Here is a 72,089-nt window from a genome sequence, read left to right on the forward strand (position 1 = left end):
ACATCAGTGCAGCTGCCGGCCACCTCGATGTACCTGGCGAGGAAGGTGAGTACATCCACGGCAGGAACATGGGGGTTGTCGAGGTGAATTGTCACCACCCAGTCACGTTGTGATGACAGTGTGAAGAGTGGCTCCACTGTGAGGATGGACAGCGGCGCCAGGTTCCCTTTCTCCTTGAACACCTTCAGGAACTTGATGCATCCCGCCACATTTTGAACATCACGTCGAAATATCCACTGCTGGGGAAGTCCTGCAGGCAGAAGATGTCCGTAGCTTGGAATCCGCAACAATCAATGAGGATTCTCTTGATGAAGAAGGTATGATCAATAGGTGCATCTCCTTTCTTGTCCTTCTCCACCACCCGAACGGTGTTACGCACTCCCTGGCCTGAAGCTCGAAAATTTTTGTAGCCATTTTACTCAAAGCATACCCAGGACAGGATCAAAGGACACTGATCATGGTTTCTCCCCCGCCAGGGAAGTTACAGAGACATTTGTTGACAGAATGTTCCCTTTCTTTTGCCCCTGTTTGAATGACACTGGTGACAAAACTACCTCTCTCGGTAGTTTTCTTCAGGTGACTGTCTTTAAAGATCTGTTCAGTTCTGGCTGCTCCTGGTGAGGTTGGTGTCTGATTAAAAACACTTGACTGAGAATGTGTAACTGTGGGTGTGTGACTGGGAGGAATGGACTATTAGAATTGTCTTTCTAACCTAATTTGCATTGTCCAATCTCTACTGTGAGAGCCTAGTGGGACAGGGAATGTGTATTGACCAAAACCCTACTGTCCATCCAATACATATTCCCTGTCCCACTCGGCTTACACTCATGATGTTTCAGTGTACCTGTGTCAGAGGAATCCACATCTCTGCTCCAATGAAATAGAAGATTCACAAATTTCATCCTTGACAAATATACAAATTGCTTCTGGTCTCTTTTCTTTACTCTACCCCACCCCCTGCCCTGTCCCCTGGTGTCCCAGTCTTTATGGTGAACTATCACAGTCCAGTTACTCTATCCAGTCACAAGTAGGCCAGCTACTGAGAACAATGAATCAACAGGGAGTAACCAAGGAGAATGTCTCACTACCCAGTGAAACAGCATCCGCAATCCCACTCAATTGGCTCGAACTGCACTATATACAGTTTTACACATAACCTAATATTCATGCAGTAATGTTTGTTTGTATTTGATTTTTTTATAAAAGTAACTTATGGCCACGTGTCCTTCTGACACACAGACCTCTGCAGCCTTCATCCACCTCATTGTAACAGGGGCTTGGCCAGGTTAAGGCAGCCCTTGCATTGGAGGAAATGTGTATACAACACCCTTAACGCTGTTAAAATTACCCTCATAATGTCTGAGGTATTAAAAATGTACCCAGTGTCACCCTCATCCTGATGACCATCTTTGTGAGCAGCTCCAACAAGCTGTGTATAGATCCCTGGTGTACAGACATCAAGTGTCTCTGTGTGCTGAAGTTCAATCTGTCCCTGGTGTTGTGAAGGATGGGTCTGGACATGTTGCTGTTCAATGCTTCATTCAGTTGAACCGTGCCATCCCATCTGTCCCTTGTAGAAACGTTTGCACCAAAAATAAACTTTTACCAGAAGTCCATCAGGTTGCATTCTGCACGTCAAAACAACCTTAAGGCCCTGCGGGAAAAATGGTCGTTCCCCGAGCAGAGCATCAAAGTCATCTGACAGACTGTCTCATCGCGAGAACTTTCAAACAAGCACCAAGATGTAGCTTGGCTGGGGGTGAGAAGAGCCCTCCCTGTCAGATCTTCCTGCATGCTCGGTGTCTCACCATCTCTGCATGCTGCCCTCGAGGCGGCTGAGGTGGGGAAGAGACCATCACCCACCTCCTCCTGGAATGTGCCTTCACAAAGCAGGTCTGGAAAGAGATGTCGTGGCTTTTGTCGAGGTTCATCCCGAGCAGCTCCGTTAATGCAGGACTCAGTGCTCCAGAGGCTGATCACAGGGACGCTCACCGAAATATAAATCAACAACTGCTGCTGGAAGACCATCAACTCAGTGAAAGCCCTTCTTTGGTCTGACCGAAACCTGCTAGTCTTCCAGTGCAAAGAGCTGTTAATGAGCGAGTGTTGCAGACTGGCTCATTCCAAGGTCCAGGACTACGTGCTGAGGGACGCACTAAAGCTTGGGGCAGCCGCCACAAAGGCTCAATGGGGAAAGGCCACTGTGTAAAGTCCTCCCACCATAGTGAACTGAGGGGCTAGAACCCATGAAAAACCCCTTTGCCTAAATGCACCAGAGAATGTTTGACATGAAAGGTAAATGTACGTTGTAATTATAACCTGTAATGGCAAGTGCAATGCGCTTCGCGGCTATGACAGGTTCCAGCTCTTCATTATGAGATTGAAACCAGTCTGCATTTCTCTTCGCACTTTTGCCGTAGGTGGTCAAAGCTGACTCATAGATGGCGTCTCTGATGTGGGCCCACTTGGTCTCAGCATCCCCTGTGGGAGTGTTTTGAAGGGCTGTTACAAGTGAATTTAGAAATTTTTGGAACAGCTGTGGGTGAGAAATTCTGCTCGTGTTGATGTGCGGGTGGCCCTTCATAATGAAGAGCTGGAACCTGTCATAGCCGCTAAATGCATTGCACTGTTGAACTACAAAAAAGCCCCCAGCGATTTAACATCCGCAGCACTTAAAGCAGCCAGAAGCACTGCACAAAGAACAGCCAGGCGCTGCGCAAATGACTACTGGCAACACCTATGCAGTCATATTCAGCTGGCCTCAGACACCGGAAACATCAGAGGAATGTATGATGGCATTAAGAGAGCTCTTGGGCCAACCATCAAGAAGATCGCCCCCCTCAAATCTAAATCAGGGGACATAATCACTGACCAACGCAAACAAATGGACCACTGGGTTGAGCACTACCTAGAACTGTACTCCAGGGAGAATGTTGTCACTGAGACTGCCCTCAATGCAGCCCAGCCTCTACCAGTCATGGATGAGCTGGACATACAGCCAACAAAATTGGAACTCAGTGATGCCATTGATTCTCTCGCCAGCGGAAAAGCCGCTGGGAAGGACAGCATTACCCCTGAAATAATCAAGAGTGCCAAGCCTGCTATACTCTCAGCACTAAATGAACTGCTATGCCTGTGCTGGGACAAGGGAGCAGTACCCCAGGACATGCGCGATGCCAATATCATCACCCTCGATAAAAACAAAGGTGACTGCAGTGACTGCAACAACTACCGTGGAATCTCCCTGCTCAGCATAGTGGGGAAAGTCTTTGCTTGAGTCGCTCTAAACAGGCTCCAGAAGCTGGCCGAGCGCGCCTACCCTGAGGCACAGTGTGGCTTTCGTGCAGAGAGATCGACCGTTGACATGCTGTTCTCCCTTCGTCAGATGCAGGAGAAATGCCGTGAACAACAGATGCCCCTCCACATTGCTTTCATTGATCTCACCAAAGCGTTTGACCTCGTCAGCAGACGTGGTCTCTTCAGACTACTAGAAAAGATTGGATGCCCACCAAAGCTACTAAGTATCATCACCTCATTCCATGACAATATGAAAGGCACAATTCAACATGATGGCTCCTCGTCAGAGCCCTTTCCTATCCTGAGTGGCGTGAAACAGGGCTGTGTTCTCGCACCCACACTTTTTGGGATTTTCTTCTCCCTGCTGCTTTCACATACGTTCAAGTCCTCTGAAGAAGGAATTTTCCTCCACACAAGATCAGGGGGCAGGTTGTTCAACCTTGCCCGTCTAAGAGCGAAGTCCAAAGTACGGAAAGTCCTCATCAGGGAACTCCTCTTTGCTGACAATGCTGCTTTAACATCTCACACTGAAGAGTGCCTGCAGAGTCTCATCAACAGGTTTGCGGCTGCCTGCAATGAATTTGGCCTAACCATCAGCCTCAAGAAAACGAACATCATGGGGCTGGTCGTCAGAAATGCTCCATCCATCAATATTGGCGACAGCGCTCTGGAAGTGGTTCAAGAGTTCACCTACCTAGGCTCAACTATCACCAGTAACCAAAACCAGATTTTGCAGAAATCAACAAGCGCATGGGAAAGGCTTCCACTGCTATGTCCAGACTGGCCAAGAGAGTGTGGGAAAATGGCGCACTGACACGGAACACAAAAGTCCGAGTGTATCAGGCCTGTGTCCTCAGTACCTTGCTCTATGGCAGCGAGGCCTGGACAACGTATGTCAGCCAAGAGCGACGTCTCAATTCATTCCATCTTCGCTGCCTCCGGAGAATACTTGGCATCAGGTGGCAGGACCGTATCTTCAACATAGAAGTCCTCGAGGCGGCCAAATCCCCAGCTTATACACACTACTGAGTCAGCGGTGCTTGAGATGGCTTGGCCATGTGAGCCGCATGGTAGATGGCAGGATCCCCAAAGACACGTTGTACAGCGAGCTCGCCACTGGTATCAGACCCACCGGCCGTCCATCTCTCCGCTTTAAAGACGTCTGCAAACGCGACATGAAATCCTGTGACATTGATCACAAGTTGTGGGAGTCAGTTGCCAGCGTTTGCCAGAGCTGGCGGGCAGCCATGAAGACGGGGCTAAAGTGTGGCGAGTCGAAGAGACTAATGTAGTTGGCAGGAAAAAAGACAGAGGGGTGAAAGGGGAGATCCAACTGTGTAACAGCCCCAACAAACAAATTTCTCTGCAGCACCTGTGAAAGAGCCTGTCACTCTAGAATTGGCCTTTATAGCCACTCCAGGCGCTGCTTCACAAACCACTGACCACATCCAGGCGCTTATCCATTGTCTCTCGAGATAAGGAGGCCAAAGAAGAATGTAGTGAGGAATCTCATGTACTGTATTGAAAGAAACTGATCTGTATTGCTCTTTATGTAATGTCTGTAATTGAACCAGTGACCTAAGGATAACTTTAGTTTCCTTTCTGTTTTTCTCCTGCATACCTGCGATCACCATAGCCCACTCCCCATGTCCCTTGATTCCCTGAGAGATCAAAAATCTGTTGATCCCAGCCTTGAATGTATTCAACGATGGAACATCTACAACCCTCTGGTTAAAGAATTCCAAAGATTCACAACCCTTTGAGTGAAGTAATTTATCCTCCTCTGACCTAAATGATAAGTCCCTTATCCTGTTTTAGATTCCTGAACTAGTGGAAACACTCTCTTTGTCTACCCTATCCAGCCGCTTCAGAATCTTGTATGTTTCAAAGAGATTGTCTCTCATTCCTCTAAACTCCCGAGAAAATAGGTCCAATTTACTCTGCCTCTCATCAAAGGACAACCCCCTCTTCCCAGGGTCCAATTTAGTGAACCTTCACTGTACTGCCTCCAGTACTCCAGATGTGGTCTCACCAAAACCTTGTACAATTGTAGCAAGACTTTCTCTATTCTTGTTCTCCAAATCCCCTTGCAATAAAGGCCAACACTCAATTTGCCTTCCTAACTGCTTGTTGTACCTGCATGCTAACTTTCTGATTCATTACTCTCTGTCTCTGCATCTAAGTCATTAAACTAGATTGGAAATAGTTGAGGCCCTGAAGCACTGATCCTTACAGCACCTCACTATTAACTGCCTGCCAACTTGAAAATGCTTCGTTTATGCCCACTCTTTGCTTCCTCTCCGTTAACATATCCTCTATCCACGCTATTACTCTCAACACCATGATCCCTTATCTTGCCTATTAACATTTTGGATGGCACCTTATCGAATGCCTTTAGGTAATCCAGGTATACTGCATCTCCTGGTTCCCCTTGACATGCTCTTTCAAGCCAGAATTGAACCAGAGACCCAAGGATAACTCTGGTTTGCTTTCCATTGCAGTTCACCACTTTTCAAACTCAACCATTAAAGGGGAGCAGTGAAAACAATTCTCTTTCCTGATTGTTCGCCACACAACTTTCAGAGTGTTGTGTATTCAGTGTGTAAAACTATATGAAGTCTTTAATGGAGCAGCTATGTTGGAACACCTTCCAACAGAGAGGGCAGCAGAGACATAGTATTGTAATTGCAATACAATCAGCCAGTTTAATACTGTATACAGCACTCCCTCCCAACTTATTTTTTTTTCATTAAATATAAAATGGTGCTTGTATATAATTTCCCATATTACAATAACAATACTTGAAACTTAACAGGTTAAGTTGCACACCTGTTTTTACTGTAATCACAATGAAAACATGTAAAAAAAAGTTTTTCTTTAACACCTGTCTTTCACAAAAATATCATCATCGACAAGGAGTAATGAATAGAACAACTTATTTCTTCCTTCCTACATACTTTCAATTAACCTATCTGGATTCTTTCTCTTTCTGTCTGGATATCTTCTTCCATTTCCATTAGCTTGACTCTGCTCTCCCAATATCTCAGACTGTGTTGACCCTGAACTTTGACGACCAACTCCACTTAATGGTTGGGACTGAGAAATTGATTGATTCATCTTAATCAAAGACCCTGACTCAATTTGCTCTACTGGTGGATTCTGTGATACTGGCAAACATTCAGTTCCTTTGTGACTTGCACTTTAATTCTGACTTTCACTTGGGACTGTTGGAATTTGGACGATGGGAGGTTTCTCATGCTGTCCTTTTGTCAGATTTTCTCTTTCATGATGCTGACAGAGTCTCTCTCCAATCTACACTAGATATCTGAATGCACATAGTTTTTTCACAACAACTCCAAACACATACCTCTCCTTGCCACCGCAGTGGTTTTACATCATGACCTTTTGACCTGCAGTGAACTCTCTAATTTTCATGCCTCGTGTATCATGATTAATTTTCACTCTGTCTTGCTTTTCTCTTATTTGGTTATTGATGTCAGGCTGAAGCAAACTAAACCTTGTCCTCTGGCAACCCATAAATTGCAAACCAACTTCTCAAAACCTCAATAGTTTTGGTACTTGTGGTATTGGGCATAGACTCATCATTTATCCACTTGCTGTAGCTATCAACCAAAATAAAATACTTTCCCTTCCACTTCAAAGAAATTGACATGTATGTGTTCCCACAGTTTCCTTGTGTTTGACCATTGTTATGGCATGACTGCACAGGACAAAGCCCCCAATCAAAATATATGATTCTGACTGTGGTGGGAGCAATGCACAGTCAATTCAGTCCCACCTCCCCACAGGTCACATCGTATATATCTTAAAGCTTTCCAAATCAAAGAAAACAGCAGCCGCATTGAAACAATCTAATAATCCCCAAATGAGATGAAACAAACCAGGTATTTTTAGATATCAACTAATTAACTACTTATTTTAAAAAAAACTAAAATCTTAAACACTACTAAGATAAACCAAGATCTAAAGACCTTACAACTTATTTAAAAAAATCAAACTCCTGCAGTCGCATAAATGGAAAAGTCCTGGGGAAAATTGATGTACAGAGAGATTTGGGTGTTCAGGTCCATTGTTCCCTGAAGGTGGCAACGCAGGTCAATAGAGTGGTCAAGAAGGCATACGGCATGCTTTCCGTCATCGGACGGGGTATTGAGTACAAGAGTTGGCAGGTCATGTTACAGTTGTATGGGACTTTGGTTCGGCCACATTTGGAATACTGCGTGCAGTTCTGGTCGCCACATTACCAAAAGGATGTGGATGCTTTGGAGAGGGTGCAGAGGAGGTTCACCAGGATGTTGCCTGGTATGGAGGGCGCTAGCTATGAAGAGAGGTTGAGTATATTAGGATTATTTTCATTAGAAAGACGAAGGTTGAGGGGGGACCTGATTGAGGTGTACAAAATCATGAGAGGTGTAGACAGGGTGGATAGCAAGAAGCTTTTTCCCAGAGTGGGGGATTCAATTACTAGGGGACACGAGTTCAAAGTGAAAGGGGAAAAGTTTAGGGGGGATATGCGTGGAAAGTTCTTTACGCAGAGGGTGGTGGGTGCCTGGAACGCATTGCCAGAGGAGGTGGTAGACGCGGGCACGATAGCGTCTTTTAAGATGTATCTAGACAGATACATGAATGGGCAGGAAGTAAAGAGATACAGACCCTTAGAAAATCGGCGACAGGTTTAGATAGAGGATTTGAATCGGCGTAGGCTTGGAGGGCCGAAGGACCTGTTCCTGTGCTGTGATTTTCTTTGTTCTTTGTTCTTTGTTCTTTATATACATACCCAAACTAATGGTAGTTTGGTGTTGAATTAACTGCCGAAAAAATAGGAATGACAATAAAGTCTTTGCAGATTTACATTCCTGACGAAATGGAATCTTCAATGTCGAAACAGTCCTCGGATGCTTGAAGTCGTTGCAGTTTTACGATGGAAAGAAAAGACAGATTCTTCAATGAAAGGAAATTCAGCAGTCCAGTTCAGCAGTTGAAGTGTTACTCTTCTTTTTCCAGCAATGAACACAGATCAATAATTTGTATTTTTTTAAAATAACCAATCTGGTTTAACCTTGTAAAATTTTGAGAGATAATAATAAACTACCCTTTCCTTCAGTTTAATCTCGTCTTCCAGCTCTCCTTTCAGATGCTTGCACAAAGCTGTGTCTGTCTGTCTCTGAACAAAACAGTTTTTTGCCAGCCAGTTTCAAAATCAAATGGTGACATTGTTCGTCCTGTTTCCCCTCTCTGTATGGTTGTATCCAGGCAACGAAGATTCACTTTCACTTGTTAACTTCTGATGCTGGCTGCCTTAAAGTACTGATCTTTTGCTGCCTTAAAGACACTCCGCAATATTTCCTGAGGAGAGAGAAAAAACAGGATCATGACACCATGGAATGAAAGGAAACTTGGTTGGATCATTTCTCATTCTGAGACACACTTCACAACTTTTCACCAACTCTTCAATATCTCTATCTACCTTTGGAGATCAAAAATAGCTTCTTGCTACTGTTTTCCTACGGACTATCCCTGTGTTCCTCTAACAACCTCTCTCTAAATCTTGTGGAATAATGACTCTTAAACCCCATAGGAGACAGCCTTGATCTACACTCAGTTCATTTCTACATGTGAAATATTCCTGCAATTTCTCATCATCACACTCTTTAGACCAGACATTCATGACATCATTGAGCACTTTACTGAGCACCACATCCTTGTGAGGTTCTTCACTAATTTCTCTGGCAGTCACTGGCAGGGTGTTGCAAACTTTTTTTTTTCAAAAATATACTTCATTCATAAAAATCTGTAAAAAGACACATTATAAATCAGTGCAAACCTGACATTTTAGAAAGTGTAATAGAGATCAGATTCCTTCGATACAGAACGTGAGTTTCCTCACAACTCTTCCCATTCCATCTTACATGCAATGAACATATGCATTACACAGCAAAAACGTATTTTGGGACATACAGCCCGAGGGTTTTACACTGTCGGCTGTTCATTGTCCTTTATCTTGACCTCGGCCTTGTGATGTCTAATTTTATCATTTGGTCCTTCTTGCTCAAAGACCATTTTAATGTCAGACGCACTCTTACTGATTCTTACTGTAAAAACTCGGCGCAGTTTAACCGTATTTTCTGAAGCCAATTCCTTCCCATCAGGGAGACTTTGTTCCCTCCTTCTACCACCAATGGTAAGTAATAGGATGCATTACCGTATTCCACCCAAACACTAACTTCACTTCCCACTGGAATGCTGTTGGAATAACTAGTCAGTTTCATACCAGTTTTGCGTAAGGGAATGTGCCTTAGGGACTCCTTGTACTCTCCTTCCAAGCAGCAGTTGGCAACCAGATGCCAGTGCCTGTGATAAAAATGTTGTGGTCCTTTGGTAATTTTAAATGGCTTGCTCCAAGCCTTTAAACTTATGCTTTAAAATGAAATAAAAATGTCAAACACAAGTTTGAATCACAGAGGGAGGGTGTGGGGGGAAGAAGGAGGGGCAGAGGGAGAGGACGGAGAGGGAGGAAGGTAGCAGAGAGACACGGGGAGAGAGGGGTATACGGGAAAGAGGGGGAGAGAGAGGGGGACACAGAAGGGACAGTGGATCACAGAAGGAAGGGTTAGAGGGGACAAGGGAGGAGTTGGATTGGGGAGAGACACAGGGAGAGAGGGGACACAGAGGGGAAGAGGATGGGCACAGAGAGGAGAAAGGAATACGGGAGAGGAATGGGCACAAAGAGGAGAGAGGGAGAGAGATATACACAGACAGGGGAGAGAGATGGAGAGAGAGAAAGTGATGAAAATCCCTCCTGACAGATGGACATCTCTCCGAATTCTCCTCATCCCTACATGAAGTGTTCGGGCAGACATTGACTGCATGTACAAGTACAATCAATGCCAGGTATATCACTAAACAGGGAGAAATGTGTTTAAAATCAGACTCTGTTTTGATGGTATTAAGTTGTCTGTACACATTATATACAGATTAATCACCCCCATGTCCATGACTGAGTCAATAACTTTGTCAAATGTCCGTGGTGCAACATGTTGGTGCCTATCCCTGCTTCCGAGATAACAGACACTGCTGCAGCTGTATCAACGATGAAAGTAAGTTGTCAATCTCCAACTTTCATATTTACTGTGGGTGCTGGAATTATATCTTCAGCCCTTTTACTCTCATCTTCCATGTGCTGTTTTTCTTGCTCTCTGACCGAGTACAACTCTTGATCTTCCTGCTCGATAATATCAACTTCTGTTTCCATATCCATCATATGTGCATTCGAGGACTTCCAGGCTCCTGAACTAGTTTCAGATCAACCACCACCTCGACCTGGTGAATTGCTGCAACCTGAAGCTTTTCCGTGACCTGGAACATTACTGTTTCCTCTACTCCTGTATGTCATCTGGATATGACCGACTTTCCCACAGGGATAGCACTTTGACTGGAAATGGGGGCATTTAGATGCTTGATGGCGACCATGACAACGGTAGCACCTAAATATCTGACTCTGAGTCAGTGAACTTGGCTGCCGTGGCAGGAGTCCTCCCCCTTTACATTGGGGACCTGGGATGGAGAGTGCTGTACAGGGCATTCCAGTGCCATAGGCTTTTAAGTAGATTCACAGGCTCCCAGGCTGCCTGTAGTTTCTGTGGCCTGGATAATTCCATGTACCAGGTTTCTGGGGAGTGTGTGAGATTGTAGCCCCTGGTTGAATATTTAAGGGGGCTACTCCTCAAGTATGGTTGCACTTCAGCCCCACACTCCTGATCTTTGGGTACCTGGTGCGGAGGGGGGTGGGCCGGGAGGAGGATCTCCTCGTCAGTCTGATCCTGGGCCTCGCCAAGATGGCGATTCACAGGTCCAGGCAGCGGGCCATTGGGGTTCGTCTACCCAGATTGCCTGCCCCTCTTCTGAGGTTGCATTTGTGCCGTCATGTCCCTGGAAAAGGAGCATGCGGTGTCCGTCAGTTCACTTGAGACCTTCCGTGACCGGTGAGCACCACATGGGCTGGAAAGCATTATTTAGTTTAGTTCAGTTTAGTTTAGAAATACAGCACTGCAACAGGCCCTTCGGCCCACTGAGTCTGTGCCGACCATCAACCACCCATTTATACTAATCCTACACTAATTCCATATTCCTACCACATCCCTACCTGTCCCTATATTTCCCTACCACCTACCTATACTAGGGGCTATTGCTAATGGCCAATTTACCTATCAACCTGCAAGTCTTTGGCATGTGGGAGGAAACCGGAGCACCCGGAGGAAACCCACGCAGACACAGGCAGAACTTGCAAACTCCAAACAGGCAGTACCCAGAATTGAACCCGGGTCGCTGGAGCTGTGAGGCTGCGGTGCTAACCAATGCGCCACTGTGCTTTAATTTAATTTTTATTTTATTTCCCTGTTTGAATAAAGTTACTGATTTAAAAAGCATGTAAACAGGGCTTGGGGAATAAAGGCCCCATCGCCAAAAAAATAAAAAAAACGGGTTAGATAGAGAGACAAGCTCCTGGTACACTTTCTTGACAAAAGAGGAGGAATGGAGAGAGATGGAGGGGTGACGAGAGTGGTTGGGGGGGAGGCGGGGGTGGTGACAGAGGAAGGGAGACAAAGGTATGTGAGGGGGAGAGAGACAGTGAGTGGAACGGGGTTGGGACGGGGAGATAGTGCGGGAGAGTAGTGAGTGAGGATGAGAGATGGGTTGGGTAGAGTGAGAGGAGGCAGAGGATGAGAGAGGGAGAGGGGCTGGGTGAAGGTGGATGTAGGGGGTGAAGGCAAGGGGAGGGAGGAGAGAAAGGGGAGAGGAATGGGGAGACAGGGAGAGGGTGTGTGTGGGAGGGGGCGGAGGGTAAGAGAGAGTCTGGGGAGGGGGGGAGAGAGAGAGACAAATAGAGAGAAAGAGGGTGACTGAAGGAGCAAGTGAGAGTGTAGATGAGAGAGAGTGAGAGGGAAAGAGAGGAACAGAGAGTAGGTGGAGGAGAGAGGCAAATGAGTGACGCAGTAGGAAAAGAGAGATTGGCTCAAGAGAAAGAAGATTAACAAGACAGAAATAGAGGAGCACAGAGATCTCAGAGGTTTGTAAGGCTTGAGGAGATTACAGAGACAGGAATGGTGTGTCGGGGCTGGAAGACATTATAGAGATAGTAGGGAGGGGTGTCTGGCTGGAGGAGGTTGTAGAGATAGTGAGGGGTGAGGCAATGGAGGGATCTGAAAGCAAGGATGAGAATTTTAAAATCAATGCGTTGCTGGACCGGGAGTCAATGTCAGGCAGTGAGCACAGGGGGTGATGGGTCAACGGGGTTTGGTGTGAGTTAAGATATGGGCAGCAGAGTTTTTTGGGATGACCCCAAGTTTAAGGAGGGTAGAATGTGGGAGACCAGCCAGGAATGCATTAGAATCGTCGAGTCTAGAGGTAACAAAGGAATGGATGAGGGTATCAGCAGCAGATGAGCTGAGGCAGGGGTGGAGTCGGGAGATGTTACAGAGGTTGAAATAGGCGGTCTTAGTGATGGAGTGAATATGAGCTCGGAAGCTCATCTCAGGTTGTGAACAGTCTGGTTGAGCCTCAGACAGTTGCCAGGGAGATGGATGGAGTCGGTGGCTCGAGAACAGAGTTTGTAGCAGCACGAAGAGAATGGCTTCTGCCTTCCCGGTACATAAATGGATGAAATTTCATATAAACATAGAAAATAGGAGCAGGTATAGGCCATTTGGCCCTTCGGGCCTGCTCCACCATACAAAAAAGATCATGGTTGATCGTCTAATTCAGTACCCTGTTCTCGCTTTCTCCCCATATCCCTTGATCCCTTTGGCATTAAGAAATATATCTATCTCGTTCTTGAATATATTTAAAGACTTGGCCTCCACTGTCTTCTGCAGGAGAGAATTCCACAGGTTCACCAGCCTCTGAGTGAAGAAATTTCTCCTCATCTCGGTTCTAAATGGCACACCCCATATCCTGAGACTGTGACCCCTGGTTCTAGACTTCCCATCCATCGGGAACATCCTCCCTGCATCTCGCCCATCTAGTCCTGTTAGAATTTTATAGGTTCCTATGAGATCCCCTCTCATTAGATTAGATTAGATTAGAGATACAGCACTGAAACAGGCCCTTCGGCCCACCGAGTCTGTGCCGAACATCAACCACCCATTTATACTAATCCTACACTAATCCCATATTCCTACCAAACATCCCCACCTGTCCCTATATTTCCCTACCACCTACCTATACTAGTGACAATTTATAATGGCCAATTTACCTATCAACCTCTTCTAAACTCTAGTGAAAATAGGCCCAGTCGACCCAATCTCTTCTCATCCGTCAATCCTGCCATCCCAGGAATCAGCCTAGTAAATCTTCTTAGCACTCCCTCCATGGAAAGAACGTCCTTCCTCAGATAAGGAGACCAAAATTGCGCACAATACTCCACATGTGGTCTCACCAAGGCCCTGTATAACTGCAGTAAGACATCCTTGCTCCTGTACTCAAATCCTCTTGCAATGAAGGCCAACACACCATTCGCCTTCCTAAAATGACTGGTGTACAAGGACACCCAGGTCTCATTGCACCTCCCCATTTCACAATCTATCACCATTCAGATAATAATCTGCCTTTCTGTTTTTACAACCAAAGTGGATAACCTCACATTTATCCATGTTATACTGCATCTGCCATGCATTTGCCCACTCACCCAAATTGTCCAAATCACACTGGAGCCTCTTTCAATCCTCCTCAAAACCCACATCCCCCCAGCTTTGTGTCGTCTGCAAACTTCCAAAATTTCTGCCCTCCCAGTGCTGGTTGTCAGATAAGCAGTTTAATATTTTATCAACAGTGGAGAGTTGAGAGAGGTGGTGGTGAGGTAGAGCTGGATGTTGTCAGTGTACATGTGAAAATTAACAGTGTGTTTTCAGATGATGTGGCTGAGGGGCAGCATGTAGATGAGAAATAGGATGGGATCAAGGATAGATCCTTGAGTGCGCTAAGAATTACACAAACAATGAATTTAAGATTGTCACTTAGGCTTGCAGTGTGACTAACTTACATTTGCTAGAAGCTACATATATTAAGATAGAGGAGCCTGTCCTCTTCAGACAAAAGGACCATGTCCAGGTGTTGCGCCTTTATTTGAATTAAACTAAAGCTTGGGAGAAATTAGTTCTCTAGCACGTTTGCCATGGCAACCAGAGTCAACTTGCCAACCAAGTAGCATGCTTTTCTCATGCAGTAAAAACTGTTGCTCCCTTTGAAAATTGGCATTCTTGCATCTGTCCTGATGAGTTCAAAACAAGAAACTTTGACAGCATGTCTCTATTTTCAGTAATACTCAAGTTCTGACCTCCCAAGCGATTATAAATACAGAATGCAAATTCAGCAAATTTGATGATAGACCTGTCCCACCCAGCTGGGCGACAGTGCAGAGGTGTTGGAGGAGGATGGTGTGGTCAACCGTGTCAAAGGCTGCAGACAGGTCGAGAAGGACGAGGAGGGAAAGTTTACCTTTGTCACAGTAACATCGGATGTCATTTGTGACTTTGATAAGAGCTGTTTCAGTACGGTGACAGGGGCAGAAACCTGATTGGAGGATTCAAACATGGTGTTCCAGGAACGATAGCCATGGATTTGGGAAGTGACAACACATTCAAGGACTTTGGAGAGGAAAGGGAGTTTGGAGATGCGATGTTAGTTTGCAAGGACAGAGTGGGTCAAGAGTTGTTTTTTAGGGAAAGGGTGATAACCGGAGATTTGAAAGAGAGAGGGACAGAATCTGAGGAGAGGGAACTGATAACAATATCAGCGAACATGGGAGCCAGGAAGGGACTCAGCCCCGTCCATCAGAGCACCGTGAAGCTGAGGCCCAGGGGCTGCTGGATCCTGCATCGAGCCTGACCCCACTCCCTTGCCCCGGGTCCCGACTCCCTATCCTAGTCCCTCGATTGGGCTTGTCCTGATACAAAGCGCCCCCCTCACCCCCCACACCCGCGACACACAAAACACCGTCTGACTCGGAGAAAGAGAGATGGCAGTGACCAGGTGGTGGGAATGGAAGGGAGACGGACTCAATAAATTGTTTCCATAAAAAAATCAATTCACACGAGAAGATTTCCAGCATCTGCAGCATTTTAACTTTTGGAAGAACATTTTTGTTTTCTGAGCAGATGTGAGGAGCTGAGAATCGAACCAGTGGAGGTGGAGGAGAGACTGTGGCTGCTGTTTACTCTCCTGCCCTGCAGGGGGTGGTGTTAGTCTCTCCCTCCCCCCACTCCCACCGCTGGAGGTATTTTCACATTCCCAGCGATTCCTGCTGTCATTCAGTTGATGGAAGTCTGGGGATAAATATTCCATTCATGAACTGGAAACACTGTGACCTGCCTCTGGGTTGCTGTCAGTTGTTTTATTTATTCATTAATTGAATAATTGATGTAACTGGATATTTCACTGCACTCTTGACCTGCTCTCTGAACTTGGACTGAGTCACCACATAAATAAATGTGTTTGTGCAGCAACTTAAATTGTGCAGCATATATCCAACTTGTTGAATTATATAACGAGAATCATCATCAAACTGATATGTGATGATAAAGTCATATAAAACACATATCAACCACAGAAGTATGAAGCTGCCAGATATGCTGAAGAGTAAAATCGCAGATTTCCTTCTGCTCTCCATCTCTGGGTCACTGCGATTCTCTCCCTTGCTCTGACCCCTCAGTCCCTTACGGACTCGACTGGCCACTAAAATGTGTCTGACTGTCAGAGCGTTGAGCAACAGGATTAAAATGAATGGGATCAATGGGGTTAAAAACTTATTAAACATGGAAAATCCCACCCATCCAAGCTCAGTATAATAGCTTGGCTTTGTATAACAGAACCACGGTACATTGTCAATTATCTCTCCAGGTTCATATCTAAAGTAGAAGGGAATATTTTTTGAACAGAGCAGAATGCAGGTTGTTGCTAGAACCACAGCTGCAGTTTTCTTGGTGCAATATTTTGATTTCAGCTTCTGGCAACAAATGGCCACAAATCGATCAAAGGTGAAAGTGACGGTGAACCAGACAGAACAGTCTGTGGCTGCACGGAGCAGGACAATGTTAACACTACACACAGGGGTGATGTTCAGGAAAGATCCCGGGAAATAATGATATCTGATCCGCCACAGTATGATCTCAGTGATAATGAGCAGTAGATCCATTATTGCCATGGCCACCAGGTAGCGAGTGGTGCAGGTGGAGAGGCCGCATTTTCCCCGGGACAGGATCACAATCGCCAGTAAATTAACTGGAAGAGAGAGAAGGGAAAAGAGACTGGAAATTACTGATCAAACATTCTCCGTATCTGACCCAGACACTAAGGGCACTATTTTAGCACCAAAAACAGGGGAGTTGGGGGCAGCTCAGAGGTTAAAATTTAAAAATTTCCACCCTGACCCCAACTGACCTCTGACCCGCCCCCTTCAGGGTTTAACAGAGTCGCGAAAAGGATGGACAGACAACCGCTCCCAGGAGGCAGGTTGGTAATTTAAATATTTGAATGAGTCTGGAATTCTCTGATTTAATCAGTTTAACATGTTCAACTCAGATCTGCCGTGTTTCCCTGTGATACCCCACACCACATACAAAGACAGCCGGGCTTGATGATTGGAACAGTTCCCACCTCTGGGATAGGACCCTTCCCTTGGGATCATCCCCCCCCCCACCCCCCACCCTGTGACCTCACCCCACCTTCACCACAATAGTAGCCCGCCTCTCCAAATCTAGGACTGGACCCTACAGAAATCGGACCTCTTCACACCTGGGGTCTGATCACATCCCCAAAGATTAGACCCCACTACCCCGAGATCGGACTCTCCTCCCTGCATGAGATCTCACCTGTGGGCTCGTACCCCCATTTCTGGGATCAGAACACCGTCCCAGATCCATCCACCCATCAGGTCTTGTATCAGACACTCCCTCCTCCCCCTCCCCCTCACATCACGCTCCTCCTCCCCAGACTCGGACCACGCTGCAGGATAGGAGACCCCTGCCCGGGATTGGGGATCGACAGATCAGTGATCTGAGATGTCACCAGTCTCTCCCCCTCTGGAGATGATGATTGGACAACCCCCGATATCAGGCATCTCTCCCAAAACACCGGAGTCAGCATTTGGACCGCCCTGGTCCTGAGGCCTGCTCCAGAGTCCGCCCTGCCCAACTGGAAGCCAAGCCTGACAATCAGGCTGACTTCAGGGCAGGGAGTTAAAACTCTGAAACTCCACTCCCCACCTATGTCACTCACCCCTGTTAATATCCAGGCCTAAACATTGGAGTAAAAGCAAAATACTGAAACTGCTGTAAATCTGATAAAAATAGGAGAATGTTGAAAACACTCAGCAGGTCAGGCAGCATCTGTGGAGAGAGAAACAGAGTTAATGTTTCAGGCTGATAATCTTTAATAATTTCCAGTTCCGATGAAAGCCTAACAGTTTTCAAACAATCATGTCGTCAGTGAAAAGTGGGATATAGGAGGAGGCAAGAATAAAAGGGAAGGTCTGTGATCGGGTGGAGGGCAGGAGTGATTCAATGATAAAAGGGATGATGGTGCAAGGTGAATGGGACAATTAAAGAAACAGAGGATGGGTCCAGAAGAGGTGTAAGTGGTTACAGCAGAATAACAGAGGGAGAGGGGAGCATGGAAAATCTGGCAAAGAGGAGAAGGCTCCAGTGGCCTGGAAAAGTGATGGAGAATGGTGGGTAGACCCCAGGGGTGTGGACCAGCCTGCCAGCTGTGTACCAATAGGGGATCCTCACCCCAAGCACCAGCCCACACCACCTCCACTCCCAGTGACTCTGGTGTAGTCATCCTCCATTACCAGCACAGGCCGTCCCAGAAAGTGGGAGCAATGGTTATAATCTAAAGTTTTTAATCTCAGTGTTGAGTCAGGCAGGCAATAAAATGCCTAATTGCAAAAGCTGGTGCTGTTCCTCGTTAAGCTTCAGTGGAAGAGTGTAGAAAGTCGAGGATAGCGAGGTCAGAGTGGGATTGGGATGTAGAATTAAAATGACAAGTGACCAGAAGCTCAGGGTCACACTTGCAGACTGAATGGAGGAGTTCAGCAAAGTAATCACTCAATCTGTGTTTGCTCCACTCCCAATGTCCAGGAGATTCCATCATGAGCAGTGAATACTGTTAATAAACTGAAAGAAGTCCAAGTAAATCACTGTTTCACCTGGAAGGAGTGTTTGGGGCCTTGAAGGGAGTCGGTAAAAGGGCAGGTGTTACATCTCCTGTGTTTGCACAGGAAGGTGCCTGGGGAAGAGGAGCTGATTTTGGGGTAATTGAGGAGTGGATCAGGGTGTCACAATGAGTGGGGGGAAGGGAGTGGAGCAGAATATATGTTTGATGTTGGACTTACCTGGATGTGGCAGAAATATTGGAGGATGATGTGTTGAATGTGGAGGCTGGTGGGGTGGAAGGTGAGGACAAGGGGAACCTTATCGTGGTTCTGGCAGGGAGGGAAGGGGTGAAGGCAGTAATGTGAGAAATAGGATGGACACGGTCGAGGGCCCTGTTAACCACAGTGGAGGGGAATCCTCGGCTGAGGAATAATGAAGACATTTCAGAAGCACTGGTGTGGAAGGTAGCATCGTCAGAACAGATGGAATGGAGGTGGAGAAACTGGGAGAATGGAATTGAGTCTTTCCAGGAAGCCGGGTGGGAGGAAGTATAATCAAGGTAGCTGTGGGAGTTGGTGGGATTATAGTAGATATTGGTGGACAGCCAATCCCCTGAAATGGAGGTAGAGAAGTTGAGGAAGGGATGGGAAGTGTCAGAGACGGACCGTGTGAAGACGAGGGAGGGATGGAAATTAGAAGCAAATTTACTGTATTTTCCAGTTCAAGGCAAAAGAAGGAAATGACACCAGCACAGTCATCAAAGTATCAGAAAAATATGTGAAGGAGGGGAGCTGAGTAGGATTGGAACAAAGAATGGTCCATGTATCCTACACAAAGGCAGCACAGCTAGGACCCATACAGCTCCCATAGTGACAACATTTGTGTGTGTGCAAAAATTCAGTGTTTACACCCGAGATCCACACACCTATACTTTACCTGTCCCTGCACAGGGATCAGGATCAGGAACCTTCCAAGCTTTATGTTCCCAGACAAGAGCCAGTGAGGAAGAGAAGAGCTTCAGCTGGAATGGCGAGTGAATGAACCAAAATAAATCAATTCCAAATGCGGCCCACGGAATGTCCCAGCAGGAGACGGTGGAGGGAAACTGGCCGGGAAATGCCTCATAGTGTCTGACAGGCAAGATCCCATCCACTGTGAGTTTAAGGAGAGCTCAGGTTTACTGGACCTTGGAGCAGAGATGGGCTGAGTGACATGGACAGAAATGTAAATGGAATTCTGCAGCACAGCTCCGAGCTCAGAAGGAAGGAACAGAAGTCATGTGTGTTGTGGGACAGTCGTGACCAGAATGACCCAGTGGATGAGGATTCAGAGCCTGGAGAAGGGAGTGAGATCTCTGAGCGGAGGAACTAAACTGTCAAAGAATCGTGAATAAATTCAATGAAAAACTTCATGACATTGACGGTAGAAAGTGTGGAGATATTTGATAAAGTAATCAGAGAGAGAGAGCAAACTCTAAGGTTCAGATGTATTGCATCTACACATACTAAAAATGAAAGGTAGAGATAGAGGCATGATTACCTGTCGTTAATAATCATCAAAACATATAATAAGTCCAAAAAACTACAGACCAGTTCGCACAATGTCAGTGATGGGAAAGATAATGGAATCTTTAGTCAAAGATGTAACTGAGAAACATCTGGAAACACATGATTTAACAAGCGGATGTCAACACCTATTCCAAAAGGAAGGTCGTACTTGACCAACCTTATTGAATTCTTTGAATAATATCAGAAAGCGTGGATAAGACTAACACAGATGATGTAATATACATTGATTTTCTGAAGGTCTTCGATAAGGGACCACACAGCAGACTCATGACTAATCTCAGAGCAAGTGGAGTTGGGGGACAAGCAGCCGAATGGACAGTGAGCTAGCTACTGAAACAGAAAACAGGGAGTAGGGGTTAAAGGGATTTCCTCATATTGGCTGAAGGTGGGAAGTGGTGTTCCACAAGGATCAGCGCTGGGGACATTGTCGTTCACCATTTACATAAACAATATGGACTCGGAAAGGATATTGATGCACTGGAGAAGGTGGAATTACTTTAACCAGAATGATACCAGAACTGAGATAAGTGTTCTATTTATTACATCATTGACAGTTTACTAATGTTATTATTTACTGCCCTCAGTCTGATCTAAGTATTTTGAAAACCCGATATGTCTGTTTCTCAGTTATAGGTGTCTCTCCTCACAGGGACACACCTCACTGAGCCAAGGGCAGGGATTAGTACAGGTTACATGTTTTGAGACTCTTAATCATGGATAAGAACTGATCTATCAAACCATAATCAGTTACAGAAGTGGACGATTCAATAAACACAGCCCAATATTCATCCTGTGTAACAGACAGATAATAAAATTCACCACTCATGATCTACAGATTCTCAGAACCATGTTGGGGGAAGGGGATTAATTATCACTAAAATAACTAAAGTGTTGACAGTAACTATACTCAGAGTAAGAAATGTCATTATACAGAGGATTAGAATGCTGTAACAGTGCTGTCCTGCTGTTTGTGTCTGTTGGAGCATTTCGATCAGAGACAAAGCAATTACAAGACATTTCACTTCATACATTTGTTCCAAAAACTCAGCAACAATCACTTTGCAAACAATTATATTGTTAAAACACAGAGGCAGCTTCATCGAATTTTTACGACTGATTTGGGAGGAATGCACTGTTAATTCAGTCCCACTTCTCCATAGGTCACAGCATATGAATAAATTTTGCCAATTACCGAAACAGCCAATTAGATACTCTATTTGCCCCCAGAATGAAGCACCCCAAACCAGGTTTCTTTAATAAACAACAAAATTATCCGTTATTATAAAAACAAGTTTTAACCTATGTGAATTGAAATATTAAAGCCCCGTATTTTTTATATCCTTGCCCTCACCCACACCTAAAAACTGGTTAGCTGGGAAAAATAGATTTTTGTTTACAGCTGCTACAAAGAAATAGATGGAATAAAAAAAATTAACGAAAAGCGGAGATGCAAGTCGTTTGCTTTGGCGAGGTGCCCCAAAGTTGAATAGTTGTCTGCCACTTGGAGTCTTTCCAGGGCAGGTTGATGAACAATCGGTTTTGATGAACAATTCAACTGTACAAGGCTTCACATAGGTCTTCCATCAGAAGTGTAGCAACAGAGGTGTCAGTGCTTACACATTTAATGCAAAGTACTTTTTTAAGATGCAAGACTTCTGCAAGCATTCAGGATGTCTTCAACAACACAGGAGGCAACAGTACAACTTCATACAAGCTTTTGCTTATCAAGAACAGGGATTCTTCAAAGAGAGGTAACAATTTTCGTCTGAACTCTTGGTAGGTCCATATAAAATTTCAAAAGCCTGCTTTCGTCCAAACCCACTGGCTTTTAACAGTTCAAAATGAAACAGATGCTTCCAGGCAAATTTCATGCGAGTCATAAATTCTCTATTGTAACAACAAAGAATAGCCCGTAATTCAAAACACCTGGTTATGTTTACTGGAAATCACCTGTTTTCCAGTATTTGTTTACTGGTCAAAACCTTTTTCAAAAAAACATCCATAAAGTTCAGCTATCTCCAGATGTTTCAATGTGCAGAAAACCCTTTCTTAGTTCTAAAAAATATAGATTCTCAAGTTTTACCACAAAAAATGGAAATTCTGTAACAGAGTGCAGAGATCGGACACCTGAAACATTGATTTCCAAATAGAAATGGGTCATATAATTGTACTCAGAACAACTCCACAGGGACAGATATTCCCAGTAATACATGGTCACTGGGGTCAGGTGTTCCTCTCCGGTTAGTGACCCACGCTCAGTACAATTTTACAATGACAGATATTCCCAGTAATACATGCTCACTGAGGTCAGGTGTTCCACTCAAGTTAGTGACCTACACTCATTTTGATTTTACACTGACTGATGCTCCCACTAATACCTTCACTCAGAGAGTGACCATCACTGAGGTCTAATTCAGCATTACACAATATTCCACTAAAAGCAATAACTTGATAATTCAGAGAGTCTGTCAGTTACAAACAGAGGTTTATTATCAGCTGAGACAATGGAATAAAACTGCAGAGATAATTCAGGTTATTTGGCATAAGGAAATTATATCACTGATCGGGTGTCTGTATAATGGTGACCACTAGATCAGCATTTAACATTATCAGTCACAGAGTAAAACCAGAGACCAGCTCACACATAGATTTACACAACTTCAATGGTTATGGTCACTCACCAGGAACACCAATGACTGCAAGGAAAGGGTAATATATTTTCAAGATGCTGTCGATTGTTCGATCCATTTTCTGTGTGGTGTCCCTTCGTGCTGCGGGCAATCCCTCCGTATTAAACTCTGAGGTAACTCATTGCCAGAACCTGTAATTTATACCCTGTGGAATCACCCCAGGGATATTGAGGTTGCCACATTGTTCAAAATGTTTTTTAAAAATTGAACAAACAGATTACGACATCAGGTTAGTCGGTGTTGTGATAGAATTTATTTCTGAGATTGATTTGGAAAACTCCAAAGACTGGACAATTCTGATCACATTAATTAAATAATGAAAATTTGAAGCTGTATTCTTCCAGCAATGAGGTTGTTCTTTCAAACATCATCAGTCCCATCTCTGGATCTCATGTTGTTTCAGTGATGTCCTTCACTCAACTGTGGTTCGGGTGGTGAAGAGCAGATTATGGCCATCGTCCATCTGGGCCTTGAGCTGCAGGCTCTCATTGTAAAGCATGGAGAACTGAGTGTGCAGGCAGTGAAACTCTGGGGAGTCCTTCACCATGTCACTGGCAAGAGTCTTCAGCTGTTCCTGGGGAGGGGAGAGTGGGGAGGAGACACAGGACAAAGACAGGATTAACCAGAGAGATTCACTGTCCTACACCATGTCTGACCAACCAAAGTTAACGCAGGAATAGGAGGAGGCCATTCAGCCCCTTCAGCCTGTCACACAGGAACAGAAATCGGCCATTTAGTCTGTTCGAGGCTGTTACACAGTGTTAGGAAATACTTGAAAACACAATTAAATGATTGCTCGTGATTCAGGCTTGAGTGTGTTGTCCAAATACAAGTTTATGACTCATACACCAATAGTAATAATACTATCAATGTGAATAACTATTACAGTTATCCAATAGATTTGTACAACCTGTTTCTCACAAACACAAAGTGATAAAACTTATAGATGTTGTCCCTCCTGCTGTCCTGTGTGTTCTCCTGATATAGTCCCTCCAGCTGTCCTGTGTGTTCTCCCCCCAAGAAAGGGCTGTCTCCTGATTTTTGTGCACCTTTTCTTTGTGAGTTCTATCACATGTTGCTAAGAATGTGAATTGAAGTGAGTTCTCACTCACCCAACCTTCAGACTTGAATAATGACTGTCTGGATGACTTAACTGTTGAGCAGTTAATTTTACAAAAGGACCAGGATGACCTAGACAATCCCAAATAATTAACTGATACTGCTTGGGTGCTTTCATTGTTCTGGTTAATATCTGATACTCGCACCTTGATATGGGATGTAGCCAACATGTCTGCTATAGTTGCTATTGTATTGTTCTGATTAATCTCTGTTAACACAAATCCAGATCCTGATAATCAGATTAACTGTGGGACTCAGGCAAATGCTAACATGCCCCCCTCGTGAAACTTAGTTTTAAACTGGCTCTCAGCCTGATCACCTTGAGTCTACAAACTTACAAATTACACAGCACCAACTTATATAATAATAATTTTACAGACTCTACTAATTGTGTGTGAGCTTTGTATACTCATGGGGACCCTCCAAAAGGCCCCAGAAATAGACAGGATTTGCCGGACCGACTGCTGATCCTCCAACCATTGACGCACGCTGTCTATACGTATCCAAACAATAATGACAGTGATGGTCAACACAACTGGAACAGCAAAAAAAACAAGCAAGCAAATGAGCTCAGATGGATTGTCCCACATTATATACCATTTCCCACCATTTGTGGTCTCCTGAGGTTTTGATTCCTTTCTCGATATCTTTATTATCCAACTGCATATGAACCAAATGTTCTTGTGAGGTAGTTGTACGTTGAAGGATTGACTTCACCTCAACGAAAGGGAAGAATCGGATGACCAAAGTGAACATTGACCTTCGGGCTTCCTCCTGAAGGGGCAGCTCCAACTGCATTTCTGTAACGTTGTGCAGGTGAACTGGTAATAACAGTTTTCCTCCAACTTTGACCGGTTCAACTGGGGAGAGACAGAAAATGGGGCTGTTAAGGGAGCAGAGGGTTTCCCCATGGTGTAGGTGTCAGGCACTGGTTGTAATGCAATACATTCCTCTGTCCACATCGGCAGTTCCTGTCTGACTGGGACTCCAACGGCTTACAGTGACTGTGCAGTTTGAAGAATGCTCATCCAATGTGAACCCACATATGGGTGTAGTATGCTGGTACATGTCACACCTACACACCCTCTCGTTTCCAACTTGTCAGCAACACTCCAAGTCTGAGACTAACCATGTGTTCATTTTGATAATCAACCATTGAGGATGGTTCTGAAATTCCTTAAAGATAATATCATCATGGGAATGTTCAATGATTCCAATGGACTCTACCTTATACAGCACAGGAGGTGCTGTAGAATTCACATTGTTTGGGACTATCACTGGAACCAGGCCGTTACTACACTGACAGTGAGCTCGAGGGGTGAAGAAGGCCAGGCCGTGCCGTCTGATGTGTTTATATTCTTCTTCCGTCTTATTGGTTCCAAGCCAGGTGGTCAAGTGGTGATTCTTGACAAAGGCAGGAATACAATTAGATTCGAGGTCAGACAATCCTTTTTGTAGTAAAGGTAAGCACAAAGTTTCCATCCATACTACAGGTGACTGCTTTGGTGATGTTCTGCTGTGTGTACTCCTCATTGTTTTCCCCAATAATCTCATCGACCTTATCTGAGAGGGACTGCATGGCCGCTACTATCTCTCGGGTGGATAACAGGGTTTTACCTTGTTCATGGATTAGATCCCACTTTGGTCATTTAATTTGGTTAAAAGCCCCTTCAGTTGCCTCCACATGACTTCATCATGTTCCCATATAGACTCGACATCTATATGATTCAGGCCGGCCACACTGGCGGTGACTCCTATCCCTACCCATTCTGCTAACCTGTGTTGGACCTTCAGCCCTTCACCCATGTCTGAGTCAGGGCTCCTCCAATCTGTCCTGTGGTTCCTCACCTGCATCTCCCCGAACACTTCATTTAACATGAGGTGAAACAAGTTCAGGTAGTTACTGTGACACAATCCGTCAGGCATATGCAGAGAGGGTAAATTAAAAACAACTAGAATAATTCACCTCTTCGGTCCCTCTTCCTAAAGTGATCCGGACAGAGACTCACAACGCTGCTTTTTGTCTTCTAACTGCTTCTTAATCTCACTCAGCTGACTCTGGTTCATCTCCACCACTCCCTTTTGTCCTTCTAATTTATCTTTTAATTTGATTATTTTCTGCATTTACCACAGAATAATCATGGTGTTCCAATCATGCTGTTTCATTTTCTTTTCCTTCTGTTAACCTTTGGTGTAGTTCTGACCCCTGTCCCAGACTGTTTACCTCAGGCACTGATGATTTACCTGCTCCTAGCTTCTTGTCCACATATTTCTGAATAGTACTGACTAACTCTTCTACCATGGCGCCTACCTCCTGTACTCAACTGGTAACTCAGACTGAGAGACTGTCCACTCATTTATTTCACTTAGTTACAAACGTCTCCCTTTTTATAACAAGGGTCGTCAACTAATTTATTTCACTTCGATACAAATCATGCCACTCCCCTCAGAACCATGTCTTCCAATATAACTTGCACTTCTTTAACACTTTCACTCGAGGACCACCCAGGGATGTCAGTATGTTAGGAAATCCTTTAAAATACCATTAAATGATTCCTCATGATTCAGGCGAAGTGTGTTGTCCAAATGCTAGTTTATTACTTAGATATCAATACTAATAACACTATTAATGCTAATAACTGTTAGTTTCACAATAGATTCAACCTATTGCATGCAAACCCAAAATTAGAAAAGCTGCAGATGTCCCTCCAGTTCTCCTGTGTGTTCTCCTAATGTTGTCCCTCCAACTGTCCTGTGTGTTCTCCTGATGTTGTCCCTCCAACTGTCCTGTGTGTTCTCCTGATGTTGACCCTCCAGTTCTCCTGTGTGTTCTCCTAATGTTGATCCTCCAGTTCTCCTGTGTGTTCTCCTGATGTTGACCCTCCAGTTCTCCTGTGTGTTCTCCTGATGTTGACCCTCCAGTTCTCCTGTGTGTTCTCCTAATGTTGATCCTCCAGTTCTCCTGTGTGTTCTCCTGATGTTGTCCCTCCAACTGTCCTGTGTGTTCTCCTGATGTTGACCCTCCAGTTCTCCTGTGTGTTCTCCTAATGTTGATCCTCCAGTTCTCCTGTGTGTTCTCCTGATGTTGTCCCTCCAACTGTCCTGTGTGTTCTCCCGATGTCCCTCCAACTGTCCTGTGTGTTCTCCTGATGTTGACCCTCCAGTTCTCCTGTGTGTTCTCCTAATGTTGATCCTCCAGCTGTCCTGTGTATTCTCCTGATGTTGTCCCTCCAGCTGTCCCTGTGTGTTCTCCCAATGTTGTCCCTCCAGCTGTCCCTGTGTGTTCTCCCAATGTTGTCCCTCCAGCTGTCCTGTGTGTTCTCCTGATGTTGTCCCTCCAGCAGTCCTGTGTGTTCTCCTGATGTTGTCCCTCCAGTTCTCCTGTGTATTCTCCTGATGTCCCTCCAGCTGTCCCTGTGTGTTCTCCCAATGTTGTCCCTCCAGCTGTCCTGTGTGTTCTCCCGATGTTGTCCCTCCAACTGTCCTGTGTGTTCTCCTGATGTTGACCCTCCAGTTCTCCTGTGTGTTCTCCTAATGTTGATCCTCCAGCTGTCCTGTGTATTCTCCTGATGTTGTCCCTCCAGCTGTCCTGTGTGTTCTCCTGATATTGTTACTCCAGCTCCTGTGTGTTCTCCTGATGTTGTCCCTCCAGTTCTCCTGTGTATTCTCCTGATGTTGTCCCTCCAGCTGTCCCTGTGTGTTCTCCCAATGTTGTCCCTCCAGCTGTCATGTGTGTTCTCCTGATGTTGTCCCTCCAGCTGTCCTGTGTGTTCTCCTGATGTTGTCCCTCCAGTTCTCCTGTGTATTCTCCTGATGTCCCTCCAGCTGTCCCTGTGTGTTCTCCCAATGTTGTCCCTCCAGCTGTTCTGTGTGTTCTCCTGATGTTGTCCCTCCAGCTGTCCTGTGTGTTCTCCTGATATTGTTACTCCAGCTCCTGTGTGTTCTCCTGATATTGTTCCTCCAGCTATCCTGTGTGTTCTCCTGATGTTGTCCCTCCAGCTGTCCTGTGTGTTCTCCTGATATTGTTACTCCAGCTCCTGTGTGTTCTCCTGATGTTGTCCCTCCAGTTCTCCTGTGTATTCTCCTGATGTTGTCCCTCCAGCTGTCCCTGTGTGTTCTCCCAATGTTGTCCCTCCAGCTGTCCTGTGTGTTCTCCTGATGTTGTCCCTCCAGCTGTCCTGTGTGTTCTCCTGATGTTGTCCCTCCAGTTCTCCTGTGTATTCTCCTGATGTTGTCCCTCCAGCTGTCCTGTGTGTTCTCCCAATGTTGTCCCTCCAGCTGTCCTGTGTGTTCTCCTGATGTTGTCCCTCCAGCTGTCCTGTGTGTTCTCCTGATATTGTTACTCCAGCTCCTGTGTGTTCTCCTGATGTTGTCACTCCAGCTGTCCTGTGTGTTCTCCTGATGTTGACCCTCCAGTTCTCCTGTGTGTTCTCCTAATGTTGATCCTCCAGCTGTCCTGTGTATTCTCCTGATGTTGTCCCTCCAGCTGTCCTGTGTGTTCTCCTGATATTGTTACTCCAGCTCCTGTGTGTTCTCCTGATGTTGTCCCTCCAGTTCTCCTGTGTATTCTCCTGATGTTGTCCCTCCAGCTGTCCCTGTGTGTTCTCCCAATGTTGTCCCTCCAGCTGTCATGTGTGTTCTCCTGGTGTTGTCCCTCCAGCTGTCCTGTGTGTTCTCCTGATGTTGTCCCTCCAGTTCTCCTGTGTATTCTCCTGATGTCCCTCCAGCTGTCCCTGTGTGTTCTCCCAATGTTGTCCCTCCAGCTGTTCTGTGTGTTCTCCTGATGTTGTCCCTCCAGCTGTCCTGTGTGTTCTCCTGATATTGTTACTCCAGCTCCTGTGTGTTCTCCTGATATTGTTCCTCCAGCTATCCTGTGTGTTCTCCTGATGTTGTCCCTCCAGTTGTCCTGTGTGTTCTCCTGATATTGTTACTCCAGCTCCTGTGTGTTCTCCTGATGTTGTCCCTCCAGTTCTCCTGTGTATTCTCCTGATGTTGTCCCTCCAGCTGTCCCTGTGTGTTCTCCCAATGTTGTCCCTCCAGCTGTCCTGTGTGTTCTCCTGATGTTGTCCCTCCAGCTGTCCTGTGTGTTCTCCCAATGTTGTCCCTCCAGTTCTCCTGTGTATTCTCCTGATGTTGTCCCTCCAGCTGTCCCTGTGTGTTCTCCCAATGTTGTCCCTCCAGCTGTTCTGTGTGTTCTCCTGATGTTGTCCCTCCAGCTGTCCTGTGTGTTCTCCTGATATTGTTACTCCAGCTCCTGTGTGTTCTCCTGATATTGTTCCTCCAGCTATCCTGTGTGTTCTCCTGATGTTGTCCCTCCAGCTGTCCTGTGTGTTCTCCTGATATTGTTACTCCAGCTCCTGTGTGTTCTCCTGATGTTGTCCCTCCAGTTCTCCTGTGTATTCTCCTGATGTTGTCCCTCCAGCTGTCCCTGTGTGTTCTCCCAATGTTGTCCCTCCAGCTGTCCTGTGTGTTCTCCTGATGTTGTCCCTCCAGCTGTCCTGTGTGTTCTCCTGATGTTGTCCCTCCAGTTCTCCTGTGTATTCTCCTGATGTTGTCCCTCCAGCTGTCCTGTGTGTTCTCCCAATGTTGTCCCTCCAGCTGTCCTGTGTGTTCTCCTGATGTTGTCCCTCCAGCTGTCCTGTGTGTTCTCCTGATGTTGTCCCTCCAGTTCTCCTGTGTGTTCTCCTGATGTTGTCCCTCCAGCTGTCCTGTGTGTTCTCCTGATATTGTTACTCCAGCTCCTGTGTGTTCTCCTGATGTTGTCACTCCAGCTGTCCTGTGTGTTCTCCTGATGTTGACCCTCCAGTTCTCCTGTGTGTTCTCCTAATGTTGATCCTCCAGCTGTCCTGTGTATTCTCCTGATGTTGTCCCTCCAGCTGTCCTGTGTGTTCTCCTGATATTGTTACTCCAGCTCCTGTGTGTTCTCCTGATGTTGTCCCTCCAGTTCTCCTGTGTATTCTCCTGATGTTGTCCCTCCAGCTGTCCCTGTGTGTTCTCCCAATGTTGTCCCTCCAGCTGTCATGTGTGTTCTCCTGATGTTGTCCCTCCAGCTGTCCTGTGTGTTCTCCTGATGTTGTCCCTCCAGTTCTCCTGTGTATTCTCCTGATGTCCCTCCAGCTGTCCCTGTGTGTTCTCCCAATGTTGTCCCTCCAGCTGTTCTGTGTGTTCTCCTGATGTTGTCCCTCCAGCTGTCCTGTGTGTTCTCCTGATATTGTTACTCCAGCTCCTGTGTGTTCTCCTGATATTGTTCCTCCAGCTATCCTGTGTGTTCTCCTGATGTTGTCCCTCCAGTTGTCCTGTGTGTTCTCCTGATATTGTTACTCCAGCTCCTGTGTGTTCTCCTGATGTTGTCCCTCCAGTTCTCCTGTGTATTCTCCTGATGTTGTCCCTCCAGCTGTCCCTGTGTGTTCTCCCAATGTTGTCCCTCCAGCTGTCCTGTGTGTTCTCCTGATGTTGTCCCTCCAGCTGTCCTGTGTGTTCTCCCAATGTTGTCCCTCCAGTTCTCCTGTGTATTCTCCTGATGTTGTCCCTCCAGCTGTCCCTGTGTGTTCTCCCAATGTTGTCCCTCCAGCTGTCCTGTGTGTTCTCCTGATGTTGTCCCTCCAGCTGTCCTGTGTGTTCTCCTGATATTGTTACTCCAGCTCCTGTGTGTTCTCCTGATGTTGTCCCTCCAGCTGTCCTGTGTGTTCTCCTGATGTTGTCCCTCCAGTTCTCCTGTGTATTCTCCTGATGTTGTCCCTCCAGCTGTCCCTGTGTGTTCTCCCAATGTTGTCCCTCCAGCTGTCCTGTGTGTTCTCCTGATGTTGTCCCTCCAGCTGTCCTGTGTGTTCTCCTGATATTCTTACTCCAGCTCCTGTGTGTTCTCCTGATGTTGTCCCTCCAGCTGTCCCTGTGTGTTCTCCCGATGTTGTACCTCCAGTTCTCCTGTGTGTTCTCCTGATATTGTTCCTCCAGCTGTCCCTGTGTGTTCTCCCGATGTTGTCCCTCCAGCTGTCCCTGTGTGTTCTCCTGATGTTGTCCCTCCAGCTGTCCTGTGTGTTCTCCTGATGTTGTCCCTCCAGCTGTCCTGTGTGTTCTCCTGATATTGTTACTCCAGCTCCTGTGTGTTCTCCTGATGTTGTCACTCCAGCTGTCCTGTGTATTCTCCTGATGTTATCCCTCCAGCTGTCCCTGTGTGTTCTCCCGATGTTGTCCCTCCAGTTCTCCTGTGTGTTCTCCTGATATTGTTCCTCCAGCTGTCCTGTGTGTTCTCCTGATGTTGTCCCTCCAGCTGTCCTGTGTGTTCTCCTGATGTTGTCCCTCCAGCTGTCCTGTGTGTTCTCCCATTGTTGTCCCTCCAGCTGTCCCTGTGTATTCTCCTGATGTTGTCCCTCCATCTGTCCTGTGTGTTCTCCCGATGTTGTCCCTTCAACTGTTCTATGTGATCTCCTGCAAGAAAGGGCTATCTCCTGATATTTCTGCACCCTTTGTGAATTCTATCCCATGATGCTCAGAATGTGTATTGAAGTGCTTTTCTACTCAGCCAAGCTTCAAACCTTTATAATGGCTGTTTTGATGGCTTAACTGTTGGACAGTTAATTTTACAGAAGGGCCAGGATGGCCCAGACAATCCCAAAGAGTTAAGTGGTGCTGCTTGGGTGCTTCGATTTTTCTGGCTAATATCCGATACTCGCACCTTGACATGGGATGTCGCCAACATGTCTGCTATAGTTGCTACTTACTTTGTTCTGAATAATCTTTGTTAACACAAATTCTGATCAACAGATTAATTTTGGGACCCAGGCATATTCTAACACACAGGAACAGGCGGAGGCCATTCAGCCCCACAGGCCTGATACACTGGTAAAGGAGGAGGCCATTCTGTCCCACGGGCCTGTTACAGAGGAACAGGAGGAGGCCATTCACCCCCTCAAGCCTGGTACACAGTGTAAGATTTAGTTTCATGATTCACAAATTACCGAAAATAGGTGTTCGAGAACTTATGAGCAATTTTAAAGTAGCTTATTCAGGTTATTAGGTGCTAACAGTTTTGATTTGATGCATAAGCGAAATAGACAGAAGTATACGATCAGTGACAGATGATTTTGCAGTTGATCTCTGTAGCTGGAAGGGAAGTTTCCTTCTCTCTCCTTCTCTCTCTCTCTTTCTCTCTCCACCTCTGTCTTTTCACCTCCTCCAGTTAGCCCAAGTGTCAGGAAGCTCCCTATCGTCTGCCAGACAGGAGCTGCTGTCTCTGCTCCTCCAAGAATCCATTGATAAACCTTATTATTGGGGGCTTGTTATTCACCCTCCATCAATCACTCATTCAAACCCTTCTAATCAATGAATACGGGGCAGGTACTCGAGGTGTCCGGAGTCGTCACCTCCCCCTTGTCCATCAGTCTGACCCCCCCGAAGTCACCTTTCACCTTATCTCGTGCTTGGTATTGTTTGTAAACTTCTGCCAGACACTTGTCCAGAGAGGGTACAAGGCTTGATCTTATTAACTTTAGAAATGTCTTGTTTCAGAGCCCGTACTAGAGTCATGTAGCAGAGATAACAGGCTCACACTGTCCTAGCTGCCTGCTGCAGAATCTTTCTTAATAAGAGAGAGAAAGAACTATCTCAATAAGAATTCTATATTATTATTTTAACTATCATTTATTAAAGGTCCCATTTCTTACAATTTCCCCCCAGACCCACCAAGAAGGAAATATCCTTATTGACTTCTCACAATTGATTTTTAACTAACCTAGATATTTCTAAGCTACTGCCAAGAATAAATGTAATGCGTTTCCAGTAAAATGTGATCACTAGTGACTTAGATTGGTGTTCCCCACATTCGGATCATCTCACTCAATTCTAAATTATTGGCATGCTATTAATGTCTATGTGTCAGTGCTTTGATGTTTTAAAATGTTTTTTCAAGTTGTCAAGTAGCTGAGCATGACTGAGACCCATTCTTCAGTGCAGGTTTACCATGCATTTTGCATGTTAAATACTTCACACGTAACACATCACATTTCCACACTTACACTTGTGTCCCAGTGTCATATCACACATTCTTCAATCTCCGGTGATCTTATCAAAAGATTAAGTGGGGGTGGGGGACTGTCTATCTGAAGACCTTTCTTTATCTCCTCCTGTATGATACCAATGTTTGGGTTCTGGCCAGACTATCAAATGCATTTCTCTTAAAGAGTTTATAGACAAGGACACAGTCATCTCCAAGAGAAAGCATCAAGTTCAATTCTTAACCACACTTCCCTGACTCTCCCAATTCCTATTTGCGAATCTGATGTTTTTGTCTCTTTCAATAACCTTCAATCACTTCCTATCATCCAGTTTTACACATCCCATTAGTTACTATTTTATCACATTCATGAGCCCTGGAGAAACTTTACAGTCCAATGTAATATTCTCAAAATATCTTTAACAAAAATCATACATTCCCCAGTGGTGCCAGGCATTAACACATTATTTTTGTCTGCATCTTATGTTTTGTCATTTCACAATTATCCCATATTCAAATCACAGTGTTATTGGACTGACAGGTTTTGTCAATGTTCAATTAATCTCTCCCAAAATCATCTTTCTTTTTTTTTTGATACTCTGGAATGACCTAGTCTGATTTTCCATCAGTTTTTTGTTGAATGAACATTTGATTATTTCCTTAAATTTCATGCAGATTTTCCCTTTGAGTGCTTGAAATAGCTACTACGATCAATTTATTTTAATTGATTCAAATCTCAGAAACAATTATGCGCAGGATTGACGGTTTAATATTTCGAGGTGGCTTCAATATCTCCCTTTCTCAAGCACTCTGTCTTGGAAGAAAACAAATGGCCTGAATGGCTTAAGGCCAAATCTCTGAAAAGCAAAACCTTTTAGTCCAAATTGTCACTATGCTGTGACATGTTGGGCTGGATTTTACGCCGGGCGGACGGGAGCTGGCCATTGACATAAAAGTCGGTGGCGAACACTACTTCCACCCAGCACGGGGATCAGTCCACATTTCACGGTAATTGGTCTGAGGCAGGATTTTTCCCATCTGAGGGAGGAAGTCCCGCCTCATTGGGCGGCCGGCCAATCATCGGGTCAACAGCTCTTAGCCCCAGCAACACCACCGGGAGCGGTGGCCTGCTGGGACTGCAGACCAGCCGAGGACATGGAGCCAGGAATGCAGGTATGTTAGGGTTGCCTCGCCAGGGAAATTGGTCACGTCCCGGTGGGGCAAGGGTGGATGGTTGAGGGGAGGGGCAAGGGGCGTCTCAGGTCTTGGGGATGGTTGAGGAAGTGGGGGCGGCCCTCAATCAGGCACTCTGTGCCCGTTTGTCAGGGCCTACCCCCGGGGTGCTGGAAGGTGCCAGCTTTCACTGGGTGACCTTTCACGTCTCCCGTACACCCGCTTGCCACGGGTAAAATCACCATACAGGTAGGCGAAAGCCTTTAAGTGGCCGTTGGTGGCCACTTAAGGGCCTTGATTGGCCTGAGGCGGGCAACCCTTTCTCGCACCCTCCCGTCCCGGCCCACGTAAAGTGGGGCGGAGGCGGGAGCGGGTCAGGAAGGCATCTTGGAGCTTCCTGCTCAATTCTATACCATCCGGCTCACTGGGGTGGTATAAAATTCCGGCCACGATGTCTGCAGATAAGTTCTTAAATTCTTTTTTAAAAATTGCTAGATCTCTTGCTGTGACATCAGTCCTCATGTGATCCTGGAAACCATCGTCACCTGTTAAAAAAAACACAAAGAATCCATTGTGATTCTGTCTCAGAGTCCAGTGGTTAATTTATCCAATCATATCTGTCAGTTTAGAACCTTATAAATTCAACAATATCCAATATATGAATTTACACTCAGCAATACAAATGTTGTGTGGTGAATAAAATTTTTGCAAACACAGCTGTCAGCACAAATGGTTAACTTCTGCGCTTGTTTTCAAGGGGACGGAGCAAAACATTCCCAGATGCGTCATTTTACGTAACTTTTTTTTCCCAATCAAAGATGAACCAAGCACTATTTTAGACGGTTTCCCAAGTTTTAGAGCCTTGTTAAACATCGACAAGTTTTTTTTTATTCTTGGGAATTGAAAACAACAAAATCAGTGGCAACGTTATCAACTTCAAAGGAAAACATTGACATCAGGGAAGACAGTATTTTAGATTAAACTCCAATTGTTTCCAAATTTCTTCCTCAAACTAATTTTTCAATTTCTGATGTTTGTGAACAACACTCTGCTTTAACAATGACTGGGCAGTGGCTCAAATATACAGTAAACTTTCAACTGTGTAAGGATACTGCCTCATAGGAGCATGTACCGGTCTGTTAATATCTTCGAGGTTGGTCATGTTTCCATAATCATGTTTATGGGTTGTGAATACACGGCCTCTGGTATCAACAGTGCAGACTAGCGGTCTCTCACTACCGTTACATTGGAGAGAGGAAACCACCTCTCCCAGGGAGACCAGTAGGAGTCACTGAGGAGGCTGCTTACTGGCCTGGAGGACTGAGACACTGCGGCAGCCACTGGCCGGGTCCCAGTTCCAATTCACATTGCCTCTATAGCTGCCTCCATTCTCTCTAGTAGCTATTCGACAGGGTTGGGACTCAGCAATGCTGAGTGCTGAGGAGGAGGAGAGGAATAAGGCTCACTATTTCTGTCAGTCCCGCGACGTCTATTACAGCAGCCGTGAGTGTAATGACCCAAGGGGTTACAGTTAACACAACACACTGGGACATTCCTTCTCCACATGGGGATTTTAGGAGGTCCAGATTCCTGACTGGGAAAGGGGCCTTCGATGGCTGCTACCTTAGCTTTCACAGGTGTTCGAGGGAGGTTACCACAGACCTATCCCCAGACTGTACCGACATGGAGGATCAAATCATCCCAGGTCACTGTTTAAGTGTTATAAACACCCAACCCATTACAGACTGCTGGCTGGAGTCCTCTCAGGAAAAAGCTCTTCATACATGGGGCATCACAATATGTATCAACATCATCCTCTTGGTCCTCCCCCTCTCGAGTCGTATGGAAACAGTCATGGAGTCTCTCTGTGTTTACACCCAGACTGTCAATGGGGGCCTGTTTGATGTTAACAAGGACTTCATGGAAATCAATGTTCCCTTCCCCGAGGGCACTTCATAGGTCAGCTTCTATCTCCTTGAGTGATCCTTTGGCCATAGTGTCCCAGTCCATCTCCTGCTTTAACTTTTGAGAGCATGCAGTTAGGAGGATCTGTTTAAAGTCATCACTCTATAATTCTGGGTGTGAGGTCTTAAAAATGTCCCATTTTGGAATGAGGAGGAGGGGGTCAGTGCTCATATCCACTGTTATCACTAATGCTTCCCTCAGGGCCCTGACCTCGCTGGGGGAAAGGGGCCTGTGTGCAGTTGTAACCTCTGCTCTGAGCAGGGTGGATTGGGACAGTTCTTCACCGCCCCCTCTCCCCCACTCTGGCATGGCCCTGGGTTGAGTAACCACACACACTAGTATTTTCCTGTCTGTCTTGTATGGGAGAGGTGGAGCAGAGGGGGTGAGGTTCTCAACTATATTGTCCCAACAAGGGCCGGGGTCTCTGCTCTGGTTTTGGAGACAGCAGCCACCACTGCCCACTGTTGGCTGATTGTACCTGGAGTTGATGGATTTTAGTTAAACAAGGGGATGGTCTGCTTCAGGAGAGGTGACAGTTTGCTGCTGAACTAACTCCCTCAAAGCCCCTCTTGCATCTTCTAACTCCTCACTTAGTCTGGTATTTTCTGCCTGTAATTCAATATTTTATTCCAGTATCTGCTCTAGTTTTTTCCTTGTATAACACGCTCTGTCATGTGCTTCCTGTTCCCAGTGTAACTGATTGTACAGGATGGCAATGCTGTCCTGTCAACCTTCACTTTCATTTTGTAACTTACCCACTTTCTCTCTTAGTTCTTATTTTTTTCTATTTAACTGTGAGGCAAATAAATGTGTCCCATCGGTCAATTTATCCCGGCCCTTTTTTAACTTAAGTTTGCTTTTCTGAACCTCGTCAGAGAGCCGACCGTGAATGGACTCGTAATCCCCATCACACTCTTCTACAATCCCCAGTATATCTCTCACTCCCGGTGCCCCTGTCTTCACCGTCAATCTATCTATCAGCCGTTCCCTGTGATTTCCAACACCATTGTACTTCTGTCTTTACTTAACCAAAACTCTCCTGATGTTTTCTACCCGTCTCATACATTTAATTAAGCTGTTGCTTCTCACAACTCAAGCCTATGATTCCGACCACTGTGAATCCCACTCCTGACACCAATTTGTAAGATTTAAGTTCGGGATGCACACAATACCCAATATAGGTGGTCAAGAACTCATAACTCATTTTACAGTAGTTTATTAAATTGATTATGAAGCAACAGTTTAGATAATGTATAAGTTAAATAGACAGAAATGGCATGCAACCCGTGACAGATGAGAACAGTTTATCAATCCCGGAGAAATGAGTGAGCTGATCTCTTGCAGCTGGGGTGATCGTCTTTTACAACCAATCTCTGCAGCTGGAAGGGCAGAATTCTTCTTCTTCTTCTTCGTCTTCTTCTTATTCTTCTCACTCTTTCTCTGTTTTTTCACCTCCTCCAGTGAGCTGAGACAGGTGCTGCTATTTCTGCTCCTTCGAGCATCCATTGATAAACCTTATTATTGCGGGCTGGTAGTTCACCTTCTGCTAATCACTTGTTCGATCCCTTGTAACCAATGAATACAGGACAGGTAGCCGAGGTGTCAGGGGTCGTCACCTCCCCCTTGTCCATCACTTCAGCTTGAGGTCATCTTTCAGTTTACTTCATACTGGAGGCTAAATGTTCACTTTCATTAGACACTTGTATGGATAAGAGGTTAAACAAGGCACGAGAAGCCTCCCTCAAATCAGCTTAGGTCTATGGTGTCTAGGGGCTTCTATATGACCCCCTTAGGAATGTCCTGCTCTTCTCCCCCTATCTTGTTTCCACCAGTGATGACCCTGGTGTTAGGAGCTGCTTCTCTGTCCCTTTTGAGAGAGAAAGGAAACAGTTTTTCTGTGGGTCCGTTTCACACTATGTCAATTGTTTCTGTAAGAATTCTATATTACTCTGAGAAGTATTATTTCTTAAAGCGGTCAGATTTCTTACAGGAATAATGGTTTTTAAATGATCAATTGTCTTTCCTTAATTGGGAATGTTCAGTATTTTAATCCAGTCCCATTTGGAAGTTTATTTGTCAAAATTCTTACCTCTTCATGCCCTTCAAAGATGGCGGCCACTGAGGGGCAACAAGACTGGCCGACGGCGCTATTGTTGACAAGGAGGATCCAGGAGGGGACAAGAGTGACCCAAAAGTATCTGTCTCCTCCAACAGCACCAGTGGGAGCTTGTGGCCATCCAGCTGCAGCAAGCAGATTGTTTTGTTTGTTTAAAATAGATATGAAACAAAATAGATTATTTTTCTACTCTGGCAATTTCTTCCTCAGATTCCCTTATTCAAGTCACCCAGTCTTCAACTGTGAAAACAGAGAGGGAGTGCTTACAGTCTCTTCCGCCATGGAAGGCTGCACAACTGGGTCAGATCCTGGAACTCCCTTTATCACAGCAACTGTGGGAACTCCATCGCCAGAAATGATCGCAGCTCCTTCAAGAGAGAAGGCCCAGCACCAGCTTCTCAATGAGCAATTAAGGATGGGCAATTAATATTGGCCTCGCCAGCGGCAGCCACATCCCGCGCATCAATCTATACAGTGAACAAATATGGAAGCGGATGACAACATTTATTCAGGATGTTATGACTGAGGTAGGAGGAGTGCACTGCCTTTTCTAGTTACCCTTCTCCAGAGGTTACAACATACATTTTTGTTTACCCAGTTACCGATGCAGTCTACGCTTTATCCAAGAATAAAATACACCAACCAGATTTCTTAAATAAACAAGAAAATTATTAGTTTATTATGAAACAAGACTTAACCAGTAATTAAACAAAGCACTAACGTGCACATTGAAATATGAAAGTTCCCTTTTTAAATTCCTCACACAAAAACCCACACATTGAAAAACATAGAGAAATTCTCTCTGCAGAAGTCTGTTCCAAAAAAAAGACAAAGAAAGAATACCTTGACCAAATACTTGCTAATTCTTGAAGAATAAAAAGATATTGAAAGATGTCAGTTGTCCCTTTTTTGTCTGGTGTCCCAAATACTCATAGATGCCTGTCACTGGGATATTTCTAGAGCAGTTCTTTACAGGCAACATTGAGGATCAGTTTGGCAGGGTTTCCAGGAAAAATGCAGCATGAGGGATTCCGTCAAGCTTTTCAGGATAAACGCAGCATCATTTTCTCATGAAGATCTCAAAGGGAGGGAAGAGGGTGAGCTGATGGTGACTACTCTCTTGGCTGGTTTTCTCAAACTGTCTTCAAAACAATTCACACCCAAAACACTGTCCAAAGCAAAACCAAAAGCAATATCTCAAGATTCAAGCCTCCTGACCCCTATAAATCTTGACCTGACACTTCTCTGTAAAAATCTTCCCGCGATCACCAACATTTCTGTTGTTTATTGCTTAAAGCACATGTCTTCCAGAAAGTTGTTTTTAAACACATCACAGTGTCCTTTTAATGAACTGTCAACAACAAAGCAAAGTGCAGCTTCTATGAAATTCTCAGCTTCTAATTAATCTACACAATTAAAATATAACTTCTCAAAACATGTATTTAACAAAAAATATAGAAGCACATTTGTAACAAAGGTCTTTCACAGACGCTAGTGAGTGAGGGGATTATCCTGCAGTATGAATTCAGGGTCTTTCACAGACCCTAGTGAGTGAGGGGATTATCCTTCAGTATGAATTCAGGGTCTTTCACAGACCCTAGTGAGTGAGGGGATTATCCTGCAATATGTATTCAGGGTCTTTCACAGTCCCGGGTGAGTGGTGGGATTATCCTGCAGTATGAATTCAGGGTCTTTCACAGACCCGAGTGAGTGAGGGGATTATCCTGCAGTATGAATTCAGGGTCTTTCACAGACCCTAGTGAGTGAGGGGATTATCCTTCAGTATGAATTCAGGGTCTTTCACAGACCCTGGTGAGTGAGGGGATTATCCTGCAATATGTATTCAGGGTCTTTCACAGTCCCGGGTGAGTGGTGGGATTATCCTGCAGTATGTATTCAGGGTCTTTCACAGACCCTAGTGAGTGAGGGGATTATCCTGCAGTCTGAATTCAGGGTCTTTCACAGACCCTAGTGAGTGAGGGGATTATCCTGCAATATGTATTCAGGGTCTTTCACAGTCCCGGGTGAGTGGTGGGATTATCCTGCAGTATGAATTCAGGGTCTTTCACAGACCCTAGTGAGTGAGGGGATTATCCTGCAATATGTATTCAGGGTCTTTCACAGACCCTAGTGAGTGAGGGGATTATCCTGCAATATGTATTCAGGGTCTTTCACAGTCCCGGGTGAGTGGTGGGATTATCCTGCAGTATGTATTCAGGGCCTGTGAGTATGTAAGTGTGGCTTAGGATTAGCTTAATGTGCGGTCTCAATCCCACAAAGACACTAAATATAAGGGGGTGGGTGAATAATGTCCATCTCCTCTCCTGCCTCAGATCATCTGCTGCTGAAACGTTCACTTTTGCCATCTCCAAACTTGACAAATCCAAAACTCTCCTGATTGGCTCCCATTTTCCACCCTCCATAAACTTCAGCTCATCCAACTCTCTGCTGCCCCGTGTCCTAACTCACAGCAAGTCCCATTCATCCATCTCCCCCGTGTTCACTGACCCAATTCACTCCTGGTCCAACAACATCTCAATTTTAAAATACTCATCCTCGTGTTCAAATCCCTCCAGGGCCTCGATCCTCATCACTGTAACCTATGCAAGACCCTACACCCCTCCCTATCTCTGTAACCTTCTCCAGCCCTACACTCCTCCCTATCTCTGTAACCTCCTCAAGCCCTACACTCCTCCCTAGCTCTGTACCATTCTCCAGCCCCTATAGCCCTTTGCATCCCTGTAACCTCCTTCAGCCCCTGCACCCCTCCCTGTCTCTGTAACCTCCTCCAGTCCCACACCCCTCCCTATCGCAGTAACTTCCTCAAGCCCAACACTCCTCCCTATCTCTATAACCTCCTCAAGCCCTACACTCCTCCTTATCTCTGTAATCTCCTCCAGCCCCTGCACACCTCCCTGTCTCTGTAACCTCCTCAAGCCCTACACTCCTCCCTATCTCTGTAACCTCCTCAAGCCCCACACCCCTCTCTATTTCTGTAAATTCTTCCAGCTCTACACTCCTACCTAACACTGTAAGGTCCTCCAGCCCCAACATCCCTCTTTATCTCTTTAACATCCTCCAGCTCCTACAATCCTTCCAGATCTCTGAGTTCCTCTAATTCTAGCATCTGCAGAATTGCCAACAACCCCCACCAACACCACCAACTGACCAAGGGTTAGAGAATGAGAACAGAAAGATCAGAGAGACTGAGAAAGAGAATCGGCAGTGACCAGGTTGGGGGAATGGAAGGGAGATGGACTAACTAACGTAGCTCCAAAAATAAAACAAGTAATAACAAGCAGCTGACATGAGAAGGTTTACAGCACCTGTAGCATTTTATTTTGTCAGAACTTTTGTTTTCTGAGCAGGTGTGAGGAACTAAGAATCGAACCAGTGGAGTGGAGGAGAGACTGTAGCTGCTGTTTCCCCTCCTGTCCTGCAGGGGGTGGTGTTAGTCTCTTCCAGCCCCCACTCCCACCGCTGGGGGTATTTTCACATTCCCAGCGATTCCTGCTGTCATTCAGTTGATGGAAGTCTGGGGATAAATATTCCATTCATGGACTGGAAACACTGGGACCCGCCTCTGGGCTGCTCTCAGTTGTTTTGTTTATTCATTAATTGAATAATTGATGTAACTGGATTTTTCACCGCGCTCTTGACCTGCTCTCTGAACTTGGACTGAGTCACCACATAAATAAATGTGTTTGTGCAGCAACTTAAAGTCAGCAGCATCCATCCGACTTGTTGAAATATAAATTCAGAATCGGTGTAATCCCTGTGTTCTGTTCCTGTAATGTTATAATATGAGAATTCGACAAGAAACACCAACCACAGAAGTATGAAGTTGCCGGATATGGTGAAGAGTAAAATCACAGACTTCCTTCTGCTCTCCATCTCTGGATCACTGTGATTCTCTCCCTTGCTCTGACCCCTCAGTCCCTTACGGACTCGACTGGCCACTAAAATGTGTCTGACTGTCAGAGCGTTGAGCAACAGGATGAAAGCGAATGGGATCAATGGGGTTAAAACCAATTCAAACCTGGCATATCCCACCCACCCAGGTTCAGTATAATAGCTTGACTTTATAACACAGAACCACGGTACATTGTCGATTATCTCTCCAGGTTCAAAAATAAAGTAGAAGGGGATGTTTTGTAAACAGATAAGAATGCAGGTTGTTACGAGAACCACAGCCGCAGTTTTCTTGTTGCAATATTTTGTTTTCAGCTTCTGGCAACAAATGGCCACAAATCGATCAAAGGTGAATGTGACAGTGAACCAGACGGAACAGCGTCCGGCTGCAAGACTAAGAAAACCGGTTACACTACACACAGGGGTGATATCGAGGAAAGATCCACGGAAATAATAATAACTGAGCCGCCACAGTATGACCCCAGTGATGATGACCAGTAGATCCGCTGTTGCCATGGCCACCAGGTAGCAAGTGGTGCAGGTGGAGAGGCCGCACTTTCCCCGGGACAGGATCACAATCGCCAGTAAATTAACTGTCAGAGAGAGAAGGGAAAAGAGACTGGAAATTACTGATCAAACATTCTCCGTGTCTGACCCAGACAGTAAGGGCAGGATTTTAGCACCAAAAACAGGGGGGTTGGGGGCGGGTAAGAGGTTAAAGTTTAAAAATCTCAACCCCGAACCCAACCAACCTCGGTGTGCCCACCTCTGAGTTTAACGGAGTCGGGAAAGGGGACGGATAGACAACTGCTCCCTGGAGGCGGGTTGGGAATTTAAATATTTAAATGAGGCTGGAAGTCTCTGATTTAATCTCTTTTACAGGTTCAACTCTGTCTGGCCGGGTTTACCCGTTATACCCCACAAGACAAACATAGACACCCAGGACTGGCGATAGGAATAGTTCCCCCCCAACCCCGTGGGATCGGACTGCTCCCTCAGAATCATCCACCCCCTGAGACCTCAGCCCAACCTCCCCACGATAGGACCCACCACTCCCCAGGATCGGACTGCTTCAGCATCTCCAGTTACAGAAACCCCCACTCCACCCTGTGATTGGACACTACCATTCCCGGAGGTCGAACCGCGTCCCTACGGATCAGATCTCACCGCCCATGGGATTGGCCTCGCCTCCTGAGATTGGACCCCCATGATGTTCACAGTCCCTCCTCTCCTGGGATGAGACTGCCCTCCCCCAAATATTAGGTCCTCTCATCGTGTCTTGAAACAGACACTCCCCCCGCCCACTCCTCCGAACCAGACTGGGATCAATTTCCAGGATAGGAGACACCTCCCCGGGGTTGGGGATCGATAGACCAGTGATTGGAGATGTCACCACTCTCGCCCCCTCAGAAGATGGTGATTGGACACCCCCCCCACCCCGATATCAGGCATCTCCCCCAAAACACGAGGGTCAGCATTTGGACCACCCTGGTCCTGAGGCCTGCTCCAGAGTCCACCCTGCCCGACTAGAAGCCAAGCCTGTCAATCAGGCTGACTTCAGGGCGGGGAACCTGTCAAGGATAAAAGAGGCAGTCTGTGCAGTTAAAACTCTGAAACTCCGCTCCCCTCCTATGTCACACAGCCCTGTTAATATGCAGGAATAAACATTGGAGTAAAAACAAAATACTGAAACTGCTGTAAATCTGATAAAAATAGGAGAATGTTGAAAACACTCAGCAGGTCAGGCAGCATCTGTGGAGAGAGAAACAGAGTTAATGTTTCAGGCTGATAGGCTTTCATCAGAACTGGAAGATATTCGAGATTAACAGTTTGAAATCAATCATGTAGTGAGTGAAAAGTGGGATATCGGAGGAGGAAAGAACAAAAGGGAAGGTCTGTGATCGGGTGGAGGGCAGGAGTGATTCAATGATAAAAGGGATGATGGTGCAAGGTGAATGGGACAATTGAAGAAACAGAGGATGGGTCCAGAGGAGGTGTAAATGATTACAGCAGAATAACAGAGGGAGAGGGGAGCATGGAAAATCTGGCAAAGAGGAGAAGGCTCCAGTGGCCCGGAAAAGTGATGGAGAATGGTGGAGAGACCCCAGGGGTGTGGACCAGCCTGCCAGCTGTGTACCAATAGGGGATCCCCACCCCAAGCACCAGCCCACACCCCCTCCACTCCCAGTGACTCTGGTGTAGCCATCCTCCATTACCAGCACAGGCCGTACCAGAAAGTGGGAACAAATGGTATAATCTGAAATTTCTAATCTCAGTGTGGAGTCTGAGAGACAATAAAATGACTAATTGAAAAATCCAGTGCTGTTTCTCATTAAGCCTTAGTGGAAAAGTGCAGGAGGGTGGAGATAGAGAGGTCAGAGTCAGAGTTGGATGTAGAATGAAAATGACAAGTGACCAGAAGCTCAGGGTCACACTTGCAGACTGAATGGAGGAGCTCAGCAAAGCAATCACTCAATCTGTGTTTGCTCCTCTCCCAATGTGCAGGAGATTCCATCGTGAGCAGCGAATACTATTAATAAATTGAAAGAAGTCCAAGTAAATCACTGTTTCACCTGGAAGGAGTGTTTGGGACCTTGGACAGTGGGAAAGGAGGAGGCAAAAGGGCAGGTGTTACATCAATTGTGTTTGCACAGGAAGGTGCCTGGGGAAGAGGAGCTGATGTTGGGGGTGATTGAGGAGTGGATCAGGGTGTCACAATGAGTGGGGGGAGGGAGGGGAGCAGAATATATATTTGGTGTTGGACTTAGCTGGATGTGGCAGAAATGTTGGAGGATGATGTGTTGAATGTGGAGGTTGGTGGGGTGGAAGGTGAGGTCAAGGGGAACTGGCAGGGAGGGAAGGGATGCAGGCAGTAACATGGGAAATGGGATGGACACGGTTGAGGACCCTGTTAACCACAGTGGAGGGGAATTCTTGACTGAGGAATAATGAAGACATTTCAGAAGCACTGGTGTGGAAGGTAGCATCATCAGAACAGATGGAACGGAGGTGGAGAAACTGGGAGAATGGAACAGAGTCTTCCAGGAAGCCGGGTGGGAGGAAAAATATGTGAAGGAGGGGAGCTGAGTAGGATTGGAACAAAGAATGGTCCACGTATCCTACACAAAGCCAGCATAGCTAGGACCCATACAGTTCCCACATTGACAACACTTGAGTGTGGAATATCCCAATGTTTACACCCGAGCTCCACACACCTATACTTTACAACAGGGTCCCAGCCCAGGGATCAGGACCAGGAACCTGCGAGGGTTTTCATTCCACGACCAGAGCCGGTGAGGAAGACAGGAGTATCAGCAGGAATGGTGAGTGAATGAAATTTGAGGCCGAGATGAGATCAGCCATGATCATATTGAATGGTGGAGCAGGCTCGAGGGGCTGAATTGCCTACTCCTGCTCCTCGTTCTTATGTTCTAAAAATGAATCAATTCCAAATGTGGCTCTCAGAATGTACCAACAGGAGATGGTGGAAGGAAACTGGCCGGGAAACGGCCTCATGGTGTCTGTCAGGCAAGATCCCATCCTATCTTGACTTTATCTTTTCTCCCTGGTCCAGTCTCTTCCCACCTACATCTGTGACTCTTCTGACGCCCTACGTCATTTTGACAATTTCCAGTTTCCTGGCCCTAACTGCCTCCACTTCACTATGGACTTCCAATCTCTCTGTACCTCCATCCCCCACCAGGACTGTTTGAGGGCTCTCTGCTTCTTCCTTGAACAGAGGTCCAACCAGTCTCCATCCACCACCACCCTCCTCCACCTGGCTGAACTTGTTCTCACATTGAACAACTTCTCCTTCAACGCCACTCACTTCCTTCAAGTAAAAGGTGTTGCTATGGGTACCCGCATGAGCCCTAGTTATGCTTGTCTTCTTGTGGGATATGTCGAACATTCCTTGTTCCAGTCCTCCTCAGGCCCCCTCCCCCAACTCTTTTCTGGTACATTGGTGACTGCATCGGTGCCGTTTCCTGCTCCCGCCCGGAACTGGATAACTTTTTCAACTTGGCTTCTAATTTCCACCCCTCACTCACCTTTACATGGTCCATCTCTGACACTTCCCTTCCCTTCCTTGACCTCTCTGTCTCCATCTGTGGGGATAGGCTTTCTACTAATATTCATTAGTATGGACCGACTCCCACAGTTACCTCGACTCCACTTCTTCACACCCTGCCTCCTGTAAGGACTCCATTCCATTCTCCCAGTTTCTCCGTCTCCGATGCATCTGCTCTGATGATGCTACCTTCCATGACAGCACTTCTGATATGTCTTCCTTTTTCCTCAGCCGAGGATTCCCTTCCACTGTGGTTGACAGGGCTCTTACCCGTGTCTGGCCCATTTCCCGCACTTCTAACTCACCACTTCCCCTCCCTGCCAGAAGCGCGACAGGGTTCCCCTTGCCCTCACTTTACACCCCACGAGCCTCCATCTCCGAAGGATCATCCTCCACCATTTCCGCAACCTCCAGCATGATGCCACTACGAAACGCATCTTCCCCACCCCTTCCCTGTCAGCATTTTGAAGGGATCATTCCCTCTGTGACACCCTGGTCCACTCCTCCATTACCCTCACCACCTCGTCCCCTTCCCACGGCACCTTCCAATGCAATCGCAGGAGGTGTAATACCTATCCATTTACCTCCTCTCTCTTCACTATCCAGGGCCCCAAACACTCCTTACAGGTGAAGCAGCGATTTACTTGTACTTCTTTCAATTTAGTACACTGTATTCGCTGCTCACAATGTGTTCTACATTGGGGAGACCAAATGCAGATTGTGTCACCGCTTTGCGGAACACCTCCACTCAGTCCAAAAGCATGACCCTCAGCCTCCAGTTGCTGGCCATTTCAACATTCCCCCCACCCCCCCGCTCTTATGCCCACATCTCTTTCCTGGGATTGCTGCAGTGTTCCCGTGAAGATCAACGCAAGCTCGAGGAACAGCATCTCATTTAGCGATTAGGCCCACTACAGGCTACCGGACAGAGCATGACGGACCCTCTCTTTTTATATTTAGTTATTTTTTATTTTTTTTATTTTGTATTTGTTTGTTTTATTTTAGTTTGTTTATACTACACATACCCACTTTTTTCATGTTTGTGCTTGGGGCCAGGGCTGTTCATTTTTCTGTCAATTAACATCCTCTCTGTACAAATGCTTTGTCTTTCACCATACCATTAACATACCGTTTGCCTTTGCTCCATGACCTTCTGGTCATTTATTCTCTGTGACCTTGTCCTGTCAACACTTTCTCTTTTGTTATCTCTTGCCCCACTCCTGCTTTATTTGCTTAAAACCTGTTACATTTCTAATATTTACCAGTTCTGATGAAGGGTCCATGACCTGAAATGTTAACTCTGCTTCTCTCTCCACAGATACTGCCAGATCCACTGAGTATTTCCAGCATTTTTTTTTTTCAGATTTCCAGCCTCTGCAGTATTTTGCTTTCATATAAAGACCCCATCCACTGTGAGTTTAAAGAGAGCTTGGGATTATTGGACTTTGAGCAGACTGACATGGACAAAAATGTAAATGGAATTCTGCAGCACAGCACTGAGTTCCAGGGGAAGTGGTGGCATTGTGGTTTTGTCACTAGACTAGTAACCCAGGCACCAAGGGTATTCCTCGAGGTACATGGGTTCACATCTCACCGTGGCAGAAAGGTAGAATTTAAATACAATTAATAAAAAAAAATCTGGAATTTACCAAAAAGCTAGTTTCATGATGGCCATGAAACAATTGCTCTCTGGTGGTCTGGCCTACATGTGACTCCAGACCCACAACAATGAGGTTGACTCTTAAAATGTCCTATGGAATGGCATGGCATGCCACTCAGTTGTATATAACCACTAAAAAGTTGATAAAGAATGAAACCGGATGTATCAACCGAGGCACTGACAATGGTAAACCTAGCCCTGTCGACCGTATAAAGTCCTCCTTATGAATATCTGGAGGCTTGTGCCAAAGTTGGGCGAGCTGTCCCACAGACTAGTCAAGCAACAGCCTGACATAGTCATACTCAATGAATCATACCTTACAGACAATATTCCTGACACCATCATTACCATCCCTGGGTATGTCCTCTCCCACCGGCAGGACAGACCCAGCAGAGGTGGTGGCACAGTGGTATACAGTGGGGAGGGAGTTGTCCTGGGAGTCTTCGCCATCGACTCCAGACCACATGAAGTCTCATGGCATCAGGTCAAATATGGGCAAGGAAGTCTCCTGCTGATTACCACCAACTGCACCCCCCACCACCCCCCCCACCGCCCCCATGTTGATCACTACTTGGACGAAGCACTGAGGGTAGCAGGGTGCAGAATGTACTCTGGGCGGGGGACTTCAATGTCCATCACCAAGAGTGACTCAGTAGCACCACTACTGACCGAGCTGGCTGATTCCGAAAGGACATAGCTGAGAGACTGGGTCAGCGGCAGGTGGTGAGGGAACCAGCAAGAGGGAAAAACATATTGGACCTCATCGTGACCAATCTGCCCATCGCAGATGCATTTGTTCATGACAGTATTGGTTGGAGTGACCACCGTACAGTCCTTGTGGAGATGAAGTCCCGTCTTCACATTGAGGATACCCTCCATCATGGCACTACCACTGTGCTCAATGGGATAGATTTCATACAAATCTAGCAATGCAAAACTGGGCATCCATGAGGTGCTGTGGACCATTAGCAGCAGAAGAATTGTGCTCAGCTACAATCTGTAACCTCATGGCACTGCATATCCCCAAGTCTACCATTACCATCAAGCCAGGGTATCAACCCTGGTTCAATGAAGAGTGCAGGAGGGCATGCCAGGAGCAGCACCAGGCATAACTCAAAATGAGGTGCCAATCTGGTGAAGCGACAACCCAGGACTATTTAAATGCCAAACAGCATAAGCAGCATGCGATAGACAGAGCAAAGTAATCCCACAACCAATGGATCAGATCTAAGCTGTGTAGTGCTGTCACATCCAGTTGTGAATGGTGGTGGACAATTAAACAACTAACAAGAGGAGGTGGCTCCATAAATTTCCCCATCCTCACTGATGTAGGGACATCAGTACATCAGTGCAAAAGATAAGTCTGGGGCATTTGCAACAATGCACAGTGGCAGCAGTGTGTACCATCTACAGGATTCACGGCAGTAATTCACCTAGGCTACTCAGACAGCACCTTCCATACCCGCAAGCTCGACCACCTAGAACAAAGAACAAAGAACAGTACAGCACAGGAACAGGACATCCAGCCCTCCAAGCCTGCGCCGATCTTGATGCCTGCCTAAACTAACACCTTCTGCACTTCCGGGGCCCATATTCCTCTATTCCCATCCTATTCATATATTTGTCAAGCTGTCTCTTAAACGTCGCTATCGTATCTGCTTCCACCACCTCCCCTGGCAGCAAGTTCCAGGCACTCACCACCCTCTGTGTAAAAAATTTGCCTCGCACATCCCCTCTAAACTTTGCCCCTCGCACATTAAACCTATGTCCCCTAGTAACTGACTCTTCCACCCTGGGAAAAAGCTTCTGACTATCCACTCTGTCCATGCCGCTCATAACTTTGTAAACCTCTATCATTGTTGCCCCTCCACCTCCGTCGTTCCAGTGAAAACAATCCGAGTTTTTCCAACCTCTCCTCATAGCTAATGCCCTCTAGACCAGGCAACATCCTGGTAAACCTCCTCTGTACCCTCTCCAAAGCCTCCACGTCCTTCTGGTAGTGTGGCGACCAGAATTGCACGCAATATTCTAAGTGTGGCCTAACTGAGGTTCTGTACAGCTGCAACATGACTTGCCAATTTTTATACTCTGTGCCCCGACCGATGAAGGCAAGCATGCCATATGCCTTCTTGACTACCTTATCCACCTGCGTTGCCACTTTCAGTGACCTGTGGACCTGTGCGCCCAGATCTGTCTGCCTGTCAATACTCCTAAGAGTTCTGCCATTTACTGCATACCTCCCACCTGCATTAGACCTTACAAAATGCATTACCTCACATTTATCCGGATTAAACTCCATCTGCCATTTCTCCGCCCAAGTCTCCAACCGATCTATATCCTGCTGTATCCTCTGACAATACTCATCATTATCCGCAACTCCACCAAACTTTGTGTCATCCGCAAACTTACTAATCAGACCAGCTACATTTTCCTCCAAATCATTTATATATACAACAAACAGCAAAGGTCCCAGCACTGATCCCTGAGGAACAGCACTAGTCACATCCCTCCATTCAGAAAAACACCCATCCACTGTCTTTTGTGACTGAGCCAGTTCTGTATCCATCTTGCCAGCTGACCTCTGATCCCGTGTGACTTCACCTTTTGCATCAGTCTGCCATGCAGGACCTTGTCAAAGGCTTTACTAAAGTCCATATAGACAACATCCACCACCTTTCCCTGATCAATCATCTTCGTCACTTCCTCAAAAAACTCAATCAAATTAGTAAGACACGACCTCCCCTTCACAAAACCATGCTGTCTCTCGCTAGAAGGACAAGGGCAGCAGATGCGTGGGGACACCACCACCTGCATATTACCCTCCAAGCCACACATCATCCTGACCTGGAACTATATTGCTGTGCCTTCACTGTTGCTGGGTCAAAATCCTCGAATGTCCTTCCTAACAGGACTGTGGGTGTACCTACCCCACAGGGACTGCAGCAGTTCAAGAAGGCAGCTCACTGCACCTTTGACAATTAGGGATGGGAAATAAATACTGGGATTAGACTCGTTAGGTGCTTGATGGCCTGCACAGACACGATGGGCCGTAGGGCCTGTTTCTGTGCTGTATAACTCTATGACTCTATGACTCGCCTGGACAGCAACGCCTGCATCCCACAAAATGACTAAAAAAAGGATGTCTCATGTGTTATAGGACAGTCGGGACCAGATTGACCCAGTGGATGAGGATTCAGAAGCTGAAGAAGGGAGTTAGATCTCTGAGGGGAGGAACTAAACTGTCAAATATTAGTGAGTAAATGCAATGAAAAATCTCAGGACACTACAGGTAGAAAGTGTGGAAATATTTGATAAAGGAATCAGAGAGAGAGCAAACTCTCTGGTTCGGATGGATTGATCTACACAGACTAAAAAAGAAAAGAAAGGTGGAGATAGCAGAGGCACGTTTATTTGTTCATTAATAATCAGCAGAATATAGAACAAGTTTTTGCGAGTGGGAGCCTGGGACCAGTGGTTTACCACAAAGATCGGTGCTGGGACCCTTGCTGTCTGTGGTGTACATTAATGCTTTAGACATGAATATAGGAGGTATGATAAGTAAGTTCGCAGATGACATGACAATTGGTGGTGTCGTAAATAGTGAGGAGGAAAGCCTTAGATTATCGGATGATATCGATGGGCTGGTAAGATGGGCGGAGCAGTGGCAAATGGAATTTAATCCTGAGAAGTGTGACGTGATGCATTTTGGGAGGACTAACAAAGCAAGGGAATATACAATGGACGGTAGGACCCTAGGATGTACAGAGTGTCAGAGGGACCTTGATGTACTTCTCCATAGATCACTGAAGGCAGCAGCACAGGTAGATAAGGTGGTTAGGAAGGCATATGGGATACTTGCCTTTATTAGCCGAGGTATAGAATGTAAGAGCAGGGAGGTCATGATGGAGCTGCATAAAATGCTAGTTAGACCACAGCTGGAGTACTGTGTACAGTTCTGGGCACTACACCATAGGAAGGATGTGATTGCACTGGAGAGGGTGCAGAGGAGATTCACCAGGATGGTGCTTGGGCCGGAGCATTTCAGCTATGAAGAGAGACTGGAAAGGCTGTTTTCCTTAGAACAGAGAATGACGAGGAGGGACGTGATTGAGGTATACAAAATTATGAGGGACATTGATAGGTTAGATACGAAGAGACGTTTTCCCTTAGCGGAGGGGTCAATATCCAGGGGGCATAGATTTAAGGTAAGGGGCAGGAGGTTTTGAGGGGATTTAAGGAAATATTTTTCACCCGGAGGGTGGTTGGAATCTGGAATACACTGCCTGAAGTGATGGTAGAGGCAGGAACCCTCACAACATTTAAGAAGTATTTAGATGAGCACTTGAAACGCCATAGCATACAAAGCTACGGGCCAAGTGCAGGAAAATGGGACGAGAATAGTTAGGTGCTTGGTGGCCGACACAGAGATGATGGGCCGAAGGGCCTGTTTCTGTGCTGTATGACTCTATGACTCTAAGTGCAGAAAACTGCAGACCAGTTAGCATAATGTCAGTGATAGGAAAGATAATGGAATCCTTATTCAAAGATGTAACAGAAAAACATCCAGAATCAAATATTATGATAAAGTCAGCACATATTCCAAAAGGAAAGTTACTTGACCAACCTCACTGAGTTCGTTGAATAATATCAGAAAGAGTGGATAAGACAAATACAGATGATGTAATATACACTGATTTTCTAAAGGTCTTCGATAAGGGACCACACAGCAGATTCATGGCTAATCTCAGAGCAAGTGGAGTTCAGGGACAAGCAGCAGAATGGACAGTGAGCTGGCTACAGAAACAGAAAACAGGGAGTAGGGGTTAAAGGTATTTCCTCAGATTGGTGGAAGGTGGGAAGTGGTGTTCCACAAGGATCAGCGCTGGGAACATTGTCGTTCACCATTTACATAAACAACATGAACTCGGGAAGCAGAAGCACAATTTGAAGATTTGTAGACAATCAGAGTTCAGAGAACAGTTAATACAGAGGAAGAATGAAACAAAATACCTGAAGGCATTATTAATAATAATTCGTAAACTTGCAAAATGGATGTTTAAATGGAAAATGAATTTCAGTTGAGCTAAGTGTTAGGTGCTGAATTTTGGTCAGAAGAATAAGGTTCCCTAATATACCTTGGAAAATAAGCGTCTGAATAGGCTTGAGGGGAAAAGGGGTTCAGGGGGACAGATTTCCAAATCATTTAAAGTAGCAACACAGGTTAACAGGTCATAAAATACAAACAAAGCACTGGAGTTCATTTCTAGAGGAATAGAATTGAAAAAGCAAAGAGCTGATATGAAACTAATATAGAACCTTGGTTATACAACACTAAGCGTACTGTGTACAGTTCTGGTCTCCATATTACAGAAAGGATATTGATGCACTGGAGAAGGTGTAATTATTTTAACGAGTGATACCAGAAATGGGAAGTGTATTATTTAATTCATCATTAACATTTTACAAATATTCTTATTTACTGCCCTCAGTCTGATCTCTGTATTATGAAAACTCGATATGTCTGTTTCTCAGTTATCAGTGTCTCTCCTCACAGGGACACACCTCACTGAGCTAAGGGCAGGATTGGTACAGATTACATTAGTCGAGACTCTTAATCATAGATAAGAACTGATCTGTCAAACCATAATCAGTTACAGAAGTGGATGATTCAATAAACACAGCCCAATATTCATCCTGTGTAATAGACAGATAATAAAATTCACCACTCATGACCCACAGATTCTCAGGACCATGTTGGGAGAAGGGGAATAATCATCACTTAAATAATTTAAGTGGTGACAGCAACTATACTCAAAGTAAGAAATTCCATTCCTCAGAAGATTAGAATGCAGTAACAGTGCTGTCCTGCTGTTTAACTGTCAGGAAGTAGTTAACATCTGTTTCTGTTGGAGCAGTTCAACAGGACACAGAGCAATATCAATACATTTCACTTTATACACTTATTACCAAACATCAGCAAAAACCACTTTGCAATCAATTACATTGTTAAAACACAGAGGCAGCTTCATGGAATGGAGAGATCAGATACCTGAAACAATGATTTTAAAATAGAACTGGGTTGTACAATTGTACTCAGTACAATTCCACAGTGACGGATACTCCCAGTAATACATGGTCACTGGGATCAGGTGTTCTACTCCGGTTAGTGACCCACACTCATTTTGATTTTACACTGACTGATGCTCCCACTAATACCTTCACTCAGAGAATTACCTTCACTGAGGTCTAATTCAGCATTACACGATATTCCACAAAATGCAATAAATTGATAATTAAAAAACCCGTCAGTTACAAACAGAGGTTTATTATCAGCTGAAAGAATGGAATAAAACTACAGAGATAATTCAGGATATTTGACGTCAGGTGGCTGTATAACGGTGACCACTAGATCAGCATTTAACATCATCAGTCACAGAGTAAAACCAGAGACCAGCTCACACACAAGATTTACACAACTTCAATGGTTACAGTCACTTACCAAGAACACCAATGACAGCGAGGAAAATGTAATAAATGTTCCTGATACTATTAAATATTTCCATTATTTTCTGTGTGAAGTGATGCGTCTCTTCGTGCTGCAGACAATCTCTCTGTATTAAACTCTGAGCTGACACATTGCCAGAGCCTGTAATTTATACCCTGTGGGATCTCCCTGCGGGTATTGAGGCTGACACATTGTTCAATTTTAAAAAAAGATTACAACATTGAGTTCAGTCTGTGTTGTGATAAAATATATTTATTTTTGAGATTGAATTGGAAAACTCCAAAGACTGAACAATTCTGATCACATTAATTAACTAACGATAATTTGAAGCTGTATTCTTCCAGCAATGAGGTTGTTCTTTCAAACACCATCAGTCCCATCTCTAGATCTCATGTTGTTTCAGTGATGTCCTTCACTCGACTGTGGTTCGGGTGGTGAAGAGCAGATTGTGGCCATCGTCCATCTGGGCCTTGAGCTGCAGGCTCTCATTGTAAAGCACAGAGAACTGGGACTGCAGGCAGTGAAACTCTGGGGAGTCCTTCACCATCTCACTGGCAAGAGTCTTCAGCTGTTCCCGGGGAGGGGAGAGTGGGGAGGAGACACAGGACAAGGACAGGGTTAACCAGAGAGAGGGAAATTATCTGCCCCGCACTATGTTTGACCAGAGTAAACACAGGAACAGGAGTTTACCCATTCAGCCCCTCAAGCCACTTACACATGAAAAGGAGAAGGCCATTCAGCCCCTCGAGCCCATAACAGAGGAACAGAAGTTAGTACATCCAGCCCTCAAGGTTGTTCCAGCTTTTGATGGAAGCTGAGGGTGTGGGGGTGGGGGGGGGACGTTGCGGGCAAGACATTAGGGAACAGATGAGAGTTTTAAAGTGACAGAGAGTCTCTAAGCTGGAAGGAGGGGCCGTGGAATCTTTTACCTCCAGAGAGGATAAATGGGACCACGGAATAGCAGCTCATGAAAAGGCAACACCTCCAATGGTGCAGCGCTCCCTCAGTACTGACGCTCCGACAGTGCAGCGCTCCCTCAGTACTGATGCTCCGACAGTGCGGCGCTCCCTCAGTACTGACGCTCCCTCAGTACTGATGCTCCGACAGTGCGGCGCTCCCTCAGTACTGATGCTCCGACAGTGCGGCGCTCCCTCAGTACTGACGCTCCAACAGTGCTGCGCTCCCTCAGTACTGATGCTCCGACAGTGCGGCGCTCCCTCAGTACTGATGCTCCGACAGTGCGGCGCTCCCTCAGTACTGACCCTCTGCCAGTGCAGCTCTCCCTCAGTACTGACGCTCCAACAGTGCGGCGCTCCCTCAGTACTGACCCTCTGCCAGTGCGGCTCTCCCTCAGTACTGACCCTCTGCCAGTGCAGCGCTCCCTCAGTACTGATCCTCCGACACTATAGCACTCCCTCAGTACTGACCCGCTGACAGTGCTGCACTCCCTCAGTACTGACCCGCTGACAGTGCTGCTATCCCTCAGTACTGACCCACTGACAGTGCTACACTTGCTCAGTTCTGCCTGTAATGAGTTCTTTTTATGTTGTCTGATGTAACATTAATGAAATGCGTGGAGTCCAGGTTGTTGAAGATCTCCAACAGGTTTATTACTCTATATAATGGAAGCAAAATACTGCAGATGCTGGAAATCTGAAATAAAAACCAAATTGCGGGAATTACTCAGCAAGTCTGGCAGCATCTGTGGAGAGAGATGCTGAGTTAACGTTTCAGGTCTGTGACCTTTCATCAGTTTATTACTGTTACCTTATTATACAGTACAGAACTCACTATTTACAGAACTTGCCTCCACTTGTTACAGCAGCAGTGAGACGAGCATGTAGTCACATGACTACATCCTGGCACTTAGCTCATTAGCATACCAAGATCTTAAAGGGACACCCTTAAAGGCAATCACACAGCATCCCCTTCTTTCCTACGATAAGTCTCATGTGCGAGGATTTAAAAAACACAACATTAGATAACATCAGAATTAGTATATAGAAGGATAGAGATTGTTAAATTTACAAATATAGAGGTACAAGAGTCTGCATTTTGTTTTGGTGGTTTGACAACTCTTGCACGGAGAATGTGTGTCTCAGATGTTGCATTTCTTAATGAAGTTTCTCCATCTTTGCATTCAGTTTCTGATGCTCTGCCTTCAGCCTGCTGACGTACTCTGTTGCTTTTCTGAAGATGACCACTTTTGAGGCCTTGTCAATCTTGGAGAGTTCCAGCACCTCATCTCATAGATCTAACAGACAATGTTTCAACTCATTCCTCCTCTGCCTCTTCAGGGCATTGTGTGTCCTTCACCTCTCCTCATCCTCTGTGTCTGAAGCTTAGGGCTCAAGGTTGAGGAGCAGTTGAGGGTGGAGTCCTTGGTCTTATGGAGATACCTGCCTGCTCTGGCTCATTGTAGTGCTGGCAGTTCTCTAGAGAGCAAAAGTGAAGGCATGGCATAGTTGTGCTGTCAGTGGGTTTCCAGACTGCACCATTTGATGCTGGTCAGAGTCTGCAAGTGGGCTCCGGTCCTCAGAGATTTCCCCTTGGTCGCTTCTGCTGTAATGGTTACCTTGGTGACCTTGTGGATGGTTATAATGTTGAGGTCCTTATACATTGGAAGTCTAGCCTCTGCTGGCCTGCTCGTGTTAACTAGGTACAACATTTGTGGTTCCATGTTGACTTGGCAAAGCTGCATTTCATTGTTAGTGTGATACTGCAAGGGAAGGGTAACCTGTTGTATGCAGATAACTTGGCAGTTGTCAGTTGTATCATTGATTTCTGGTGACTCCAGAGCATATCTTTCATGATACGGACTGGTAGTATATTTCCACTAGCTCCGGTGTCAATCTTGACCCGGAGTGTATATTTGTCAGCTTTCTTTGGGCACGTGATGTTAATGGGGGCAAAAGCTTCCAGTTGTTTGACTTCATCAACATGATGTATCAGGTTCACAATGTGGAACACTCGATCACCTTCTGTCTGAGAACGTCTTCTCTCAGAGTCTGGTCTCAGGTCTGTTTTGTTGTGGACTTCACATAATCAGCTTGCATTTATGCAGGTCTTTGGCATGTTCCTTGCTGCTGTTGCCCTGTTTTCTGATTGCTTGTGTTCGACTGTGACTTCTGAATGTGTCTCTGGAGCCCGAATTATTGCATAGGTGCACCCAGTGTCCTTTTGCACTACATGCCTTGCACAGCTCTCAAAATGCTGGACAACTTCACCCTGAATGGGACCAACCACACTTACCACACAGCTTGTTTGCTCTTTTCAACCTGGTTATCGGTCTGATACTGTTGCCTGCAACTAGTGCTTGCAGGACTTGTTGTTCAGCTACAATGGCTTTGTATTTCCTGCCATCTTTCAGCAGTGCATCAATGCTGTGACCTTTCTTTTTCCCTAAGAGGTCTTTCTGAAATGCTTCAATGAGTGTTGATACAATCATCAGCTCCATTATTCGGTCAGACAGCTCAGTTTCTGAGAAGTCGCATTCATTGCCCTTACTATGGCATCTACTAATGAACTGGTCTATTGATTCCTGTGGCTGTTGCCTGTAGGATATCAATTCCAGGTGGTGAATTTGAAAATTCACTCTTAATCAGAGTTGATCATCCAGCACCATCCATATCTTTGTGGGATATTTCTGGTCCTCTTCAGATAAGCCAGAGGTATTGATTCTGTGTAATCCCACAATTCTGACTGCTATGAATCTTTGGACAGCCTGTTTTTCTGGTTTTACAATTATTTAGTCTGTAAAGCATAATTGTATTCTTTTTGGAACAGTTTCAACTCTGATAGGATACCCAAGCCTTTCTAGTTCATGCTGCAAAATTTGGTATCCATATTTCCACTGTTGTTTTGCTTTAAGACAAGCTTCTGTGACTCAGTGCTGCTTGCCTTTAAAAAAGACTCTTGGCTGCGATGATTGACAGGAACAGGTGTTTAGCAGCGCTTGTCTGTTTATGTAGCTTCCAGCACTCCATTCAGTCTGTTTACAAAGTTGTGCAATAGGCAATTTAAGTATTTTGTTTTGCTGGAGTTTGTTTATATAGCTGTTTAATAGTTTTTTTTTTAACTCTGACTGAGTGAATGAAATTTCTTCATGCTTGAGTGGTTTCATGGTTTATTTTAAGCTTGAGATGCATGGAAGAAGGCTCTGCAATATCGAGCTTTCCCTTTCTTTTTGCAATTGGGCACCTCCCATAATGGTGCCGCCCCTATCACCTGGGAAATGAGTCAGGTCTTCCCCATTATTTTATTTACAAGGAGCCTTTGAAAAGACTCAAATTTTCAATCACTTCATGGTTTGTTTGTTTTTTTGAAATAGTATTGCTCGACCATTGGCACAATGACTCCCCCAATTTTCTTGCAGCCTGTTGTTCCGAGCTCTGTCTGCGAAAGCTTGAAGTAAGTGTTTTCTTCTTTCTTTGTTTAGACTGGTATTTTTTTTTAACTTTCGCTCTTTTAGCTGCAGGGAGGGTAGGTTTTAAAGCTGTGGCCTTCAATCTTAGACTCTGTCTTCTCATCCCAGTTGCCACCAAGTCATGAGTTCTTTTTTGTGGTGTCTGATGCGACATAAATAAGATGCATGGAGTCCAGGTTGTTGAAGATCTCAAAACAGGTTTATTCACAGCTAACAAGTATATACAGTGCAGAGCAAACGATTTACAAGACCTGCCTCTAGGTGTTACAGTTACAGAGTGAGACTAGCATGTAGTCACATGACTACATCCTGGCACTTAGCTCATTAGCATACGAAGATCTTAAAGGAAAAGATGAAGCTGCTTTTCAAAAGGTATATCTGAAAAATATACAGCCTTCCTTACAAACACCCCTGAGCCATATTGTCAGCCACTGACAACTCACCCTGAACTGATCTCCTACGTGAAGTGAACATTGTGTGATGTTTGCTATTAGCCAGAGCAAGGATTCCCAGAAAGGGAAATCCATGTGAATAGTTGAAAGACCCCATGCCCTTCCATCTGTGCCATCCCTTAAACAGTCAGGAGTGTGTGATTATTGTGCCAAGTCAGGGCACCATGTCAATGACTGCTGCAGCAGTAAACAGTCAGGACCTGGGCAGGGAGATTTAAAAATTATCAACTCCTAAACCCACCCCCTTATGCCTCACGACCACCCGGCACCATAGACACGAAAATAGACATGCTGGCCTCTAATTTGGAAAAAATGTCTATTATCCAGGCCTTGGTAACCACCCAGGCATCAGGACGTCCCGTGGTGTAAACCAGCAGTGCACCTTCATCTACTTCAAATGGAACTGGAAACCCTGACTGACGGGGTGTGGGCCCACCGGCCTGGTCTGAGGTGGGGTTCAGACGAGACGGCCACGGCCGACCGGTTGTTTTGCTGCTTGGAGGCCAACAGCAAAGCATGTTTTTAGACACTGGTTCACCCGTCACAATTGTACACACCCCACACCCTGCACACCATCTTGTGTCATGGGAAAAGGTGCTTTACCATCACTGGTGTTACAGGCACTAAAGTTTCAGCTTACCCAGGAGATAGAATCAGTTTTACTTTGGGCATGATCCCAGTACAGATTGTTGAACCCGTGTATATGTGTATGACCAATGAAAAGGGAATTTTGGGTAGTGATACTCTCCACACACTGACAGCTATTGTGGATTACAATCAAAACTGTTTATGGGTTAGTTCAGGATCAGGGGACATTGTACAAATTTCAGTCGCTCACTCGGTATTTGCCATTAAACAGCCTGAACCCATTGCTTTACCAACTCACTCACTGCCTGCTGGTAATGCTTTAATCACTGATCATGTTGCAGCTTTTGCTGAGTCTAAACATGTTTGGAGTATCCCAGTTACTCAGACAGATCAGTCTAAATTCACTTTTACATTCGAGGGCCAAGGGTATTCTTTTACATGTCTACCACAAGGCTTCCATAACTCACAGTCAATATCCACCAGCATATGGCACAAGCTGTGAAGGCATTTTCAAAACCATCGGTTCTTCTCCAATATGTAGACGACCTCCTCCTTGTTACAGAAACTGTCGAAGAGCATTTGTTGTTTTTAAATGAACTTTTTGATCTATTCCAGAAAGTGGGATTGAAGGTGAATCTGAAAAAGACTCAGTTGGTGCAGAGTGAAGTCACCTCCTTGGGGGTAAAAATCTCTGCTCCAGGAATCAGTCCGGATCAGTATAAGGTCAAAGTTATTCAGAGACTCCCATTGCCTGTATCGAAGATGGCATTGCCATCCTTTTTGGGATTGGTAGGATATCAGAGAAGTTTTATCCTGAACTTTGCAGATTTGACCGAGCCACTGTATGAATTATTGAAAGGTGATGAGGAAGATATCCGGCCGGCATGGGGGTGATAGTCACACAGAATCATTGAATGCCTGAAAACAGACATCAATGCAGACTACTGCCCTTATCACCCCAGACTCCAGCAGGCCTTTCCATCTGGAAGTTGGTTCAAACCCTTCCAGCCTGACAGCAGTTTTAAGTCAGGAACAGCAGATAGATGCACGTTGTGCCCTATCGCATGTGCCTCCTGTATTTTGAGAGGGGCAGTGAATATGTACTCAGCCTGTGAATGTCACCTTCTGGGCAGTCAATCACTTTACTCACATCACCGGACCACAGAAAGTGATTTTACATTCACCGCACAGCCCTCTTAATCTTCAATTAAAACCAAGTGATACGAAATTGTCTTCTCAACGGATCAGAAAATGGACACTTAAGTTGCTGCAGCAAAGAACAAAGAAAATTACAGCACAGGAACAGGCCCTTCGGCCCTCCAAGCCTGCGTCAATCCAGATCCTCTATCTAAACATGTCGCCTATTTTCTAAGGGTCTGTATCTCTTTGCTCCCTGCCTTGGACTTGGACATCACCCCCACATGAACAACTCTTTTTCCCCTTATGCTTGCGTACGGGTGAAGTCCACACCAGTGTCCATTACCTGTGTTGCAGATGGAATTAAACCCGGTAAAAGCCTGCGCCATTCCGGAGGCCCGAAATGTGTACTTGTACGGCTCATCCTACTACGCTGACGGCCACCTCAAAACCAGGTGTGCTATATTTGACATGGACACTCCTGATTGGACAATGGGAGTCCAAGTTCCCGTCTATTCATCTCAACAAGCAGAGCTGATAGCTGTCATCCTCACCGTCCACTATACAGCATAGGAGGCAACTAATATTGGGTCTGATAGTGGACCCTGTACCATAAAAATGATCATTGTTAATCAGATGGTAAACGTTTATTACATTCTGGTCTCCTCTGTAAGCTATGGGAAGTGCTCCAGGAATGAGTCGTCCCCTGTCATTAGGAAAGGTAACAGCCCATCGTAAATAGTTGGGACAAGGGATCAAATTTGGGAAAATGTGGTAAATCAAAGCAAGGGAGAAAGGTATTAATATGGGAAATGATAATCAGACTATGACAGGAAAGATTCATCACCAAACACCCAGGGTAACAATGCAGCCGACTGGCTTGCTAAGGAATCCGCAGAGAATGGATTCCCAGTCCCAGGGGAGGTGATGGATAAATCCAGATCCCAGGCACCTGTTGTAACTGAAACAAAAACCATCGATTTGACAGAACTCCAAACTTTGTTCACTCCATTTGCTCAGGTTATAGAATGGCACAAACCGGGGTGTCCAGTACCACAGCCCCCCTGGTGGGCAAACTCCACAGTGATTCAACACCATGATAAAGAAAGCCCCTCCCTGTTAATGATTAAAAATAAGGATGATTCTTTGGTAGTTTACATTCCTCCCCAACTTAAAGAGGAAATGTTAGACCTCTTTCATTCTCACCTCACAACTGGACATTACTCAGCCGATACTACATCACAAAAGCTAACCTGGGCCTGTCGGTGGCCAGAAATGGAACAGCATGTAGAACAATATGTCAATAGACGTCGCCCGTGTTTGCAAGTTAATCCTCCTTCCTGTTCTAATCGTGTCCTACTCCAGTCACAACCTCCTCCTAATGGCCCATGGACACACTTACAGATTGATTTTATTGGTCCTTTCACAAAGTCTCAGGGAAACTAGGAGTTTGGTCTTGCGGTGGTGGATCAATTTACAAAATGGATGGAGGCCTTCCCAACCAGGAACAATAAAGCACGTACGGCCACACGATTCCTTTTGCGTGAGGTGTTCTGTAGGTATGGAATACCAAGAAAGGTGGTTAGCGACCAGGATCCACACTTTACAGGGGACATTTTTACTGCCCTGCAGGACATGCTCCAAATAAAGCAGAAATTGCACATTGCACACCACCCACAATCATCAGGGATTGTGGAAAGGAGTAATCATAGTTTGAAAACCATGTTAAACTAATCGTATACAGAACACCCCACTCAATGGGCTGACATGAAGCCCTCACAAGGCAACAAGGATAAGTCTGTATGAGGCTTTGATTGGGAGACAAATGCAGATACCGGGACACGTAACTCTGGGGAATAGAACACCATTAAAACTACAGCTGTGTAGTCAGCAGTGGTTGCAGACAATGATAGACCATGTGGAATAAGTGAACAGACTGGTGGCAGAAAACCTGGGAAGGTCACAAAATCAGGTGAAACAATGTTTTGACAAGAAGGTCAGACCATTTGAATATGGGGTTGCAGATCAAGTAAAATAACAACATTTCTCCCCTAAAAAAACACGCTTTTGATGTGAAATGGGTCAGTCCCCACACCATAACTGACAAATTAAACCCAGCTGTATACTATTGAATGTGCCACATGGTCCAAAAAAAGAACCAAAGTTAAGGTGATTCCATATTAATCAGATGGAAACTGTTAAGGATTAAGATGTGATATTTGCTCTAATACAGGTGAGAATGTGGACCTGCATGCTTGAGTTGATACTTGGAAAGACAGTGAACACAATAAACACAACAGCTTTCAGGACGCCATTATTCACTGTACTCTGGACAAAGGAGGTGAATGTGCCCCACTTACAATTTATGGATCAGAACCTCAGATTCTTGGTGCAAACAAAAGGTTAATGAGCCACAGTGACTCTTACAAGACATACGAGGAGGATCTCCCAGTTTGGATAAGAAATAATAAAAGAGCTAGTGTAATGACAGCATATATGGTGCTCTCCCGGGAAGAGTTTCCATGTGGGAAATAAAGGAGGGATATGGATTGTGTATTATCTGCAAGGGAAAAGACAGGGGAGACCTGAATGTGTGGAACTTTCTGGGAAAGAATAATGGGAATTGGGAGAAAGTTAAAGAAACAAACCAAGGCCCAGTGGAATCAGAGAGTGAAGAAGACATCCAATTGTGTTGGCCTCGATGGTGGAAGAGACAGGAAGGGCAATATTCTTGTCTTAGGTCTAATAAAGGAAATTGGGATGACAGACCTCTTTCAGTTACTTTTCGGTGATGGGGCCTGGGGGGTAATAGGCCGAGTCAAGATAAGATTTGAGGATACAATAACTGGATGCACAAATACCGACAGGTACCTCTACAGTGTTACACTCATACCAATGAGAAGGTCGATAGCTCAGATGCCTGGGATCAGGAACAAGTGGGGCAATGTCCTCAATTAGAGGCTCAAACTGGGGTGTCAACTGACGTGGCAGACAAAAGACACCTACACGAGATACTTTGTCTAAACACCTTTATTGATACTTAAATCACTTATTAAGCTACTCATTATTTCCCTTGTTAAACTATTTGTTACTTGTTACAATAAATCACAAGACTCACGGCTTGGAATTAAATACTACCCGTTGTGAGGTGAGGTGATCAGTCTCCCTCCAGTGGTGGGTTCTCTTCACTGAATCCTGGACTCGGGGTTCCCTTCCGCGATGGTGGTTCCTGCAGATCTTCGCTTTGGAGGTTCCTAGCCTCCCCTTTTTAGCCAGTTGCTTCCAGCATCGAGAATGTTCTTAGTCACGTACACCCATGACTTGGAGCCATCCGTTTGCTTAGTGCTAGTTGCAAAGCAAAACAAAATACATCTTTTGGCCTTGTTCTCCCTATCTGTCCTTGTCTAGCAGACTTCGTAACTGCAGCAGTCTCATATCCTCATAGTCTCATTCAGAAACCAAAATACATCTTATCACACACTGCCTATTCAACAGGCTGGGTTTGTTAAGCTGCAACTGCAGCTGTTTCACAGTCCTTGTCCTTGTGTAAAGTTGGCGATTTTTCCCTTCATGCTTTGTAGATGCTTAGCTGTTAGCCATCCGGCTACAACCCAGAAATGGCCTTGTAATTATCCTTACCCACTAAGCAGTATATCACCAGGTAATACCAGAAGTGGTCCCTGTCATTTTAAACTTAACCAATTTAGTATTGCTCGAATGGTGTCCCAACATAACAATACAGTTAACTCAAGGGATGATACAGCAGGTTTTCGACCAGTATTGGGAAAAGACTGCCTTGTCCATAGTGTAGAGGATGTACAGAATACATTCCTCCATGAGAACAATATTAGAAACAAAATGAGTCAAACAAGAAATAGGTGAAAGTTAGGCTTGATAACTGATGGATTCAGTGGTTTTAATACAGCACCTCAATGGTTAACTCAATGGATTTGGCAGCTTCACAGATATAGTTATGAATGGTCGGGGAGAAATTGAAAAATATACTTAGTAAAGAGAATAGCATAGAACATGAAGAGCTGGGAGAGGATCAGATAATGGCCGTGCACCTACAATGCATTGTACACGAGATAGAAAATCAGGTGAAAAAGATTATCTGAGAGGCCAGAAAGGCTTCTGACCAGGTGGCTCATAACAATGTACGCATCATGTACTGGAATTGGTTTGTAGAACAGTTCAGAGACAACCTAGAAGTTATCAATGAAGGTGTCTTCCCACTTGGGTAACAAATAGACACTTGTCAGAAATATCCTGTTATTAGGATGATGCAAAATTATGTAAAAGTAGGAGTTTGATTGAAGTTCACCCAGTCAAGCATGAATACCACAAGGTGGGGAACCAGAAGCTATTGGGACTAATAGTACAGATCCCTAGTTTTATCTAATTTTTTTATTTTAGAGATACAGCACTGAAACAGGCCCTTCGGCCCACTGAGTCTGTGCCGACCAACAACCACCCATTTGAATTGAACCATGCCTAATCCTCTGTTTAGAGTAGAAAACAGGGGTTGTGAGGGAAAGTGTCATTAGTCGATTCCTTAAAGCACCCCAATGGTTGATCCGGCTGGAAGAACAAACTTGGATAGAACCAAGCCTACAGGGATGCAGAACAAGTAAGGATGTTCGCCGTTGTCCATGTGATTTATATGATCATTCAAGTGACACGTGGTTCCAACTGGAATGAGAAGGGGCTGAACTGCACAATGGAAGTTACAGGACCATCAGATGTGAGAATGAGAATGAACAAAGTACAATCAGGGAATTAATGTTTTACCACCTTAGAAGACTATTATCATCACGGGTCACTGAAATGTTCAATCAAACCTGGGACTTACAGTACGACACCTACCAAAACCGCTTGTAGGACCCGTTGGTCAAGTGTAGCGAGTAAAAGATGTCTTCAACATAAACCTAGAGGATTATGTCACTAAATTTGGAAATGACATCCTTGAACTACCTATAGCTTTATAACATTAATAAGTCAAGTTAATGCCACCCAGTGATTATTATTACACACTAAATCAAGGAAGTAAAACTACAGCTGAGAAAATTCCAGGGGTAGAGGATTCAACATAAAATAAGATTAAACTTGGAAATTCCCCCCGGATCAGAATAATTTCACACATACTGGTTATAACTCAGTTATTGGTGATAATATACTTACTGCTCTACACTTGCTACTTGAAGCACCTGGTGTGCCAGACAAGATCACAATTAAACATGATCACAGCACAAAATCTCTTGGAAATGAATAAATATGGAAGTTCAAAATACACAAGAATTTAATTTGAGGGTTTGGCACAATGAGGGGATATTGTAAGACAGTTCACTGCTTAGTGTAATGTTTTAAAATGTATAAGCTTGATGAGAAGTGATTATGTTAAGTAATAATGGTTTAAAATATTGTTAAAGTAACTATATGTGTAAACTCAGTTAAACATGGTCTGAGGCTGAAAAGCAAAGCCTGATGAAGGATGCCTTGTGAAAGGATGGAGAACGAGAGGACACAGATTTAAAGTATTTGGTAAGAGAAACAAAAGCGACATGAGGAAAAACTTTTTCACGCAGCGAGTGGTTAAGGTCAGGAATGTGCTGCCTGAGAACATGGTGGAGGCAGGTTCAACTGAAATATTCAAAAGGGAATTAGACAGTTATGTGAAAAGGAAGAATGTGCCGGGTTATGGGGAGAAGGCAGGGGAATGAAACTGAGGGAGTTGCTCTTTCAGAGAGCCGGTGAGGACACGATGGGCTGAATGGCCACCTTCTGCATTGTAATGATTCAGTGATGCTGTGATGTTCAGCACAGGTTATGTTTAAAAACAAGCTGGCAGCGAAAAACAAAGATTGAGTTAAATATGATTATCTAAAAGATAATCAAATACGGAACATTAATTAATTACAATTAAAACAGAAGGTTTAAAGCTTTTAAGATCTGTTATCACTGGAGTAAAAGATATTGCTGCAACTCATGTAACAGCTGTATGTATGAAGTTTATAGATAAAGAATAAGAAGATGGAACAAAGTGATACCAGAAGATTAGCATAAAATTTAATGTTAAAAGTTTTAAAAAATGGTGATGAAACAAAATGAATGAGATAGCCCAGGTGATTGTTAGTTGCCATGTCCGCTCAAAGGAGAAAAAGGGATATCAAAGAACAGCTATTGAACATGAGAAGCAGCACGAAAACACAAAGGAAGAAAGAAGAGAATCTCCAGTCAACAGAATACAGCAAGAAAAAGACAGAATGCGCCACAGTCACTCAGAGGGCTAGCGCTGAGGTTCTGAGGGACAGACTGTGACTGTTGTCTTTGGACTGGATGCAAAATATTTAATAAATCTGTGATATGTATAATGAAAATATATCTGTACCCCTCGTGATTTGTTGTAGTCACAGACAAGTTAACCTTGTTGGATTAAATTGAATCCGGAAAATAGCAGCAAAGCTCCACAAATATCCCATCCTCAACGATGGGGGAGCCCAGCACATCAATGCAAAAGACAAGGCTGAAGCATTTCCGACCATCTTCAGCCAGAAGTACCGAGTGACTGATCCATCTTGGCCTCGTCCTGTGATCCCCAGCATCACAGACACCAGTCTTCAGCCAATTCGATTCACTCCATGTGCTTTCAAGAAAACGACTGAATGCACTGGATCCCGTAAAGGCTTTGGGCCCTGACAACATTCCGGCTAGAGTACTGAAGACTTGTGCTCCACAACTAGCCATGCCCCGAGCCAAGCTGCTCTAGTACAGTGACAACACTGGCATCTACCCAGCAATGTGGAAAATTGACCAGATATGTCGTGCACACAGAAAGCAGGACAAATACAACCCAACCAATTACCATCCCATCCATCTACTCTCAATCATCAATAAAGTGATGGAAGGTGTTGTCAACAGTGCTATCAATCAGAAATAACTTGCTCACTGAGGCTCAGTTTGGGTTCCACCAGGGCCACTCTGCTCCTGACCTCATTACAGCGTTGGTCCAATCATGGACAAATAATCAGAACTCAGGATGTGAGGTGACAGTGACTGCCCTTGACACTGAGGCAGCATTTGACTGAGCGGTATCAAGAGCCCGAGTAAAACTGGAGTCAATGGGAATCAGGGGAAAACTCTCTGCTGGTTGGAGTTGTGCATACCACAAAGAAAACTGGTTGTGGTTATTGGAGGCCAATCATCTCAGTCCCAGGACCTCACTGCAGGAGTTCCTCAGGGTAGTGTGCTCGGCACAACCATCTTCAACTGCTTCATCAATGACCTTCCTTCAAACAAAAGGTCAGAATTGGGATGTTCGCTGATGATTGTACGATGTTCAGAACCATTCGTGACTCCTCAGATACTGAAACTGTTCATGTTCACAAGCAGTAGGTCCTGTGCAACATTCAGGCTTGGGCTGATAAGTGACAAATAACTGTTATGTCACACAAGTGTCAGGCAATGACCATCTCCAACAAGAGAGAATCTAATCATCTCCTCTTGACATTCAATGGCATTACAATCACTGAATCCCCCACTATCAACATCATGGGGATTACCATTGACCAGAAACTTAACTTGACCAGCCACATAAATACTGTGGCTGCAAGAGCAGGTCAGAGGCTTAGAATTCTGTGGCGAGTAACTCATCTCCTGACTCCCAAAGCCTGTCCACCATCTACAAGGCACAAGTCAGGAGTTTGAAGGAATACTCCCCACTTGCCTGGATAGATGCAGCTCCAACAACACTCAAGAAGCTCAACACCATCAAGGACAAAACAGCCCACTTGATCAGCACCCCATCCACCACCTTCAACATTCACTCCCTCCACCACACCCGACACCCAGTGGCAGCATTGCGTACCATATACAAGATGCACTGCAGCAACTCACCAAGGCTCCTTTGACAGCACTTTCCAAACCTGCAACCTCTACCACCGAAAAGGACAAGGGCAGCAGACACATGGGAATATGACTCCCTGCAAGTTCCCCTCGAAGTCACACACCACCCTGATTTGGAACTATATCGGCGTTCCTTCACTGTCACTGGATCAAAATCCTGGAACTCCCTCCCTAACAGCACGGTGGTTGTACCCACACCAGATGCACTGCAGCAGTTCAAGGCATTGACTCACCACCACCTTCTCAAGGATGGGCAAGAAATGCTGGCAATGCCAGTGGCGCCCTCATCCCATGAAAGAATTAAAAATATTACCATTGTTTAATCCCCCTACAGCCTGGGTGTCACCATTACAGCAGCAGCAGAATTATAATCCACCACAATCTGTTACCTCATCTCCCGGAAGATCGCTCAGTCCACCATTATCCTCAAACCAAGTCACCAACTGATTTCAAGGAGGAGTGAAGGAGAACTGACCAGGAGCAGCACCAGGAAGACATGGAAATGAGGCACCAACCTTTTGAAGCTACAACACAGGACTGTAAGTGTGCTAAATGACAGAATCAGCAAGTTATAGACAGAGGTCAGCGATCCCCTAATCAATGGATCAGAACACAGCTCTGCAGTCTGGTGACATCCAGTCATGACTGCTGGTGAACAATTAAACAACTAACAGTAGGTGGAGGCTCCATGAACATTCTCATCCTCAACGATAGCAGAGACCAGCGAGTGAGTGTAAAAGACAAAACTGTAGCATTCACCCCAATCTTCAAACAGAAGTGTAGGGTGGATGATCCATCTCAGCCTCTTTCTGAGGTCCCCACCATCACAGATGTCAGTCTTCAGCCAATTCAGTTCAATCTACATGATATGAAGAAATGTCTGGGTGCACTGGATAGAGCAAAGGCTATTGTCCCTGTAACATCTCAGCAGTAAAGCTGAAGGCCTGTACTTCAGAACTAACTTCATCTCTAGCCAAGCTGTTCCAGTACAACTACAAAACTGGCATCTACCGGACAGGTATGTCCTGTCCACAAAAAGCAGAACAAATCCAATCCAGTCAGTTACTGCCCCATCAGCCTCCTCTCAATCATTAGCAAAATGATGGATGGTGTTGTTGACAATGCAAGCAATTGCCATTTACTCACCAATAATCTGCTCACTGAGGCTCAAATTGGCATCTGAGAAGATTTTTTTTTATTTTTTATTCATTCATGGGATTTGGGCATCGCTGGCTCGGCCAGCATTTATTGCCCATCCCTAATTGCCCTTGAACCGCTGCAGTCCATTTGGACTTCATAGCGGTTAGATACAACTGAGTGGCTTGCTAGGCCATCTCAGAGTGCTGGCATGTAAGAGTTAACCACATTGCTGTGGGTCTGGAGTCACATGTAGGCCAGACCAGGTATGGACAGCAGATTTCCTTCCCTAAAGGACATTAGTGAAACAAATGGGTTTTTACAACAATCGACAATGGCCATCATTAGATGATCATTAGACTAGTTTTTTAATTCCAGATTTATTAATTGAATTCAAATTCCACCTTCTGCTGTGTTGGGATTTGAACCCAAGTCCCCAGAGCAATACTCTGCATCTCTGGGTTACTAGTCCAGTGACAATACCACTACGCCAGCGCCTTCCCTCAGCACAAGACCTCATTACAGACTGGACCAAAGATGGACAAAACACCTGAATCCCAGAGGTGAGCTCAGAATGCCTGCTCTCGACATCAGTGCAGAATTTGACCGAATGTGGCATCAAGGAGTCAATGGGAATTGGTGGGGAGGCGGGGAAACTCTCCACTGGCTGGAGTCATATTGAGAACAAAGGAAGCTGGTTATTGGAGGAGGCCAATCATCGCAACTCCAGAATGTCAGTGCAGCAGTTCCTCAGGGCAGTGTCTTCAGCCCAATCATCTTCAGCTGCTTCGATGTCCTTCCCTCCATCACCAGCTGAAAAGTGAGGATGTTCACTGAGAATTGCACTGTGTTCAGTTCCATTCACAATTTCTCAGATAATGAAGTAGTCCATGCCCGCATGTAACAAGTCCTGGACAACATTCAAGTTTGAGCTAATAACTGGCAAGTAACAATCGAACCAGACAAGTCCCAGGCAATCACTATTTTTTTTTATTCATTCATGGGATGTAGGCGTCACTGGCTAGGCCAGCATTTATTGCCCATCCTTAATTGCCCTTGAGAAGGTGGTGGTGAGCTGCCACCTTGAACCGCTGCAGTCCATGTGGGGTTGGTATACTCACAGTGCTGTTGGGAAGGGAGTTCCAGGATTTTGACCCAGCGGCAGTGAAGGAATGGCGATATAGTTCCAAGTCAGGATGGTTTGTGGCTTGGAGGGGAATTTGCAGGTGGTGGTGTTCCCATGCATCTGCTGCCCCAGGTGGCAGAGGTCACGGGTTTGGAAGGTGCTGTCTAAGGAGCCTTGGTGCATTGCTGCAGAGCATCTTGTAGATGCTGCCACTGTGCGTCAGTGGTGGAAGGAGTTAATTATTTGTGCATGAGGAGCCAATCAAGCAGGGTGCTTTGCCCTGTATGGTGTCGAGCTTCTTGAGTGTTGTTGCAGCTGCACCCATCCAGGTAAATGGAGAGTATTCCATCACACTCCTGACTGCACATGTCCTACCTCTTTGACTTCACTCTCTTGTCCCTTGGACAGTCCTGGAAGTGCACTGTCTGGAATTGTGGGACATCTGAAGGACAGTCCTGCTCTTCAATGATGAGCTGAACTCAAGGAATTGAAGAGATCGAAGTTGGGAAATTCCTTCGGCTGGATGTCACACACACACAATATTCCCACTGTAACCAGTAGAAAAGGATAAAGTAGGATGGGAGTGGACAAGGGCTCATCTCTCGAGGTTTCTAATGTACCTGTAGAGTGAGTGCTGCACCATCCCAGGGGCAGTTCCTGTGAATGGAATGTTTCGTGCTCTTGTGCTGATCTCTGCGAGTGTGCAGAATGTGTCTGATTTCAGGCCAGTCCTGGGTACAACAACTATATTTATATAGTGCCTTTCATGTAATAAAACATCTCAAGGCACTTCATAGGAACATTATAAAATAAAGCATGACACCGAGCCACAAAAGGAAATATTAGGTCAGATGACCAAAAGCTTGGTTAAAGAGGTAAGTTTTAATGAGTGCCTTAATGGAGGAAAGTGAGGTGGAGAGGCGGAGAGGTGTAGGGAGGGTATTCCAGAGCTTGGGGCCTCCGCAACTGAAGGCATCGCGACCAATGGTGAAGTTTGGGTTTTAATGCACCAATTGTTAGAATCAGGGGAACTTCAACAGCAGAAGAGAGGATTTAGGGGGAAGAAGAGCAGCAGATGGCAGCAA

The 72,089-nt window shown here is 45.4% G+C and overlaps 1 protein-coding gene across 1 annotated transcript; it reads right to left on the reverse strand.

Moving 5' to 3' along the window:
* Positions 1–15,706: 15,706 nt before the first annotated feature.
* On the reverse strand, positions 15,707–38,582 carry LOC137345752 (probable G-protein coupled receptor 139). The gene is made up of 4 exons (XM_068009010.1): positions 38,064–38,582; positions 22,717–23,299; positions 16,193–16,593; positions 15,707–15,877 (listed from the first exon to the last, which is right to left on the reverse strand). The coding sequence occupies exons 2-4, from the start codon at positions 22,781–22,783 to the stop codon at positions 15,707–15,709; spliced, it is 639 nt and encodes a 212-aa protein (XP_067865111.1). The 5' UTR covers positions 22,784–23,299; positions 38,064–38,582.
* Positions 38,583–72,089: the final 33,507 nt, after the last annotated feature.

The sequence above is a fragment of the Heterodontus francisci genome, chromosome 29, assembly GCF_036365525.1.
Source record: "Heterodontus francisci isolate sHetFra1 chromosome 29, sHetFra1.hap1, whole genome shotgun sequence".
Lineage (NCBI taxonomy): Eukaryota > Metazoa > Chordata > Chondrichthyes > Heterodontiformes > Heterodontidae > Heterodontus > Heterodontus francisci.

Excerpts from the sequence above, each read along its gene's own strand:
- LOC137345752 (XM_068009010.1), bottom strand. The coding sequence starts at position 22,783 with ATGGATCGAACAATCGACAGCATCTTGAAAATATATTACCCTTTCCTT. Across the intron at positions 16,594-22,716 it reads TGCAGTCATTGGTGTTCCTG|TTAATTTACTGGCGATTGTG; the intron begins GTGAGTGACCAT and ends TCTCTCTTCCAG. Across the intron at positions 15,878-16,192 it reads CTGGAGAGATAATTGACAAT|TTTGATGATGATTCTCGTTA; the intron begins GTACCGTGGTTC and ends ATCACATATCAG.